The 72,089-nt window shown below is 42.4% G+C and overlaps 2 protein-coding genes across 3 annotated transcripts; both read left to right on the top strand.

Moving 5' to 3' along the window:
- The first annotated feature begins 38,705 nt into the window (after positions 1–38,705).
- LOC308466630 (E3 ubiquitin-protein ligase Topors-like) lies at positions 38,706–43,471 on the top strand. The gene is made up of 2 exons (XM_080987525.1): positions 38,706–38,871; positions 41,613–43,471. Exon 2 carries the CDS (start codon positions 41,616–41,618, stop codon positions 43,353–43,355), a length of 1,740 nt encoding a protein of 579 aa, XP_080843651.1. The 5' UTR covers positions 38,706–38,871; positions 41,613–41,615; the 3' UTR covers positions 43,356–43,471.
- Positions 43,472–51,592: 8,121 nt separating this feature from the next.
- On the top strand, positions 51,593–54,349 carry LOC308467055 (uncharacterized protein). 2 transcript variants are annotated; one of them, XM_080988435.1, is made up of 2 exons: positions 51,593–51,694; positions 51,946–54,349. In XM_080988435.1, the coding sequence occupies exon 2, from the start codon at positions 51,949–51,951 to the stop codon at positions 54,112–54,114; it is 2,166 nt and encodes a 721-aa protein (XP_080844561.1). In that variant the 5' UTR covers positions 51,593–51,694; positions 51,946–51,948; the 3' UTR covers positions 54,115–54,349. The 2 variants fall into 2 exon arrangements, with proteins under 2 accessions (XP_080844561.1, XP_080844562.1); XM_080988436.1 differs by lacking the exon at positions 51,593–51,694 and adding an exon at positions 51,705–51,725.
- Positions 54,350–72,089: the final 17,740 nt, after the last annotated feature.

Here is a 72,089-nt window from a genome sequence, read left to right as displayed (position 1 = left end):
TTATGTCGCAGAAAGATAGTTAATCCATCTTTCATGGGAGAAGATTTGTCCTCCTCTTGACTAATCCATGGCATTAAAATCTAATTTGTTAGCTGCTCAGTATTCCTGCCTTTCTGGTTTACAATGAGGATACGATGATGCCTCATTTTCTTTCTTTATTCTGTACTTATGCAAACAATCCATGAGTCAAAGCTCTCCATGTAATTGCATAATAACTAATGTTAAAAGCAAAGGGCAGCTCCGTGGAATGACATGGGTCAATATATTATTTAAACTTATCCATTAATAAAACACAGACTGATATCAAACTTTACCGAAATGAGAGAGTGCTATACAAAGAATGCAAACCTTGTTTGTTAGCAACATTTTTAAAAGTCCCTACTTTGTTTGGTCCACAAAGGATCTACAATCTCCGCTGCAGAAGATAACCTTGTTTTTGCTAAGCCTGGAGTTTATCTAACATGCATTTCTGATATGACTTGATCCCTTCTGCTTTCTGCTGAAGATGCACATATTTGTAGCACTGGCGGAGGAAGAGGAGTGCGGGGGGAGCGTACCACCCCCAGCAGCGCGATCCCCAGGGTGCCATCGCAGCTGCCCCCCACCCATGCTGGGAGCCCCGCCCCTGCAGGTGGCACACCCCACCCCCAGGATGCGCAACAGCCCCACCCCCGCCTGCTCTCCACCCCCAGTGACGGAACATGAAGCTCCACCACTGATTTGTAGTTGTAGTGTACCAGTATACATATACAGGGCCGGATTTAGGTTTGATGAGACCCTAAGCTACTGAAGGTAATGGGGCCATTTATATGTCCAGCTGTCCTTTGTCAACAATTGTCACTGTTTTTTGTGTTGAATATATGGTATATGGTAATTTATGGACCTAATAGGTATCTAAAGCCATTTGTACATGTTGCCATGTAACCAGTCCATACAGAATGTAGGCACTCTATATATAGAAATGAATAAACCAGTGATATTTTAGAGAGCAGGCTAGTGGCGGCGGTGGGGGGGGGGGTCCCATTACTTACATCATAGGAGCCTACACAACACAAAACATTGTTGCTGTATATGGGTTTTATTTTATTTGTTTTTTATCTTATATTTTGGAAATGTACATCCGGTTGTTTTTTCCTTTAATTTTTTTTTGGGCCCCCAAGAGAGCGGGGCCCTAAGCTATAGCTTGTTTAGCTTATACGTAAATCCGTCAGTGTACATATGGGCCAAGCTATTAAGATCACTTAAGTATTCAGCATAAGGGACAAGGGAGAAAGAGAGAAGACTGATCACTCTGGGTGTTGTCTTGAAGGAGCAGAACTGTGGAGGAAACTGTAGTTGATAATTGCCTTCCAACCAGAGAACAACAGAAACAGCAGTGCTGAAAGGTAACTGTAAATGGGTATTGGTGTTGTGATAACAAGAATAATGTTACACAAATAAGTATACCAAGTTTTCTCATATCATTTGTATATCACAAAAATAGCATAACAAATGTGGGAAAATATCTACAACGTATGTTTCATTATGTGGTCAATGTATAAGTTCTTGGTTTATGAATTGGTTTAAACAATGAGGAAGAAGAAGAAGGAAAGAAACGGGGAAGAGGGGGAGTGGGAGTGGCGAGGGGGTGGGGTGGTTATGCTTCTATTATTCTACTTAGTGGGGGGGGGGTTGTGTCAGCATTACTTGTATGGGTTCTCTTCCTTCCTTTTAAACTTTCCTTCCTTACCCATGCCCAATCATCTCCTAAAACCCCTTTCTGTCTGAATCAATCCCTCTGCCAGCTTTTATTATTATAGAATCAAAGCATCAAAGAATGTTAGAGTTGGACAAGTCCCTGAAATTCATCTGGTCCAATGCGCCGTTATGCAAGAATCTCAAGCTTGTAGCAATTCAAAATTGAGAGGAAGTGTGGGATATAAGATTAATTAATAGGAATAAATAAACAAAACCACAAAAAACAAAATATCTATCTAACTAATGCCACAATAAAATGATGTCACATATAAATGTGGTGTCTATACGAGCATTTGCAAGTTATAGAAAAAAAAAGGAGTGTGTTGTTTATACAGTCTTCTTTCTTTGGATCCTAACCAGTAATGTTCTCATTTGCGGACTGCCTATGCTTTTATCTGTCCTACCAATGTTTACTTTACTGAGGGTTTATGACTAGTCAATTTCATCTGTTACCTGGACTCACCCCCCCCCTTGTGACCGGTAGCTCTGCTTGGCAGATTGTGCTGATCACTGATACAGTCTGTTCTGATGCAGGGGTCTTGCCCAGAGCAAAACGACTTTGTGCATTCATGTGTACCAATGGTGCTCTGAAATGTATTCCTGCTGACATTAAATTCCTCTCCGATTTGGAGAGTTGTGCTTGGAAGCCTGCAGCATACTGCGAAAAGCTCTTCTCTTGAGCTGCGAACAATCTGGAAAGGATAATTTTAGAAGAGCTACACAATTAGCAAGAAGTAATCGTTAGCGCAGAGTTTCCTTGGGGGCAATTCCTCACCTCCCCAAACAAAAAGTGTTTTCAGCATTTGGATTTCAGCTGTCTTTATTTCCCAGGAAGGGTTTGTATGGCTTCAGTTCTCAAACCATTTAACGCCAGAACAGCCTCAGCCATCTTTTTGGAGGTGGTTGGGAATAAAAACTATAAAAGGATCTCGGAAATGACAGCCTAAGGGAGACACACTGACTAATCCTGGCCCTCCATGCTCACATAGGCTTGCAGCTGCAATGGAAGGATCATCCAGACTCCCTTTTGTTCCATGTTTCTAGGCACAGAACTGTACTTCAAAGTGCTGTATCCAAGAACTTTATTCCCCTTGGCACTTTCCCCATGTAAACCTGCTCCTTACTGCTGAATCGGAGCAAATGCGTGGAGAAGCAGATTTTATTTATTTATTATTATTAGAATTTATATACCACCCTATACCCGGGGGTCTCAGGGCGGTTCACAGTATAAAATCAAGCTACAAAACCACAAAATACCGTATTTTTTGCTCCATAAGATGCACTTTTTTCCTCTTAAAATCTAAGGGGAAATGTCTGTGCATCTTATGGAGCAAATGTGTGGTCCCTGGGGCTGGGGGGGGGAACCGGGCTTCCCCCGCCAGCCCCGACAAGCTCTGGGAGCAGTGGGAAGGCTGTGCGCAGCCTTTCCACTGTTCCCCGAACTGCTCTTTGAGGCTGGCGGTGGCTTTCCCCAAAGAGCAGGTCGGGGAGCAGCAGAAAGGGCTGGCAGTGGGGGAAGCTCGGCTTTTCTCACCGCCAGCCCCACAAGCTCGGGGAGCAGTGGGAAGGCTCCCCGATCTGCTCTTTGGGTCGAGCAACTCTGGGGTAGCCTGGGAAGCCTCTGCAGGGCAGCGGGGAGCCTTCATCCTGCTGCCCTGGGGAGGCTTCGCGCGGCTAACCCTGGCTTTTGCGGGAGGTGGGGGAAGGGACAGAGCGAGACTCTCTCACTTCCCCCACCTCCCGCAAAAGCCCCCAAGAGCCGCATATTTTTTTTCTTTAATCCCCCCCCCCAAAAGTAGGTGCGCCTTATGGTCAGGTGCACCTTATGGAGCGAGAAATACGGTACATAGTTAAAATAAAAACAACAACCCAATAGCCCTCCCCCCCAGAAACACATTTTAAAAGGCATGGGATGTCAGTCAAATGAAGCAAGGAATATTTTTGCCTGGTGCCTAAACATATGTCATGAAGTCACCAGGCTAACTTCCCTGGGGAGAGCATTCCACAGATGGGGAGCCACTGCAGAGAAGGTCTGTTCTTGTGTTGCCACCCTCCAAACCTCTCGAGGCACACAAAGGAGGGCCTCAGAAGATGATCTCAGGGTCCGGGTAGGTTCATATGGAAAGAGGTGTTCCTTGAGGTATTGTGGTCCTGAGCCATTTAGGACTGTGCGGCTGCCCCCCCCCCAATCTGGCCACACTCTTTAGATATCTATCACTGGCATCTACATCTGCATACGAAAAGCCTACACCTCAGCAGATACTCTCTTGTAGCCTTCCTTCCCCACAATCAGAAGCCCTGCATAATAGGGGCTTCCTATTGTCTGTGAGCATGTATGTGATCTGGTGCTTATGCACCAGCTTTCCATATGCAGAAATCTACGTACACTGATGCATAGACATCCAGAGTACACCCCCAGCCGGACGATGGGGGAAGGCCATAATCACATTCCAGCTATCACAACACATGTAGCTTAGACAACTGAACAGGGCTAATATCTGTGCTTAAAACTTTGAGTCTGCTTATATATAAAAAATGCCATATGTTTTTCTACTCAGAAAATTGCCTTTTGCAAATCCAGCATCATAATATTTTTTCCCATTTGCACCTAGCCATGAGTTATGAGATCTTAGCATGATAGCTATGTGTATGTCAAACAAGAGCTCAAATTACATCAGAAAGTTTCTTTGGAGGCCTAAATTGGTGGTAATCTCCTGAAAACACATGAAATTGCTTTTGAGTGGCCAAATTTACTACTCTTTTAGTTATACACACACCTCTAGCAGGATACGACTAAGGTAGAAGTTGCTCTCGTCTCTTTTTATGACTCCATTTCCTAAGGAAGTCATCTTCCATAATTGTTTATTGAATGACCCCAGAATATTTTGTGCACTGATGAGCTGCTCCACACATTCATTATTGGCTTCCAAAAAATCCCACTTTCATGTGGCTATTCCTGATTTATTTCTCTAGGTGCCATCTATTTTATTCTCTCCCTGTGTCATCAAAGCCACACAGGAAATAGCTCTTCAAAAATGACATTTTCTATTCGAGAAGAAATTGCATAATTCTTCTTCTTCTTCTTCTTCTTCTTCTTCTTCTTCTTCTTCTTCTTCTTCATCTTCTCATTTCATTTTAAATACCACCTCAGGAATTCTTCAGTCAGGTAAAGATATACTGTAAGGGCCTTGGACTGCGATGCACAAACAAAATAAGCAATAGGAAACATATCACTAGCACTAGGAGGAAATTGTATGCTAAGAGGATTGGTCTGGAGCAAAGGACAAGAAGGTACTCTCCTTCTACAAGCTGGCTAGGCTGAGGACTGGAACACTGGTAACCAAATAGCATCCTTCACCACACCTGAGGGCAGCTAGCTAGCTTAAAGAGTACATGAAGGCTGTGTAGCACACACATACAACTTCGCTCCATCCATCACTTCACCAACACTGCCTCATTCTATCTAATGGTAAGGCAGGCCCTGTATACTAAGAACACAAGTCTACATAAACATCCTAATAGTTAGGCACAGTGATCCACACGCTGAAGACTTTGCAGTGGTGGTGGTTGGGGTGGAGACCAACAAGATCTTATTTGGAGACCTCCCGGTCAGAGTCCCCCCCCCCCCCCAAAAAAAACCCAACCCTTTATTTCACTGCAGGAAGGGAGCTTGGTGAGTTCCTTGATTTGGGAAGGACTCCTCTCCTAACTGGCTCTCCTCTTTCCCCATAAGCACAGGAACATAGGCAGATGCCTGAGAAACATCACTGGTCCATTTAGCTAAGGACTGTTTACACCAACTGGAAACAGCTTTCCAGGGATTCAGAAGAGGATAATTTCTCAGCCTTACCTGAAGGTGCTAGGGATTGAACCATGGACTCTTGCATTGCAAAGCTGATGAGCGATGGCCCCATCCCCTATGGATGTCCTCCTGCCCCAGTTTAACCTGGTCCCTCTTCCCTATATTATCAGCAGACCATCCTGTATCTCCTTGATTCCAAGCCTTGTTACATCACTGTTTCCTGAAGCTTCAAATGCTGTTTAGAAATCTGTCTCTGCTATGGTAATGATGAGTAATAGCTTGTCTTGGCTGAGGAGCTGGTCTCTCCCCCTCTCAGCCACCCCTCTCCTTTGTGTGCTGCTGAACAGCCATGAATCCTGGTCATGGCTAGTTTGGCTAGACTTGGTGAGATGTGGAAACTAACATCAAGTGCCACCAGCCCCTCACTGGATAGAGAAACTGGGGATATATTTCACCAGAATGTTTCTTAAGGAGATCTCACTATTAGAAGTCATACATTGCTTCTTTATTTTTATTTTTTTCTAACATTGCCTGGTGACAATTTTGCATTCATAGCAGTACCCTGAACCTAGTGTCATTCCTGGACATTGTGCAGGAAATAGCAGCTGCCAGTAAAAAAAAAATAGTGGTGGAGAATATTAGGATAAAATTCTGCAAAATAGACTTCTTCTTTTTAGGGGGTTGATAAACAAGAAAAACCTTGGGGAAATGTCTTCAGAGATTTTTTATCTCAATACTAGACTGTAGACTGTGTATTTTTAAAAGGCAATCCAAGTACTGCATTTAGGCTCACTAGTTTGTATTAGATATAGGCTTAGAGTATCAAAAAAGGTCCAAGAAAGAGCCAGTTTGTAAAGCTAAATGTATCTGAAATTTGCTTACATTTTGTTTAATTTAGAATGTGAAACTCTGAGTGCAAAATTCAAAATTACATTTTGTGGTTTTTTTTAAAATAGTATTTATTAAATTTTGAAGGGTTACAAAAAGAAAAAATTTAAAAAACAGCATATTAAAGAGATACAAAACATCACATCACAATAATAAAAAAAGAAAAAAGAGAAAAAAAAATACAATGAATCTTCCCATAACTAATCTTTCATTTGCTTATTTCCTTGACCTCCTCACACCTCCCTTTTTTGTATTCTAGTTCAATTAGCTATTTCAGCAAGTCCTTTCCATCTTTTCCAGTTTTTGTCCTCTATTTTATCTTAATATAATGTAACTTTACTTTCCCTCCTTCACCATTTAGCAATCTATTTTTTCTTAATCCTTTATAGCATTTCTGCTAAAACCACATTACTTCATTCCAACATCCTTCTAACATTCCTTAATTTTACAATGTTTCTGTAAATAAACTTTACATTTCTTCCAATCTTCTTCCACCAACTCTTCTCCCTGGTCTCGGATTCTGCCAGTCTCAAAACTACATTTTGAATGAGAACTTTTACTTTGGACTTGCCTGGGAGGCACCAGAGATGGCTTCTTCTAGCTGTTGATGGAAAAGATTATCAGATATTAAGTGTCATTGCATGCCATCCATCAAAAGCTGTCAGTTATGAAATGCCATTAAAGTCAATTAACAAGTACAATCAAATACCAAATACAATTGCATGTTAACTATCAAATAAGGTCAAGTTCTAAATGTCATTTAATACCAGCCATCAAATATTGTCAAGTGTGAAATATCATTGTGCGTCATTTGCGGGGCAAGGCTGAATGGAAGACAAAAGCACATGTTGTTAAATAGGCCATAGCTTGATTCTGGGCTTTTGCATTAAGATAAAGGTAGGTAAAGATGGATTAGCAAGTCAAATAGCCATAACAGGTACCCAACAAACAAATTCTGCTCTGGTTCTTAGGACAGCATCATCTGCATTTTAGAACTTCCTGCTCCCCAGTACCACCTCAACACCAGTGGCGGAACAACATGCTGCAGCCCCCAGAACGGAGAACAGGTGGGGGTGTGGCGCATGAGAAGCGTGGCAGGGGTATGGCACATGCCGTGGGAGCGTGGAGCGCCGCCCGCAGGGGTGTCCCGGGGTTGCATGGCATGGCGTGTGCTGTGCGTCCCGGGAGGGTGCGGCATGCATCCCAGGGGCAGGGGCAGCGATGGCACCCTTTCCCCAAATGGTACCCGGTGTGGCACGCTCCCCCACCCCCCTGTATGCCAGTGCTCAACAACACATTAATGTATTTTCATTGGCCTAAGGGGATAGCTGTGTACTAGCCTCAGTAAATACCGTATTTTTTGCTCTATAAGACTCACTCCCCCCCCCGTAAAAAGTAAGGGGAAATGCGTGTGCGTCTTATGGAGCAAAAGCAGGCTGCGCAGCTATCACAGAAGCCAGAACAGCAAGAGGGATCGCTGCTTTTGCTGTGCAGCGATCCCTCTTGTTCTGGCTTCTGAGATTCAGAATATATTTTTTCTTGTTTTCCTCCTCCAAAAACTAGGTGCGTCTTATGGTCTGCTGCGTCTTATAGAGCGAAAAATACGGTAGTTCTGGAGCATAGCATGGGGCTTGGGCTGCTGGGGTGATTGCCCCAGGCACATTTGGGGGGGGACGCTGCTCACACTGCCCTCCCCGAGCCAGCCCTGTACTGCTTTGTGAGGGCGGCATGAGAAGGATGCCATGCACCCTTCGAACCCAACCCCTCAAGGGTGAGGCTGGGATTATTCCAGCCTCACAAAGCAGCTCGGGGCTAGTGTTGTTTTGGCGGCAAAGGCTGGGTTGGTGTGTGACGGGCTTTGTTTACCCTCTGTGCCCCCTCCTGCAAGTACACCTCAGGAACCAGGACAGCACACTCCGTCGCTAAGAGAATTATAAACTTGTGAACGTAGGAAGCTGCTTAGTTTCAGTAAGGTCATTGATCCATCTAGCAATCATAATCATAATTATTTATACCCTGCCCGTCTGACTGGGTTTCCCCAGCCACTCTGGGCAGCTCCCAACAGAATGTTAGAAATGTGATAAAGCATCAAACATGAAAAAGTTCCCTAAACATGGTTGCCTTCAGATGTCTTCTAAAAGTCAGATAGTTGTTTATTTCCTTAACATCTGATGGGAGGGCATTCCACAGGCGGGCTTCACTACCAAGAAGGCCCTCTGCCTAGTTTCCTGTACCCTCACTTCTCTCAGTGAGGGACCTGCCAGAAGGCCCTCAGAGCTGGACCTCAGTGTCCGGGCTGAACGATGGGGGTGGAGATGCTCCTTCAGGTATATTGAGCCGAGGCCGTTTAGGGCTTTAAAGCTCAGCACCAACATTTTGAATTGTACTTGGAAACGTACTGAGAGCCAATGTAGGTATTTCAGGATTGGTGTTATATGGTCTTGGTGGCCACTCCCAGTCACTAATCTAGCTGCTGCATTCTGGACTAGTTGTAGTTTCTGGGTCAGTATTGTCAACACTGCCAGGAAGTGACTCTCCAGGGTTTCATACATGCCCAAATCTACCTGGAGATGTTGGGGATTGAACCTGGAGCCTTCCACATTCAAAGCAGATGCACTACCACTGAGCTACAGCCCTCCCCCAGGATCAATCCCCATTATTGAAGTCATTCAGGAGCTTCATCCCACCTGTTTTGGTTCTGCATTCTGACTTAGCTGCTATCGTATCCAAATTTAAATCTATTTAATTCACCCACCCACCCACTTTGTTTCCTAACCTAGACTGTATCCATGTGACTGAACACATAACAGCCAAACATTAACAGCAGAATCAGTGAGAATTTGATCCCTTCCCCCATAGTGCATTTGGCAATCTCAAAGTGGCGAGAGAAGCAACCTGTCACCACATCACTGAGCCCATTGTGGCTTGCCTGTAAAGAATCCTACTGAGCTCTGACAGTCAGCAGTGACTGCCAAGGTCTGCCAGGCCATGTTTCAGAGTAGGAGTGAGGGGAAGAGCCAAGGACCCCACTTGATCAGGGGCAAAGAAGGAAGGAAAGCAGATTATAGAAGGAATGCTGTGGCAGGGGTACTGCCAGGTTTCAAGGCACCTGGGAAAGATGCCCACTGAGGGAGCTAACACCACTATTCCATTTTCTCCTCCTTCCATTTATCATCTGGGGGAATGAATGAGTTCCTTTTCTTTTTGATAAGTGAAAAGGAGAGAGGATCAGTGTGTTTGTCCCCACCCCTCACCTGCTGCACAAACAGCTATAGATCCCAGTCGGTTATAAGAAATAATCTTGCCCTGGTCGCTCTCTTGCTCTCTCTCCTGGTTTTGTTCCAAGTATTATAGCTGAATTTTTGATTATTTGCTTACACATGCAGCCAGTTAATTAGGGAGGGCATAGCAAATAGGCAGTTGTAATTGGCTTACTTCTTGGGTTTTAAATTTAGCCACCCAAAGACGTGACAATTCAGTGAGAAGAGAGCCAGGGAAAGCCAAATTAATCGTATTTATTACCATGAAACAAAACGATTCGAGACCCAAGTGGTCCATTAGGACATTAACAGCATGCTCCCCATTGTCATTTAGTACGTCACCTTGTTAACAGTAATCATCCGTATGAAAAATATGTTATAAATAATTCTCATCTTTATCCTAGAACCACAGAGGAATTAGCATATGCTATCAGACCAATGGCTCAATATTTCACTGTGCGTTTTTCTTAATGCTTCTCAAAGTACATTGAGGGTCTCCATGAAAGATGAAGAAAGTACTTTGGGATAAGTTGGGAGGAAATAATTAAAACCTTGGGGACAATTTACACATTCTACACAAATGCAAGCTGTTAAAAAGAAAAATAGTTATGAAAGACAGGGCTGTGAGAGTGAGGAGATTACTGATCCTTTCCCAATTCATTGGTTTTCTGAGTCACAGTGTAGCTCCCACTATCTTTAGCCCCATCCTGAGGGATTCAGAATTACAGATATTGGATAATTTTGATTGATATGTGGACATAAATTTCCATATTTCTTCCATGTATGGAATGGAATCAATCAAGCCAATACAGTGGTATTCATTGTTGCTTTCAATCTGCAAATAATAATAAATTGATTACTGTCCCCCCTCCCCCACACACATTTGCAATGTGCTTCCTTTGCTTTGAAATGAATGGGGTGGAATAATATAATGACAAATTTACATAATAAATTATAAATTTACAATATATGGTTTTTGTCACAATCCGGTTTCTTTAGCTGAGAATGGACATCACTTTGCTTATGCCCAGGGCTGGATTTAGGTTTAATGAGGCCCTAAGCTACTGAAGGTAATGGGGCCCTTTATATGTCCAGTTGTCCTTTGTCAACAACAAAAAATTGTGGTTTTTTGTGTTGAATATATGCTATATGGTACCCTATATATAGAAATGAGCAAACCAGTGATATTTTAGGGAGCAGGCTAGCAGGCAGGGCCATTTCTTACATCATCGGAGCCTACACAACACAAAACACTGTTGCTGTATGTAGGTTTTATTTTATTTGTTTTTTATCTTATATTTTGGAAATCATAGAATCATAGAATCATAGAGTTGGAAGAAACCACAAGGGCCATCGAGTCCAACCCCCTGCCAAGCAGGAAACACCATCAGAACACTCCTGACATATGGTTGTCAAGCCTCTGCTTAAAGACCTCCAAAGAAGGAGACTCCACCACACTCCTTGGCAGCAAATTCCACTGTCGAACAGCTCTTACTGTCAGGAAGTTCTTCCTAATGTTTAGGTGGAATCTTCTTTCTTGTAGTTTGGATCCATTGCTCCGTGTCTGCTTCTCCGGAGCAGCAGAAAACAACCTTTCTCCCTCCTCTATGTGACATCCTTTTATATATTTGAACATGGCTATCATATCACCCCTTAACCTCCTCTTCTCCAGGCTAAACATGCCCAGCTCCCTTAGCCGTTCCTCATAAGGCATCGTTTCCAGGCCTTTGACCATTTTGGTTGCCCTCCTCTGGACACGTTCCAGTTTGTCAGTGTCCTTCTTGAACTGTGGTGCCCAGAACTGGACACAGTACTCCAGGTGAGGTCTGACCAGAGCAGAATACAGTGGCACTATTACTTCCCTTGATCTAGATGCTATACTCCTATTGATGCAGCCCAGAATTGCATTGGCTTTTTTAGCTGCCGCGTCACACTGTTGGCTCATGTCAAGTTTGTGGTCAACCAAGACTCCTAGATCCTTTTCACATGTACTGCTCTCAAGCCAGGTGTCCCCCATCTTGTATTTGTGCCTCTCATTTTTTTTTGCCCAAGTGCAATACTTTACATTTCTCCCTGTTAAAATTCATCTTGTTTCTTTTGGCCCAGTTCTCTAATCTGTCAAGGTCGTTTTGAAGTGTGATCCTGTCCTCTGGGGTGTTAGCCACCCCTCCCAGTTTGGTGTCATCTGCAAATTTGATCAGGATGTACATCTAGTTTTTTTCCTTTTAAATTTTTTTAGGGCCCCCAAGAGAGGGGGGCCCTAAGCGATAGCTTGTTTAGCTTATACATAAATCCAGCACTGCTTATGCCAAGATTTGGTCAGCCAGCCCTGCAGTGTCTGGGTGTGTGTGCTCCTGCTAAATTCACTGTGTGGGTCCCTGATGGCATGGCACCATTGACTTGAATGAGGAAAATGGCCTTTTTCCTTGACAGGCTTGCAGGGAATCTCATTAATATGCAGGTACATTCTAGCATACAGCAGTGGTATAGCATGGGTTGCCAGTGGCCAGGGCAAGGCAAGTATTGTGTCCTTCTAACCCATGGTTCCTGTCAGGGCTGGGTGGTGGCCTCTCAGCAAAATATTAAAAACAGAATTAAAAAAAAAAGACATCTTATGCACAGTTACCTAGAAGTAAGCTTCTCTGAACATTGTAGGGGCAGACTTTTGTTTGTTGTTTCATTCCATTGGTGTCATTGGGGTGAGTTTGTCATGTATCACTCCCTTGCTTTTGCCAAGGTTAATGTCCCATGGCTGGAGACTTACTCTTGCTCTCTAATGGAACATGATCTCAGGGCTTGAATAAAACATGGACTTCTTGGTTGAGATGCTTTTTAGTTGAAGTTAGCAGAACCAGTGTCAATGCCACTGCCCCTCCCAATGATGAAAACCTTCCCCTACATTTGTTACAATTCATAACTCAGGAGGGAAATCTGTCTTAGATTTATTGGCCGGTGTTATCTGTTCCTTGTAAAACTGATGGCATGGAAGCACATACCCGATGCCAAAGAATATTCTTTCTGAGCTCCCGTTTTGCATGCACTGGCTGAATCCCGATAAATCCTAATTAGCCAAAATTAGAAAACATTTCTACTGTGCAGCAAGAAGTGGAACAAATTTGAACAGAAGTATTAAAAACATAAGCTGCTTATGGCCACAGGATCCCACAGTCTTAAGGTAGAGAAAGAGAGAGATGTCTGAAAGTTTGAGGATTGCTTTTTCTTAAAGCAGAAACTGTAATCAAAGGCCTTCACGGAGGGTTCTGACGAGTTCCTGGGAACTTTATAAATCAGGCATGTAGACTTATCTTGTATTAACTGTAGAGTCCCAGTGCCAGGATACATTAATGTCATCCTATGTCTGGAATTGGTTCTGCTGATCCAAACCAGGTAGAAGTTAGGCTTTTGTTTTGTTTTCCCCATCTCCCCCCTTTTTTCATCACTAGGTTTCATTTACAACGGATGCACATTACTTATTTCATACATGCCTTGTTCATGTGTTTAGCTATACCTGAAAGTCATAATATGCTGGTACATCCTAGCACAGTGTTCTTTGATGATCAGATGTGTTGTGCCTTTGATTTATGAACATTAGAAATGTTATCATTGAATAGCACAAAACTACTTAATCAGCAGCGTACCAGTTTTCTCTCTGTGTCTTGTGATTGCAGGTATCAGCAGAATTGGTATGTAATCCTGATATGCGTCATCCAGCAATCATCGAGCGCTTGCTAAGCAAGTGTAGTGGGACACGAGTGGTGCTGTGGTCTAAACCACTGAGCCTCTTGGAGCTCACCCCATCGCAGGGATTTGAACCATCGACCTTCTGACCGGCAAGCCTAAGAGGCTCAGTATAGCTATCATCCACCTAGTAACAGTGACTAGGTTGGACTTGGCCCAGCATTGGAAATATCATTGCCATTGTACTCCAAAGTGATGGTGGAAGAAGATATGACAGTCAGCAGCTGCAGAAAAAGTAATGACGTGTAACAGACAACTTAGAAGGGTTAAAGTCTAAATCATCATTCTCCGTTATTTGGTTTCCATTTATAGACCTTTCAAGTGTCTCTATTTTCCAGGGACAGTCTTGGATTTACAGAAGCTGTTCTGGTTTCTGATTTGATTCCAGAATCTCCCGCTTTTCCTTAGGACGTCCCTATTTTCATCGGAAAAATGTTGGAGGGTATGGAGTTATCCAGCCCCCAAGCCAAGGAAATAAGGATCTATACAACCTTTAGAAGACATCTGAAGACAGCACTGTATAGGGACGTTTTTAAATGTTTTATTGTGTTTTTTAATATGTTGGAAGCTGCCCAGAGATGGGCAAGGTATTAATAAAAACATTGATGTTGAATACGATGCCCCCGTTCATCAGATAAATGTTGGAGGGTATGCATTTGTCAAATTTCTTTTGTGACTAAAGGGAGCAGTCCTTCCACTAGATCTTCATTGTCAATTACTGTTTGCTATTATACCTAAACATGTGTTTTTTATTACATTAAATGATCTTTGTTAGCCTTCCATATTGCTATTTCTACATCTTCTCTGTGATTGTTTGGGATTTTTCCTACTTTCTGTGCATTTACAGTCTCATAGCTCCATGGAGGGCTTGTAGAATCATATTGTATTTGAAGTGTGTAGTGGCAAGGAGCCACCTGACATCCACTTTGGGTGACTGGAAGACCTGTTTCTGAAGGCAATAAAGAAACTCTTGCAAGACGAGAGGCAGATTTTATGACTCAGAAATAAGTCTCAGTGATTTAAATTAAGTTTACTCCCAGTTAAGCAAATGTGTATAGATTTAGAACACTGATGTATATATTTAATTAGCATAATTTTATGCACTGGTGGATATAGGGTGATATCTAATATCAGTGATACTCAAATCAGAACCATTGAAATCCTAGTGCAACTACTCTGGGTACTTCTTAGATGGATATCTAGTAGGTTCTTAGCAGACCTTGGGCTCTCATTGGAACGCCATAAGATGGTAAGCCTTGTTGGCTTCTTTTGTGCTCATAGCATAAGCAATGCTCCTTGAACTTCCAATGCTTATTCTGCTGCTGCTGAAATATATTGTTCACATCTGCTTTGTTTAAGAATCAATTGTCCTTTACAAACCATTCCCATTCATCATAATGTTATCTCCTCTAGCATCTGATTCCATCAACATTCAGCCAATGTCGAAAATAACTGTTGTTTATTTTTCAGATATCTCTGGGACATGCACGGTTTCTTTGAGAGCATCTACTACATGACTAAGCTGCACATCTGTTTTGAACAGATTGGGGGGGGGGGACAGGACCAAAGTGTTGCTGCTAACGTCGCCACATTTGAATTTCAAAATGAAATTGGTTGCAAATTGATTAGCTTGGCTTTCTTTTCCTCTGATGGCTATTGACTGATTTCTACTTAGGGTCCCCAGGATCCTCTGAGCCTCAGGTTGTGTTTTAGTTTCAGAGACCACCTGGGGGTACTCTTTCCACTAGGGTATGAGGAGCCCTTTCCAGTTCATTCCCTGCATACTACTAATAAGGTCCATCCCCCAGTCTGCTGTTCTCCTACTCTCTTTCATGGTTTGCCACAGGGCTGACCAATCCAAACCTGGTGTGGAAATGTGGCAGTCTCCCATACTGTTAATGTTTAGACTTCAGTTGAAGACATACTTGTTCACCTGGGCTTCCCTAGTATGAGAGGCTGCTGGTCAAGAACTGTTTGAGTTGATCACTCAGAAGTAGTCATTGTGAAGTTGTCTGCCACCTGGCCCTTTATTCCACCAATATCTGTTCATGTCACTCAGTCCTCGCCTTGTGCCTGACTGGCTCCTAAGCCCCTCCTTTCCATTCTCAACAAAGATCAAATGTCCATAGCCATTCCTACATCAATTAGCCCCATTGACCTGGATAAGACTGCTCTATGGTAAATGATTGAAGAGCAAGGCCACAAACATCTGATGAACGAAATAGAGGGCTGACATTTCAGGTTAATAATATTGTGCTGAGCGAACACCTGTGAGGGAGACCCATTACATTCATTTTGATGGGTCGCAGAAAACGCCTTCCCGTGTTTTATTGTAGCTGCACTGAAGCGAAGTATAGAGCAAAAGTGACACAGCTAAATCTCTTGGACAGTAAACAAGCAAAGGCTATTGGTTACCCTCCAGCAGTCATCAAACTGCACTGAAACTAGCAGAAGTTTTGCAACTGACTAAAGCAAGGGTAGGGAACCCAACTGGGCCTCACCAAGATTCTCTATCTTGCCCCCATGCCACACCCCTCTCTAGCTCTTCTTTAGACCCTCCTTGAGTGTTTTTTGCTTGGCTGAAATGTGTCCTTCAACTCTGGTTCCTAACTGACATCTACATATTTACCTGCAGTTCAAATGGGGACAGTCCCTAATGGATGTGACTGGGTTAAAATGAGCATTGTATTATGGGCTGCCTTGGGGAAAATCTTTGCTAGTTTGCATTTCTTAGTGCAGGAAGTATTGCTCTAATGTGTAGATATCTTTTCTATTCTAATTCATTCAAGAGGTTTCTGGAAGTTTCTGGAAGCTTCTCTGTATGGTAGAAGCTTCATGATTGTTTGGGTTATACTTTCAGAGAAGCTGAGTACAGCTGGCTTAAACTGGTTCTCTTATCTCTTCCAATTAATGTCATGCTGACTATAAATATAGGCCAGAAGAAGCCTGGGTTTTACAGTAGTGCCCCGCAAGACGAACGCCTCGCAAGACGAAAAACTCGCAAGACGAAAGGTTTTTTCGTTTTCGAGTTGCTTTGCAAGACGAATGTCCCTATGGGCTTGCTTCGCAAGACGAAAACGTCTTGCAAGTTTGTTTCCTTTTTCGTAAAACCGTTAAAACCCAGGGTGCATTGCTGGAAGAGGTGCAGTTGCGACTTGACCTCGAGGAGCAACACATTGCACGCGGTGTGGTGGCCTTTCTGAGCTTTTTAAAGAGTTTGCTGGATTTTTGAAGCTTTTCCAAAACTTCTTCTGCAGCTGTTTGGTAAGTTAAACTTTTAAAACTTTTTTTGGGTTTTTTGGATTTTGGGTTGGGGTGTTTAGAATTCAAGGACTTGGTGTTGGGGAGAGGTTTGCAAGAATCTGGGAGCTTGTGTGGTTTTTTTCTGCATTTTTATGATTTTCTGTGACCATTGGGCCATGTTTATTTTTTTTTTTAAAAAAAAATCTGGCTTTGAATTTTTGAATTTCTGTGTGCTGGGTGGATGGGGGAACAGCTGGGGAGGTGTTTGCAAGAATCTGGGAGCTTGTGTGGTTTTTTTTGAATTTTTATGATTTTTTTGTGACCATTGGGCCATGTTGTTTTTTTTGAAAAAAATTTCTGGGTTTTAAATTTCTGTGTGCTGGGTGGATGGGGGAACAGCTGGGGAGGTGTTTGCAAGAATCTGGGAGCTTGTGTGGGTTTTTTTGAATTTTTATGATTTTTTTGTGACCATTGGGCCATGTTGGTTTTTTTTGAAAAAAATTTCTGGGTTTTAAATTTCTGTGTGCTGGGTGGATGGGGGAACAGCTGGGGAGGTGTTTGCAAGAATCTGGGAGCTTGTGTGGTTTTTTTTGAATTTTTATGATTTTTTGTGACCATTGGGCCATGTTGTTGTTTTTTGAAAAAAATTTCTGGGTTTTAAATTTCTGTGTGCTGGGTGGCTGGGGGAACAGCTGGGGAGGTGTTTGCAGGAATCTGGGAGCTTGTGTGCTTTTTTTTTTTAATTTTTATGGTTTTCTGTAACCATTGGGCCATGTTGTTTTTTTTTGAAAAATTTTTCTGGGTTTTAAATTTCTGTGTGCTGGGTGGCTGGGGGAACAGTTGAGGAGGGGTTTGCAGGAATCTGGGAGCTTGTGTGCTTTTTTTTTTGCATTTTTATGGTTTTCTGTAACCATTGGGCCATGTTGTTTTTTTTTGAAAAAAATTTCTGGGTTTTAAATTTCTGTGTGCTGGGTGGCTGGGGGAACAGTTGAGGAGGGGTTTGCAGGAATCTGGGAGCTTGTGTGCTTTTTTTTTGAATTTTTATGGTTTTCTGTAACCATTGGGCCATGTTGTCTTTTTTTGAAAAATTTTTCTGGGTTTTGAATTTCTGTGTGCTGGGTGGCTGGGGGAACAGCTGAGGAGGGGTTTGCAGGAATCTGGGAGCTTGTGTGCTTTTTTTTGAATTTTTATGATTTTCTGTAACCATTGGGCCATGTTGTTTTTTTTTGAAAAAATTTTCTGGGTTTTGAATTTCTGTGTGCTGGGTGGCTGGGGGAACAGTTGAGGAGGGGTTTGCAGGAATCTGGGAGCTTGTGTGGTTTTTTTTTGAATTTTTATGATTTTTTGTGACCATTGGGCCATGTTGTTGTTTTTTGAAAAAATTTTCTGGGTTTTAAATTTCTGTGTGCTGGGTGGCTGGGGGAACAGCTGGGGAGGTGTTTGCAGGAATCTGGGAGCTTGTGTGCTTTTTTTTTTGAATTTTTATGGTTTTCTGTAACCATTGGGCCATGTTGGTTTTTTTGAAAAAAATTTCTGGGTTTTAAATTTCTGTGTGCTGGGTGGCTGGGGGAACAGTTGAGGAGGGGTTTGCAGGAATCTGGGAGCTTGTGTGCTTTTTTTTGAATTTTTATGGTTTTCTGTAACCATTGGGCCATGTTGTTGTTTTTTTGAAAAATTTTCTGGGTTTTGAATTTCTGTGTGCTGGGTGGCTGGGGGAACAGTTGAGGAGGGGTTTGCAACAGTTGGGGAGGGGTTTGCAACAGTTGGGGAGGGGCTGGGGGAACAGTTGAGGTTTTTGAAGACTTTGGTGATTTTTAAAGCTTTCCCAAAACTTCTTTTGCAGCCATTTGAGGATTTTGAAGACTTTGGTGATTTGCAGCCATTTCGTAAGTTAAACTTTTAAAACTTTTTTTTGGGGGGGGTTGGATTTTGGGTTGGGTGTTTGGAATTCAAGGACTTGGTTGTGGGTTTGAATTGCTGATTTTTTTTTTTCTTTTTCTGAGTTTTACAAAGGTAACAGCTGTGCTGCCATGGGACCCAAGAAGACTGCTGCTGCTGCGGAGGCCGGCGAGAGGAAGAAGGAGAAGGTGACGCTGGAGATGAAGAAGGAGATCATCCGGAAGCACGACGGTGGAATGCGTGTGACGGACCTCGCCAGGGAGTACGGCAGGAACCCATCGACCATCGGGACCATCCTGAAGATGAGGGAGAAGATCCTTGCGACTGATGCAGCCAAGGGAGTCACCAGGATCGTGAAGAACCGCCCAGCTGTTCTGGAGGAGGTCGAGAAGTTGCTCCTCATCTGGATAGAAGAGAAGCAGCGTGCAGGGGACACAGTGACTGAGGCCGTGATTTGTGAGAAGGCCAAGGCCTTGCACGCAGACCTCATCCGGGAACAGCCAGGAACCTCGGCCGAGCCAGAAGTCTTCAAGGCAAGCAGAGGCTGGTTTGACCGGTTCAAGGCAAGATCCGGAATCCACAGCGTGGTCAGGCATGGAGAGGCTGCCAGTTCTGATGTTCCTGCGGCTGAAGACTTTGCCTTGGAGTTCCTGGAGGTTGTGAAGACGGAGGGCTACGTTCCACAGCAGGTCTTCAACTGCGACGAGACCGGGCTGTTTTGGAAGAGGATGCCCAAAAGGACTCTCATCACACAGGAGGAGGCCAAGTTGCCTGGCCACAAGCCCATGAAGGACCGTCTGACCCTGCTCTTCTGTGCCAACGCAAGCGGCGACCTGAAGATCAAGCCCCTGCTGGTGTACCACTCGGAGAACCCACGGGCCTTCAAGAAACACAAGGTCGACAAGGAGCGGCTGAGTGTCATGTGGCGATCCAACAGCAAGGCTTGGGTCACACGTGTGCTGTTTGTGGACTGGGTCAATCTTGCCTTTGGCCCTGCTGTCAAACAGTACCTGCTGGACAACGACCTGCCGCTGAAGGCTTTGCTTCTGATGGACAATGCTCCTGCTCATCCTAAAGGCCTTGAGGTGGACTTGTTGGAGGAGTTCAGCTTCATCAACATCATGTTCCTGCCGCCTAACACCACGCCACTGCTCCAGCCGATGGATCAGCAGGTCATCGCCAATTTCAAGAAACTCTACACCAAGGAGCTTTTCAGGCGATGCTTCGAGGTGACTGATTGCACCACCATCACCCTGCGGGAATTCTGGAAGGACCACTTCGACATCGTCACCTGCTTGAAGATGATCACCACGGCCTGGAAGGGGATCAGCCAGAGGAATTTGAATTGCGCTTGGCGCAGCCTGTGGCCGGACTGTGTGGCACCAAGTGACTCTGGTGCACCAGAGTCGACAGTGGTGCAGGACATTGTTGCCTTGGGGAGGACCGTGGGCCTGGAGGTCACAGAGGAGGACGTTTGCGAGCTGGTGGAGGAGCACGACCACGAGCTGACCACCCAGGAGCTGGTTGAACTGCAGTCAGAGGTTGCGCAGGAGCAGGCCTCGCTGGAAGAGGAGGAAGCAACTGAGGAACGGCTGTCCTCCAAAGAACTGAGGGACATTTGCCAGAAGTGGAATGAGGTGCAGGCTTTTGCAGAGCGGCACCACCCTGACAAGCACGTGGCACATGACCAAGCGAACATTTTTGATACGACGGTCATGTCGCCTCTCAGGGAGCTGCTGAAAAGGCGGATGAAGCAGCAGACCATGGACAGGTTCCTCAGCAAGAAGCAAAGAGTGGAAGAGGAACCTTCTTCGAGTGGTCCCCCAGAGTCTTAGAAAATGTAATGTACCCTTTTTTGATTTTTAAATGTTTTTCCTGTCATGTTTAGAAACTTAATTTATTGTTCCTTCAATTTTTGATATGCTCTTTAAAGTATGTGTGACTTTAAAGAGCAGTTAATAAACTCTTGTTGTACCAAATTTGGCTTTGATTGGACTTTTTTTGACCATAGGAACGCATTAATTGGATTTCAATGCATTCCTATGGGATTTCGTGCTTCGCAAGACGAAAAATTCGCTAGACGAAAAAACTCGCGGAACGAATTAATTTCGTCTTGCGAGGCACCACTGTACTTTCTTTTCTATCTCTCTTTCTTCTGGTGTTGTGCTCTGTAGATAGTATGCTTCGTCACACGTTAATGAAGCTGTCTCCACAACAGATAATGTACATCCTCATGAACAGATAATGAACACTATTCATTGCTTTCACCATCACATTATCTGCGTCATCAGGTGAAAGTGACTAAAATCAGCACAGAACATCATATGCCTAAAGCTTTGTGACTCAAATAACAACGCTCCTGTCAAGGGAAGACTGGAGTGACTTCATCCATCAAGTGGAAGACAAATCCTTACCAGTGGGAAAATGATGCTCCCATTTCTCCAGGCAGAAAAGATTTGGCTCTGGCATCAGAAAACAATTCACTACCTGGAAAATAAAATGTATCCTCAACTTAGGAAGAAGTAGTATGGCACTTCAATGTGTTTTGTTAAACCCATCTGCAGTTTATCGAGATGTACTCCGACCCACATGACAGTTAGGCTAATGAGATCTTGCATCTGAGTGAACATTTGCTGTTAAGCTGTTTTGAAATTTAAATTAAGTACCAAATTCAATCTCTCTGCCTCCTCCTGTCTTCCGTTGTTTATGAGCTCATGGCAATTTCCTGAAAACGGCTATGCTATGTCTGGGCGTTAGCTCCCATAATGATGATATTCTTTTATCATCAACAGGGCTATGGGAATGGAACAGAGAAGGAGAGAATGAATCCCCATTCATGTGGTAAGAGGTGAAAGAACTAAATTAAAAAAAAAATGGCAGAAGGGATTTCTGAGTTAACAGATTCAGAACCCAATTTGTGGGGAATTTGTGATCCTTGTGCAGTTGGGAGCTTAGCAAATAACTGGGACACCCTGCAGAGATTTAGCTTTTGATGACTCCTTCGACACTAGAAGAGGAGGTGGGAGCATGCTGCTAAACTCCTTGTGGTTGCCTTCCCTCAATCAGATGTTAATTAGGTAAAGCTCTCCAGGAAAAAAAACCAAGATTCTGTGTATTGGGACTTAGCACTTCATAAGCTTGTGGCTTACTGTGTTTTTAAAGAAGATAAATCCATTTTCTAAAACAGAAAAGAAGCATTGAAGAAGAACTCACATACGCCTCATCTTTCTTATTAGATCTAGAGCAGGGGTAGCTAACAGTTGTGCCCTCATTGCAAGATGTGAGGTTACAGGAACCAAGCAGAGGGCTGTCTCAGTAGTCACATCTGCCCTGTAAAACACCATCCCGTTAGAGATCAAGGAAATCAACTGACTTTTAGAAGACATCTGAAGGCAGTCCTGTATAGGGAAGCTATAAATGCGTGAGGTTTTTTTGTGGTTTTATAATTTGTTGGAATGTGTGATGTTTTCTTGTGGTTTTATAATTTGTTGGAAGAGTGACTGGGGCAACCTAGTCATATGGACAACATATAAATCATCATCATCATAAATTTTGGGCTGTACAAGTTCCATCAGTTCAAGCCAGCATGGCCAATGGTCTGGAATGATGGAAGTTGCAGTCCAAAACATCTGATGGGCACAATGTTGGCTACCCCTGATCTACAGTGATGAAGATGCTAGCAAGTTATAACAGAAGCATCGTGTTGGCCACTGTGGCAGAGATTGTCTTATTGTGTCCCATAAAAAATAGGAGGGTTCTGATGAACACCATTACAGATTAACACCATGCCCAAAGGACTGCAGAGCTGCTGGGACTAGCTCCTGGCCCTGCTACATCCACCAACTACACATTTAACAAGTGTGAGAAAAGGCTTTGCTCATGTTCTGACATTCAGATGTTGAGTTCCTCCATTGTAAAGGTATAGCCTGGGCCAAGAACAATGCCCCCATGCATGGAGGAGCTCCCCATTGATACATTCTCATCTCAAAGCTGTCAAAAGACGCATCTGTGGCAAGGCTAGCCTCCACAGCCCCTTCATGCATGCTTTTTAATGCCTTAAGGTGCTCATCAGCATACAGAAGGTCACAGGTTCAACCACCAAAATCTCCTGGCAGGGCCGGAAGAAGCCCCTACCAGAAATCTTGGAGATCCACTTCCAGTCAATGGAGACAAGTGGTGTGGAGACCAGAGGTCTGGGATTGAATGCAGCTCTCCATATTTCTCTATATGGTCGTTGGGAGCTCTCTTCTGATCATGTCTCTCTCTCCCTTTTTAAGTTGACCTTGAACATTTTCCTGGAACTTTCTCTGTGACTATAAGAGAACCTACTGACTTTAATAAAAGAAAAGTAAACGAAAGCATAGCTTCTCAAATTCTGCATCAGTTTGCCAACTCACATCTTTTTGTGTCTTAAACCTGTGGATGCACACAGACAACCTTTGCAAGTGTGCACCTGGTTTTCCTACTTTTGCTCTGGGGATTTTGCTTTCTCACTGATACTGCTAAGAAGGGGTGGGTCCTTTGATGCTCTCCATCCATTCCTTGCAGTGGGACAAATGTTAATGGGGTCTTCCAAATGCAAACACTTTTATCACCATGCCAAGGTAAGAGACTACTGCTTTATGTGACAATGTTTGATGGCTTTGGTGATGTTTTATGTTCTCATCACACAAACTACTTCTCTCTCTCTTTTTTGGTCAGGCTTTGAGGATCAAGTCATTTCACTGAGCTCCAGCTATCTATTTACTTATATAGTGAAAACACACACAGCATTTCCTAAATCCTTTCAGAGAGCGCAGACTTTTTACGGGACACCTATAAATCATTCCAAGTGAGAAGGAAGCACATCAGAGGGGCATCTTATTCAGCAGGAACAGAGTGCTCCATCTAAGTACCTTGTAGGTAATTTTGGAATTGAATGTAAAGATTGATTTCTAAACTAGCTTCAGGAAAGGCAAATTGATTACAGTGGCACACACTGCAGCAAATTGGCATAATATATATAAGAAGAAAAGAGAAGGCTAAAACATCCTTTTGTGGAAGCATCTGCGGGAATTACTAGGAGGGAGAAAGAGACCATTCAGAAATGCCTCCCCATCTATCAATACAAATCACCCACTTAATGTGAACCAGGCCTCCTTCACACCTCCCACAGCAATGCACGTGGTTGCTATTTTCTTGCTAATACAGAGTGAATCATATGGGTCTTTCCTACCTGAACTTCCCTTCCACTTGGCAACTATCAGGTATGAAAGAGTTACCACATTCAGATTAATCTGGCCTTTGTACACAATTCTCAGCCACATCAGACAAGAATGACTGCTACTACAACAGATATTGAGACAATGTGACCCTCTGCATTTTGTTGGACTCCCATCACCTCCATCACCCAATGGCCAATGGAATTTGGAGTCCAGAAACATCTGGAGGACCACAGGTTCCCTGCCCTGTCCAACATATCACTGCCAGCGGATGTTAAGGGAGTCCAGTTCATATCAAATGAAAACTGTACTGACATACACAACAGAATATCTTACAGCAAGAAGGGGGAATATGCAGCCCTCGAGAAATTGCTGGACTATGACTCCCATAAGCCTCCACCAGCAGGGATGATGAGGGATGCAAGTCAATGTCTGGAGGACTACAGGTTCATAGCATGGACCTCCTAGATTCCATTGTGCTGAACTGGGAATGATGAGGATCCTGCACAAGGATCCCATTGCAAGAAGATAATTTGGCTGCTTTCCTACCAGAGCAAAATCACAACTACACAGGTATGTGGAAAGTTTCTTCACTAGATCTATACCTTCAGGAGGATATCTGGGTTCTTTTGAGGGAGCCTGATGATACTCAGAACACCACCTGATTAAGCAGCTGTGGCAATGGTCCTTGTAAGTCCCGGAAATGCATGTATAGATCCCTCCTAATAAATTTTGTTAGTCTGGTTACATTTGTTGTTGTTGTATGGCTTCATTTGAAATTCCCGAGTGCTTCTCCTGAGCTGGAACCTTTGAGCAGATACCAGCTAACATGAGCAAGAAATTGGGGGACGGGAAAAATTTTTGGTATTCTGCTGCACAAATGGGAAAAGAATTTGCAATATGATATAAACCTCCACCTGACTTCTTTTTACTTAATAAAATGTAATATTTTATGTAGCATAAGCACTTACCTTTAGTGATCCCCCCAGCTCATTTGCATTAGGAATAAAAGTCTCCAAACATTAACATATTCTGAATTTCCATGGATGCTTCTTAATGGCAAGGGGATCCTCCTTTATAAGACTCCTGATTAAAATCTTCTCTGTTTGCATTGCAATTTTAAGTGTGTAATAATGTACATAACAAAAGTTATACCTAGTGACCAGTTACATGAATCCTTAGGCTACCTTTTTCTTTTGATACACACATAATTCATATTAATATAGATGTATCTCAAAGCTAGAATTGTATTTTGCCTCATGGGCTGCAGCTGGCTCTGAACGCGCTGTTCCACTTCAAAACTGGCAGCCAGAATTAATTTGGGCATCAAGTACTTGCTGATTTCAGCATTTGCAGTATATATTTCTACTGCAAGAATATATTTTAATTATTAACTCTGTTTCAGCACTGGAACATGCTCTGTTCTATTGAATCTTGCTTTTATGATGCTCACCTATTCTCCTTTCCATAGTATTTTTCTTCTTCTTCAAATAAAAATTTGCCATGTTGGATTTGACCAGTCTTCACCATCCTAGGGTCCCCAGATGTTTTGCAGTACAGCTGTTGGCTGGGACTGATGGAAGTTGTAGTCCAAACTATCTGAAAGGCACCAGAGTGAGGAAGGCTGGGCTATACTTTCTTCATGTCCTCCCATTCTTCCCCTGAAATGCTCCCTATCCCAAGGCTGCTCACCTGCTACATTCCATGAGAGTACATTCTTTGTACCTCTGTACACAAAGAGTTGTCTTTGTCCATGGAGTTTTCTTGGCAGGGATACTGCCAAACAGGCTTGCCGGTTTCCGCTCCAGGTGGATCATGTTTGGTCAAAACTCTCCACTATGACCTATCCATCTTGGGTGGCCCTGCACGGCATAGCTCACAGCTTCTCTGAGTTATTCAAGCCCCTTTGCCATGGCAAGGCAGTGATCCATGAAGGGATGTGAAAGTAGTGATGTATGGAAGTGAGAGCTGGACCATAAAGAAGGTTGATTGCTGAAGAATTGATGCTTTTGAATTATGGTGCTGGAGGAGACTCTTGAGAGTCCCATGGACTGCAAGAAGATCAAGCCTATCCATTCTGAAGCAAATCAGCCCTGAGTGTTCACTGGGGGGAGCCTGAAGCTGAGGCTCCAATACTTTGGCCACCTCATGAGAAGAGAAGACTCCCTGGAAAAGACCCTGATGTTGGGAAAGATGGAGGGCACAAGGAGAAGGGGACGACAGATGACAAGATGGTTGGACAGTGTTCTCGAAGCTACCAGCATGAGTTTGACCAAACTGCAGGAGGCAGTAGAAGACAGGAGTGCCTGGTGTGCTCTGGTCCACGGGGTCACAAAGAGTTGGACATGACTAAACTACTAAACAACAATAACACAAAGAGTTGAACTATACGCTTGTACAGTTATTTGTGTGTAACGTTCAATAACGTTTACAGTCTCTAAACCTATGCTCACAATAATTTAGCTGTAGAAATCTACAAATGGACACTCATGCAATCACTTCTTGGTATGTAGAGATAGCTTGTGTATGCATTCACTGTTGTGTGAACAAGCCTATTGTCTCAGCATACACATCTGGGAACACACATTTGCTAAGATAATGGTGACTTCAGACTAGTATATTAAGATGCTAGACTTATAGACCACACCAGTTCAGACTATAGTTGGGGGTTAGAGAGTATTTCACATTTTTTAATTCCCCCCCCAAAAAAACTCCCCAACCTGGAACATCAAGAGGAAATATTTAAGGTACTCCTCCCTCTGATGTGATAGTTGCTACAGAGCATTAGATTTTTATTTTTAGATTTTGAGCATTCAAAAATGCCTTCCATTTCATGTCTGAAGTGGTTCAGTCCAAAATTCTACCACTACACCCTGCTTGTTAGGTAGAATGGCTCTGATACCAAGACAGAAGCAACGGTCCCCTCTGCCCTGTAAATTTCAAGAGCAAAATTAACGTGGCACGTGCATGTTTTATGCTCAGGCTGTGAATCCCTAAATTTAATTTTTCCCTTTAGATAATTCTTTCATCTACTCTGGAGAACTTCCTCTGCTTCTGAAAAATGCCCGAAGAATATACTTCATTTCTCTATTTTATTATCTCGTTCCTTGATCCTATAGTCACCCTTGAGGGTTGTTTTATTAATGCAATGCTCTGTAACGGAGGAAGCACTCTTGTATATAATTTTCTGCTCATTATATCATTCAGTGGCCTATGTGGAAAGTAAGGGCCAAGATTGATAATCGACTCTTTAATGACGAGAAGTCAGCAGAGAATGCAACCTGGAGGAAGTATGAAATAATAGACTTTCCTCCTACCTTGAATTAATTGTTAGAGAATGAAAGGAGCAGTTTGATGTGACTTTCACTGGGAGAATATTGTTCTGTCCATCACGTTTAGGAGTGCTGCAATTACAGGCACCCTCCAAGTGCATGCGCTGAAGGTCTGTTAAGTTTTCAGATTAGCAAATGATTTTTTCGTAGCTGCATAATAAGGGTGTGAAACACGCAAGAAAAGCTCAGTTAACAAAATCAACTTCATAGGTGGGGAACCTGACTCCAGACTTTGTGGGACAACTGCTCCCACCATCTTTGACTATTCGTAATGCTGGCTGAGGATGTAGTAGTACTAATAATACTTTAGTAGCAGTGCTTTTTTGTAACAGTATCCACTGGTACAAAGTACTGCCACTTCTTGTTTTGCTGCCACTTTGTGCTAGCATCCATGACAGCTTTATCCCAAAGCCATTCCTCTTCCGGGAGGGGAGGGGTTGTGCACAGGCCTCGCACTTCCCGCCCTCAGCGGGGTGTGTGTCTAGGCACCCGCATCACTGGGGAGTCCTGGCGTGTGTCGCGACTGCAGCCAGCCAATCCGGCTGGCTGGGGGGGCGTGGCTTGCTGCATTTAAGTAGTCACGAAGCCGGGAGTTCTCCCTTCTGCTCCCGGCTTCCATGGATCTCCTGCCCTCCCGCCCTTGCTTCCTGCATTTGTCACCTGACCTTGCTATGGACTTCGGTTATGCTATGGTCACCTGTTGAAGGGGCCTGGTAGGAATTTTTCCACTTGGCAAATTGGCACTGGCCATTGGGTTTTTCGCCTGCCTCTTAGCAAATCGTCACAACTTTGTAAGGTTTGGCGGTTAGACATTGGAAAAGCTTGGTTATGGGAGGGGAGGTTGTGGCCATCACCTACCCCTCCCCTTGAAGGGTATTTGGTTAAAGGAATCCGGGGGTCGTGGTTCCTGTCCGAAGCCCAGGTGGTGGCTAGGGCCATGGCATGACCTTTCCGGTGACCCTGGGGGAGCTCCGAGTTGATGTACATCAACAGGGCTCCCCCTACAGGTGGTTAACTCTTGTGAGACTTCCTGTATGGCGGGCAGGAGTCAGATATAGTCGGTTTGGGTCCAATGCCTAAAGCCAATACCACTCACATTCTGTAACCAATAAAAGTTGTGGCTTCCTTTTTCGCCCATTTACCTAAAATACTGGTGTCCACATGTTTTATTCACCAAAGGAGGGGGTGTGGGGCCTTGATGCACAATCTCTCTCTCTGAAAATAAAGTAAGAAAGCAGTGATTAGTATCAAGTGCCTCCCACCCCCAAATATTCAGATCTTGGATCTTGGCTGTGCAAAATCCTGAGATACCAGTAAAAGAAAAAAGAAAAGGCAAGTCATGCCATATGTTTATGCAAAAGCATTTAAGTAATTATTTCCCTGCCATTATTATGCAACTAAAGTCCGATGTGAACATTTTAACAATCTGCTATAGGGATGCCCACCGCAAAAAAGTCATAGAGGTATTTCAATGGCCAGCTACCATGAATCAAGTACTGTATCCTGTGTGCCTCTATGGAGAAAAGATTATAGACTGCATATGCATCAACTCGGGAACAACTTTTTCCAGGCCGTTTCTCAGCATACTTGTTGTTCCCCTCTGCAGAGAATGCTCTATTTTTTGTGTGCCTTAAATAATTCTCATGAGACCTAAAACCTTTATAAATGAGCAAATAGCATTTTATTTTTATTTTTCTAGCTCTCCCCCCTGCTTCCCTGTCCTGGCAACAGTAACCCTATCTATAAATACACCAGACTGTCAACCCACTCAGTTTTCAAGTATATGGCAGATATATAAACAAGAGGTCTGAACTTTTTGTTGAGCTTCTGATTAACTGAGTGCTTGTTATCACACCCCCACACCCCCTATTTCTTAAATACCTTTCTTGCTATATTGATATTTGTAACAGTTTGCCATCAGCTCTTGCAATCTGCCTACTGGTTTCTGGCTCCAACTCTTGAATCGCATAAATATTATGCATTTGAAGCAGACCTATTGCCTATAGAGATGGGGGATAAATTCAGATTGGCTATCATTTCATTGTGAACTGACCTAATTCACACTTTCCAAAATAATATATGAGCTGAAATGTATTTTGCAATGGAATACTGCAACCTACTTATAGGTACACAAATGCATCTATGAGTAGGGAGTGTGCATAAAATGCACATATTCATGAAAACGACATGCAAACATGGATCATAATTGGGGAAACTGCTTGCAAAAATGTATATATTAGGCAGAATTGCATTTTAAAATGTGGCTATTGAGAGAAATGCATGCTAATATGCTGGTGATTTTTCATGCACTTTAAAAATAATAATCACAAACTGATGTGGAAATCTGGAGACCTTAATTTAAGAGAGAAACTGATTTTAACGAAGTCATCCATCCCTACATTTCAAGGGTTCTCTGTTCTGATCTTTTTATCTATCAACAATATCCTTCCTTCCTTCCTTCCTTCCTTCCTTCCTTCCTTCCTTCCTTCCTTCCTACACACACACGTGACTGGTGGCTCCTGGACCCAGTGTGGCAGCCTGTGGCAAAGCAGATCACACACCAAGTTTTTCTGGCTTTCTTCCCATCCTCCTCCCTCACAATGATGTGGACACAAAAGCATTGCAGTTGTGTAAATCCTTAGCAACTCACTAAACTGAAGTGTCTACCCTTGGTTTAGGAGGGGTCCATGCTCTCACAATTTCTAGTGTGGGTTAATGTTACAATAACCCTACATTACTTAGAAGTAAGGCCCATTAAAATTCAGGGGATGGCACCCAGTTAGGTCTGGAGGCTGGATCGGCTAGTCTTAAAGGTGCCCCATAGAACTGTTAACAAGTCCTTCCTAAACTTTCAGCCCCTTGGAAAAAGATTACTCCCTCAACCCAACTTATTTACTATTATGCCTTCTTTCCAGAATGTGGAGGGATATTAAATGGACTAGGGTGTAGAAAACTTGGGTGACCTTGGGCTATTCACTGTCACCCTATGTTTTCTCATGGTTGTGAGGATAAAGAGTGTAAGAGGAGAATCATGAATGACATGAAAGGAAACCAGTCTCTGCTTGGGAAATCTGTTATCTCATGTGGGAATTCCCTATGGGTATTCCAAATACCCCTTGTTTGTGTTACAATACAGTATATGAGAGGAACCCCCTGAGTCACACAACTGTATGGTTAACACAGCCCTATCAATGAGTGGCTTGTGGCCTGTTCTCTCTTCTCCCTCTCCCTGTCCCATTTTCCATACCTTTCCTGGGTTAAAAACTGTTATAAAGAAAGATGTAACCATATTTGACTGTTGAGTGAAGTCTGGAAGAATTGCTTGTTGACATTTAAGGAAATAAGCAATTCCCTCGGTGGCCTCTGGTTTAAGTATGTGTCTTGCAGATTTAAGAACAGGCTTAGCTGCATCTTTGGAGCCATGGGACATCTGAAGTGTGCTTACTGTGGATAAGGAGGTTTTACTTACCAGTGTTACTCCTTCCTTCTGCTTCACTCAATCTCTCAGCCATTTCCTGGAATCTGGAACACCCCTCCCCGCAAATCTGCAATTTATGTGCCTGATCGCCTCTTCAGGACAGGAAATGGCTCTAAAATGTTTCAGCAATGGTCACATCAAAGGTTGCAGAAAGGTGTTCCTATCAAGTTTTAAACACACGATAGAAAATGGGCTATAAATTGTTTACCTTGAGCTATATTTTATTTTATTTTATTTTATTTTTGCAGTAAAATCTACAAGCTCAGTGAGAAAAGACCCAAGCTCGAAAATGTCTGTTTCTTTTCATCCAAGTTCTGAACTCTAATTGAAGCTTAGACAGAGCTCTGCAAAAGCCCCATCATACACACAATTTCTAGTTTTTAATGGTCCTGGAAGCTTTGTCCTATGCCTTTCAGGCTCTCAAGTTGATTTGGGAGGGATGCAAAATCATCACAGATCATGCTGGTATCCCCAAACAACTAGGCCACCCCAGTCCAACCACAGAGGCTGCTAACACCCAAATTGTAGTGCTCTCCATAATCTCAAAGCATAATTTCAAGCAGGAGTTATCACAGATGTTGTTTATCACGGTCTCGCTTTTTGTAGTTAAATCTTTATGAGTTTGTTTTTATCTGTATTTTTATTACTACTTATCATGTTGCATAAGCTGCCCCAGGGAAGCTATTCATGTATATATTTTTAAAACCATTTGTGTACTACTCTTTATCAAAATAGATTCCAGCACCCCAAATTTGGGACATCATTTCTGAGAAAGCGCTCTCCTTTGTGGCTGCATAACACACTTCCATTAATGAAGGCACTTGGAGTAGGGCCTCAATAGAAGACGTTCGAATACTGGTGGGTTTGTATAGGTATTTGCTTCCCAATTTTTTTAGGGATTTAAAGGTAAGTTGGATCTGGAAACAAATAAACATCCAGTGCAATTATTTCAAGATTGATATAATGTGATCTGATCTAGCTGTTCCAGTTAAAGTTCTGGCAGGCAAATCTTTCACTAATTGAAACTTCCAAGTCACCTTTTCCTTTTCTTTTCTTTTTTAATGGCAGGATATATATTCCTAAATTGAATGAATAAATAACAAGACAAGGTAGAGCAGGCCTGCTATTCACTGCTGGGAATTCAAGGTCATTTCTTAAGTAAGGATGGAGGAGAAATTCAATTTAGTATGCATTTAAAGCCAAATCTATCAAATTCAATTTTTCCAAAATAATATGTGAACCGGAAAATGGCTATCCTGTGAAATTTGCACTTTTCTGAATTTTGCAATGCAATTCTCCAACCAAGCAAAGTTTACAGAAATGTATATGTTTGGGGAAAGTGTGCATAAAAATGAAGGCTTTGGTGAAAATAACATGCAGAAATGCATTGTGTTAGGGGAAATTGCCTGCAAAAAAATGTGTACCTTAGACATATTAAAATGTCTTTATTAGAAGAAATTCACACTATGTCAGGGACCATGCTGAGAAGGGCTGCACTGAGGAATAATAGTGGGAGCCACCCCCTCCCCATGATCCTGATCCTGAATCTTCCTAGGAGCAGGAGAACAGTATAGATTTGGAACAGTGGTTTGCAAAGGGGTATAGTTCAGAAGGCAGAAGCTGGGAAATACAGGATGGGGAACAGCTAGCAGAAGAAACACTAGAAGAGAGAGTTAACAGATTCACAGCTTCTGGACAGCATTCACCCCCATTCTCCGAAGACACAGAGAGCTCAGAAAGTGTTAGAACAGAAAGTGCAGAGGGTGCAAACTCAGATTACAAAATGTAGGAATTACATAGATTAATAGGGACGAAGATGGGAGTGACCCTTAACTGGGAGCACTGCCATTTCTAGGTAGATGTGTTCTTTATCTCTCACTGTGATTATTAAAGAATCTAACTGGTAAGACATTCCTTTTGCTTGATTTTCTTATCTACTGCCATGGGGGAGGAATCTGATTCTCCGAAGCCTGACATACTAAAACGCTGGTGAATTTTCATGTCTCTCTCTCTCTCTCTCTCTCTCTCTCTCTCTCTCTCTCTCACACACACACACACACACACACATCAGACTGCTGCAAAATGTGAGGAAATAAATCTAAGATTGGAAAAATGAGAGGATCAATATTGACCAATAATTTCATCCCTATCCATAACCAACACCAATGTAAATATGTAACGTTATTTTAGCTCATGGATGGAGAACCTCAGACCCAGATACCAAATTTAATTTCTGCCCTGGTCTGTTAGCCTGGCCTTTGGGACTCTCCCATACTGTGCCTGCTCCCTAGGCCATGCTGTTCACCAGCCTTGCTTTGCATCCTGTTCAAGAGTATTTGCTTGGCTGGAACGTATCCTTGAATTGTGTTCATACCTCCTGCTTTGTGTGTGTTTGTGTGTAGAAATTTATTAAGTGTGATTGGAACGTAGCCTATTGTATGGCTATTGTATCATTTGCTTTGCTGACTTAAATTTCAGTCACTGTTTAGAAAAACTGAACGGCTTTTAAAGACTGAATTCAGTGGATCTGTTTTCAGCTGCCTGAGACCACATTTTCTAAGGTTAGTGCAAAACCCCAGGAAACAAGGAAGGAAAACAAAGCACCTTTTTGTCATTCTGCACACTCAGCAATGGACATTTTGCCAAATATTCCGGTATCTTACCCCGTGGCTAAGCAGAAAATAGCTCTGGCTACCCAATGTATATTGCTGCACCATTAAGTTTTGTGACTTACTGAACGAACACCATCCTGAGGCAGGAGCACAATGTTTGCTAGGGCTGCTTTCTCGCTCCCGCTTCGATTATCTGCACTAGTTCAAGTAGCAAGTAATGTCGCCTCTGTTAGATTTCATTTATGACACCAGTTCAAACGACACTTAATGACAAGCTTTTATTTCGCTGGGCAAAATGCTCCAGCTGAAGCCTTGTTAAAAACAACAACAGACTGCTGTCGTTCTTGAGAGCAAAATATTTGTCTGTGCTGTTTGCTGCCAGCTAATTAACAACCGACTTGAAATTCTCAGCCTTGGAAATGTTCATGTTTATCATTCAGACTCTAAAGTGCTGGCTCTCTTCATTTATTGTAGTAGCAGTGCTGACATGACTCTCCAACCCCTCCTCCCAAGCCACAAAACAATTTCCAGCAAAAGGCTTAATTGGGAAGAACACAAAGACACTCTCTTTACCATCAGTGCTACTCCAGTCAAATCAAGCTCCAGAGCAGCAGTCACAAACAAAAATAATTAGACTTAGAAGTCCCCAAAACAGTAATTGAAGATTGTCAAGAGCAGGGATGGGAAAATCTGTCAAATTTGGTCTCACTCAGTTTCCCACTCGTAAGTTCATGTATCCTCATTTCCACAGCAGTTTGTGATTTTCTTGTTTTCAAAAAATAGAAGTCCTCGTGAAAATTTATCGTTTTTCTAGCATAAATTGCTTTGCAAAAATATTATTATTATTATTATTATTCATTAAATTTGTATAGCACCCTATACCCGCAGGTCCCAGTTCTTACAAGAACTGTCCCCATATATAACTAAATTTTGTATGTTATTTTCACCATTATACACATTTTAAGGCTTACTTTACCCTTGTGTATAAATGTTTCTACATATTACTTGGCTGTAGAACTGCATTGCAAGATTCAGAGGATGTCTGTGTTTGCGGGTGCATATTGTTTTGCAAAATGAAAATTAGAGAGATTTGCCTTTAGATGTGAACTGAATCAATTCCCGCCCCCATCCCTATTCAAGGGTGGATCCCCGCCCCCATGGAGGAACTGTGTTGATGTACAAGAGGATTTTTTTAAAAACAAGGTGTAGGTTATTTTTCTGTACCTGTTTATTGAATTACCAAGCCTTTTGTATAAAAGCAGTAGCATTTTATGCTATTGAGAAGGAACTTGTTGGAGCATTAATTACCCAGCAGGGCTTTAAACATTTCCCAACATTGGAAAGGAGTGAAAAAACAGCATACTGGTATAAAAACAGAGAGACTTGTGGAACCTTACAGACTTCCTTTGTCTGATTTATCAAAGCATAAGCCTTAGTGGCTAGACCCCATCTTAGATGCATGAAGTGTTATTCTCAGCAGAGAGAAAATCATAAATGGGATAGACAGGTAGGTAGGTAGGTAGGTAGGTAGGTAGGTAGGTAGGTATCTGTCTTTCTATTATATCTGCCAACAGCAGATAACACTTCATGCATTTGACAAAGTAGATCGTAGCTCCATTAAAGCTTATGCCATAATCAATCAATCAATCAATCAATCAAAGGTGACACAAGACTCTGTTCTTTTTCTTGCAACAGATTCACATTGCTGCTATGGAATTTGCTGCTGATAAGAATTGCTCAGGGATGGAACACATGTTAAAGCTGTCACACAGGTGCTGTTGTTCTCAAGACAACCAATTCCTCTCCTGCCCAGTTCTGGAAACATTTAACATGCAGGCCATGATGCAGTGGGTCTCCACACACCCTCCAGTGACCACTGGAAAAATGGGTGTGGAGCAGTGCTATTTTTCTAGAAAAAGAGGTGCCGGAACTCACCATGAACACCTCCCTTGTTCTCTTATAATGGCAATGGAACCCACCTGAGAGGTGCTGGAACTGAGATCCGACTGACAAAAAGCCCTGATGTGGATAATCACAATTATGATGTGATGGCAGAGTATGTGGTTTTGACTTATGACCAGAATGAGGGTCAGAAGGCTCAGCATTCCTATGGCAAGTATGTAATGTGTTTTGGCCCTGAGCGATTCAGATGCGTAATTGGTTTAGAAATACTATGTGTAGTGGCTATTCTACATTGCAAAATAGCTATGTAAACTGGATCTCTGAACCATGCCGACAGTTTTCAACACTCCATAGCTATTTCCCTTCCTGATAATAATCAGGACCACTCACATGAATAGCTTATTGCTCAGTTAGGCAGCATGGTATTCTCCATATGCTGTAAGTTCCCATCGTTCAGCCCAAACACTGAGGTCCAGCTCCGAGGGCCTTCTGGTGGTTCCCTCACTGTGAGAAGCAAAGTTACAAGGAATCACACAGAGGGCCTTCTCGGTAGTGGTGCCCTCCCTGTGGAATGCCCTCTTATCAGATGTCAGGGACATAAAGAACTACATAACTTTTAGAAGGCATCTAAAGGCAGCTTCATTGTATCAGAAAGTTTTAAATGTTTGATGTTTTACTATGTTTTATATATGCTGTAAACTGCCCAGAGTGGCTGGGGAAACCCATCCAGATGGCAAGGTAGAGATAATAAAATTATTATTATTATTATTATTATTATTATTTGGTGATGCTGGTTGCGGCTGATGGGAGCTGGAATTCAAAAACATCCGGATGGCACCATGTTGGCTGCCCCCCACTTATCTTATCTATTTTATTTAATAAAATTTATATACCACTTTGTTTTAAAGAAACCTCAACGTACTTTTTGCCATAACTTCTATGTAGTGGCATATTCAAGCAGCCACTGGTCCACTGTTAGAATGTGGAGTTGGGCCTCAGGACTGATTCAGTTGTGCCTGAGATGGTCACCTGTGTCCACCAATGCTGTCATTTATAGACGTATTTCAAGATTGCTGGAATACTGTGTAATAACTTGCAATCTTTCCCAAAGAGCTTCTCATCTTCCAGACTTGAAGTCTGGCTGAAATACAATGCTCTCTCATATAAAAGAAAATTCCATCAAACTAATTGGGGCTTATTTCCAGACAAGCAAGCATAAGATTTCCCTGTCTATGTTCAAACTTGAAATGTTCCTGTTCTGTTTGAACAAATGAATGAAAATATGGAATTTACTAAATTCTATTGCAGGTCAGCCATCTTTATTTCCACTGCACATCTACTGTCTTGTAACAGCATCTGTTGACTGCTGCATGTCTGCTACTTCCAAGTGTTATTTGCCACACGGCGGGCATCATATTGCTAACCATGTTGCTATCAAGAGCTGCTCATTATTTGCTATATGACTCGCTGCGAATGTGGGCTTCAGAGAGCACATCTTTGTTTGGACTCTGTCCTGTCATGTGATGCCCAGAAATCTTTCTGACGCGACACATGTGGAAAACATTGAGGCTTCTGTCTGAGTGATGTCTATGCTGGCTTGGTCATGTACACAAAACAGAAGATGGCAGGATCTCCAAGGATATGCTCTACAGGAAGCTGGCTTCAGGCACTAGGCCTGTTGGCAGACCAACTCTGTCTACAAACATGGCATGAAGGCTGACAACATTAACCTTGCTTTATGGAATCCCTTGCCAGATGATCACAGTGCTTTGAGACAGACAGGTTGTGTATCCACAGCTGTGACCAGAGGAGGAATGACTGCTAGGAGGACCTGTAGCAGTAAAATCGGACACCTTCATCTGCCCCACGTGCAATACAACATGCCTCCCATTGTCTCCACACAACAGCATCAATTGCTGTTGTCCCATTGCCAACAACAACAACAACAACAGTATGTCAAGTGCTATATATTCTACATCACATACTTTCAAATATTGCATCTTTATTGTCAAATACCATCAAATATTGATTGGTGGCCTTTCGGTCACCTTGGGGGAAAGTAGGGCAGCTGAGATTATTCTTTCACTTGCCATGTACTTTGATGGTTCCTCCATCAATGGCAGCTTGTGAACCTTTAATGGTTTCAAATGTTTACTCTGCATGCGGCAGGAAATAGCCTTTGCTCAAATTCCCATGATTTGTTTCACCTCAGAGTCTGAATATACCCTATTCCAAAGTTTGCTTTGAATTGTCATTTCATCATGTAGGCAAAATTCTCTACCAGTTTGAAAGTCAGCGATAATAAAAAAACTGCCAGGCTCCACTGGCGCCAGCATATTGCTTTTCATTTCAGTGCTTCTGCTCACATCCCATGTTGTGAAAGTCAACTTCAGGTTTCTGTGTCAGGTTTTTGCATGATGTGAGGTGCCAAATCATTTATTGCTAAGCTTTTAAATTGAGATTCTTGTGGGTTTCCCCTCCCCCACCTCAGCCTATGCTGACAAGTAGAGATGGACAAAATATTTCCATGCTGCATGTGTTGGCTGGTTTCATCCCAGTTTCTAGGAGGGCTCACATGTTACCTTTAACAAGTGTGCAATCTCTGTACATGTGTACACAAATAGTTGAGCTATACACCAATGCAGTTCATCACATGTAATGTGCTTAATATAATGTTTGAATCCAGATGTTGTTCTTCTATGTTGACTGTTCCAACAGACAGATGTCTAGGGAGCTCTCTTCCAAATCCCTTCTCTGCTGTTACAGTACATATAGTATGTTCTCCCTGGCTTCAAGAATGGCTTTGGGGTTATGAAAGTCGTCTGAGAGCTACAGGCTCAGGAGTCCCATTCAGGAATCAATATTTTTTCTTTAAAAGTTGGGAAAACCTAAAGTGGGTGGAAGAATGAAGACAAGCTTGGCTTTGTATGTTTCTTTGTATGAATTCTGCAAGCTGAATTTTCCTTAAGACATGTGGAACTTCACAACTTCTTAAAACTGAGTGTTGGTCTTTCCTCCATTAATAAAACAAGTAAATAACTCTGGTTTCCTGGTGTCCTGTATGGAGTCATTGCTGAAAGAATTCTTTAATCTGAATGACTAAAGTTATCAAATACTAACTCTTTTGGTATTATAAACATAATTGATTGAACTAAGGAAGAAATTAAGCTCTGGCTTTGGAATCTTATTCTTTTAATAATGAAATGGCATAAAAATGTCTAAATTTAAGCAACCAGGCAGATATGAGTTTCATTAGGACTGTGGCAGGTACATTGCCTCTCAAATGCCTCTCTTGTGATTCCATTATTAATTTGATCAAGTAGAAATAAATTTTTCTAACAAGGTTCAGAGGTTAGAAATATCAAGTCTACACAGAGGAAAGGCATATTAGGCTGTTCCATGGAATGACTGCCTGAAGAAAAGGTGTCCTATTTTCATCTACCAATTTTCTTTGAAAGCATAAAGATTTCAAGGTGATTTATGACACCAAAGATACCATTTAAGATACCATAACTAGAATAGCCGCTTGATGTCATCTTTTCATAGGTAAGGCCCAACAGCAGAGGGAGCATTATGAGCTGGGCCTTTTTGAGTCTATGATTATGACATCATTAAAATTCCCTGCCAGAATGTTGCTTATCCCAAGCTGTTCAAGAGACATGGCTCCTTAAGGGAAAGGCAGAGACATGAGGAGAAAAGGAGGCTGGAGACGACCTCAGAGTGGAGTGAAAAAGAGATACTAGGCAAGAAGGAAACAAAAATTTAGCACATATCTCTAGGTAAGACTTTTGCAGACTCGTTGGTTGGACTTAGCTCTGTCTTTCTTTGTGAATCTGGTGATCCTAAGAACTGGTATACTAAAGTGGTTAAAGAGGTGAAATTGGAAGAAAGGTCTTGTATGAGTGTTGCCTCAGCCCTGAATATCTGAAGTGGCCTTGGCCAAGTCTTTGTCTTTCAGTTCATTCCCACATTTGCAGCACATCCAAGCATAGTCTTGCTTAAAAAGGAATGCCGTCATTCAAAGGAGATGTTATTAGACACCAGGCCATGCTCATTGAGCAATGGTCATATCTGGTGAGCCAGCCCTAACTGGGCATAAGCCCTCTTCATCACCAAGACTTCCTGGACCCAGAGGCATATGGAGGGTGTGTGTGGAGGGGGCAGGCCACCCCGGGTACCACTATGGGCGGGTGGCAAGATGGCCCACTACCTCCCCACAGCTGTAGAGCAGCCAAGGATGCACACACAGTCAGTATGGGCTCCGCTCACGTGGCATCCGTACAGGCTGCCACTCATGCACACCAGCCATATGGGCATCCGTATGGCCTCTTCACAGCTGCCTCTTGCACAGCGACCGTACAGGCTGCCATGAGTATGCAGTCTGTATGAGCTGCCACTCGCGCGCTGTCCGTACGGGCTGCTGCTTGCACGTGCCATCCAGCCGTACAGGCTGCCTCTCACACGGTGACTGTACAGGCTGCCATGTATGCACAGTCCATACAGGATGCCATGCGTGTGCAGTCCGTACAGACGTCGTGCATGCGCTGCCGGGTGGTTCGTTCCGCCCCTCGGCGTCCTGCCCTGGGTGCCAGAGAGGGTTTCTCCGCCACTGCCTGGACCTCCAGCAGCAGCTTTGAATCAAGGAGTATTCCCAAGCTACAGATCTGTTCCTTTTAACAAGATATAGCCCTAGTTCCCAAGCATGACAACTGCCTATTCACATCACCTCCTTTTGGTTGACAGAGCATATTGGATACCCCCTTGAAAGTTCAGGTCTGTGAATGTAAAGAAAGTGAAATTGAAATCTATTGGTTCCAGTAATATCATTGCAACTGGTGCATGGTGAGCTTTTTGTGAATTGGCTGGTGGAATAAGACCACTGCAAATGGCCAATTATATTCAGTTTCAGTGGCATGATAAAAACTGTACTGCACAGCTGGTAATTATTACCTGTCTCCATTTTGAGTACTTTCCAGTGGCAGCCATTCTCTGGTATGGATCATATGATTCGGGGTCTTATGTTATGCTTTGAGAAGAGAGGCAAAGGTTCTGTGAATCAATTAAATAAATAACAAATAATTAGTTTTTATAGCAAGTTTAACAAGAAGGAAGAGGGGAATGAAATCCGAGGAAAACACACATCAGCTCACATTAATAAGACAATGCCACCAATGTATCCATCTCAGTTTAAACCTATGTCAATATATGCCATCCAAATGTTCTGACAGATATCCAGATTAAATCGATAATTTTTAAGAAATATGTTAAAATGTAGTAATAGTAGGATAGAAGAGCTAGAAATAATGCCGATATATTTTGCATCTGGAAACCAATGTGCCATATTCAAATTGTACATGGGTAGACAAGTCTAAAAAGCCCAGGACACAAATTTCCACAGCCCTCTAGCAACTAGGAGGCTTAGTTTGGTCAATATTGAGTATAAATGTCCAGAGTTAACACTAAATACATTACTTCTGGTAAATGAGCCACCATAGCTGCTAGAGGGCAGTGAAAATTTGTGTTCTGGACTTTTTAGAATCATCTACTCATGTACTATATGAAACCAAAGGGTCTCTTTTCAGCTCTCCTATCCCACTGTAAAGGTGAGTGGTAAGACCAGGGGTCAGCAACCTTCTCCAGCTGTGGGCTGGTCCACCATCCCTCAGACCATGTGGTGGGCTGGAATATATTTTTTTTGGGGGGGGGGGGATGAAAGGATTCTTATGCTCCACAAATAACCCAGAGATGCATTTTAAATAAAAGGACACTTTCTACTCATGTAAAAACACTCTGATTCCTGGAACGTCCATGGGCTGGATTAAGAAGACCACATCCGGCCCCTGGGCCTTAGGTTGCCTACCCCTGGGTAAGACCATCAGACCATTGCATAATAAATGGTGCATGTTTGTCTTCCCATGCTTGAAGCATAAGTCTCTTGGCAGCTATAAGGACTTGCAAAATCCACTTTTGTTGTCCTGCCACTAGTCCCCATACCATGTAGGTATAATTTTAAAGTAAACAAATATAAAGCATTTTTCCACTTCAAAATTAATGCGGATAATAACTGAGTCATTCCTTATGGTGGGCGAGGCAGAGTGGCCTTCTAAATGTTGCTAGACTCCAATTCCCAACTCAACCCCAACCAGCATAGCCAATGCTCAGGGATGATGGGAGTTGTAGGCCAATATCACATGAAGGGCTTCCCCTATCCCTACCTTTAGCAGAGCAAATGGCTACTTGTGCTATGACATCAGAAGTCAATATATGAGACTAAATTGCCTGATGGAGTTGCATTTTATTTGAGTTTGAAAAAGCATCGTAAAAGTGCAAGAGATAGCACCATTTCAATTCAGATCAGTTTTATTGCTTTATTGTTGAATCCATCACAAAAAAATAAAACCAAAATAGCACATTTCTTCATAATTAGGTCCTGTGTCAATTTTTGATTAAGGGACAGTTTTCTCAATGACTTTCTCTTTTTTTGATTGCCTGAGCTCATCTTTTTCTCCTTATTTATTAGATTATGGCATCATCCAGTGAAGAGCCTACTTCTGACAACAGCTTTTCATCTGTGAATGGCTCAGGGAATGAGAACAGTGCCCAAGGAACAGATGGACCTTCTGACTCAAGGTGTCCTATCTGCCTGGAAAGAATAAGGAACGTGGCCTTCTTAAATCCCTGCTTCCATAGATTCTGTTTTGTTTGCATCCTGGAGTGGTCAGAAAGGAAAGCAGAATGCCCACTCTGTAAACAACATTTCCACTCTTTCTTTCACACCATAAATTCCGACACTGATTTTGAAGAGTACATTATTCCCTTTGAAAATGCATCCTATGGCCTGTGTGGGGAGAGGTCAGCAATTGATCACCGACCTGAGTCGCTGCCAGACAATGGGATCTTGTATGAAGGATACTCCGAAGGTAGGATGAGAACACTTGATGAGCTGATGAGACAGCTTGGAATAAGGAGGTCATCCCATCCAGGAGGCATCTCCCTTGGGCAAATCCGAGAGCAGGTTACAATTAAGTTCAGGAGGGGCCTTTATCGGTCTGGAGCACGTGTCAGGAACGTCCAGAGTGGAGGTTTTTATAGGGATATATCAGCTGATTTTTTCCACAGGAACCCTGTCCGTCTTAACAGGTTGGTTCCCTGGTTGAAGCGTGAACTGAGAGTGCTCTGTGGTACACATGCATCCTTGATCAACAACATACAGCATATCATATTGAACAACATAACTATCTTTGATCTGGACAGCCAAGCCTTTGCTGACATTGTGCAGCCTCATTTACTCCACTACACCAATCATTTCTTGCATGAATTCATCAATTTTGCTCGCTCCCCTTTCAACATTAAGGCCTATGACTGGAGAGCCACTTATGACATTCCCTTTCCTATCCATGATGATGGGTTCCAGTCCAATTCATCATTTACTACATCATCTTCAGAAGAGGAGGAGGAGGAGGAGGAGGAAACGGAAGACTCTGATGAGAATGAGGGGGAAGATAGAGAATCAGTGACAAGTAATGAGGAAGGAACTTGGGATGACGAAATACAAGGAGCAACCAGTTCCAGTTCCAGCCAGACTCTGGATGAGTTTTTTCTTCCTTTTGGGTCCTCAGATGGAGCACTTGTAAGAAGTCAGGACAACATGCACGTATTTTTCCAAGCTGATGCACATTTAGGGTCACACAATAGGCACTGCCCATTACACGAACGTGTCCTCAATGAGATAGAAGAGAGTATGCCATTGCTATGCAAAGCCATCCCCAATTGTATGGAGAGTGCACATCAAACTATAGATGATATTGATGAAGAAGAAGAGCCAGTAAACAAGCAGAATGCCTTAAACAGTCATAGCTTTGGTGGCAGCACTCATAGTGCAAGTACAGCTATCTCTAATGTTGGCCAGACTGCTAGCAGTAATCGAGTGTTTGATGCTTTGCAGCTTCCATCTCAAGAGCAAGAGGCAGATAGCATGGATCAGACACCATCACAACAAAAGGACATGGTAAGCACCAAGCTGATCCATCATAAAGGAGAGGAGATCATTGTTATTGAGGTGCTTCAACCCAAAGCAGAAGACATTTTGGTTATTGAGCACATAGAGTTGAAAACAAGAGAAACTAATGACACTGGTCAGATGGCATGGGAAGATGAAGAAAAGGGTAGCTCTACAGAACTGCACTCCTCTGCAGAAGACACACCAAGTGGTTCTGATACCAAGAGGAAGGGTGGATTTTTTTCATTTATCAGAAGACCTTGATTTACACATCAGGAAAATCAGTCCAATAACCCACAAGGGAACTTGTTAAGTTGTTCTCTTAATGGGGTTATACATGTTATGCTCAAACCAATAAATTCGTATATATGAAAAAAAAATGAGTTGAATGAATGATAAAAGAAATCTGGTGTTGAGTCTGAAGCAAAACACTGATAACCAAAATACTTACCGGTACCTAAACAATTACAGGAGACAATGTATAGGGAGCAAAAAAGAATGAATAGAAATTTGACAGGATCTTCATTAATTAGTTATTTGTTTTATTAGAGAGAGGAGCTACTATCATGTTTAAACCACACAAGCAAATTATTTTGAAGGACAGCAGAGGACAGCTATTTTGGGGTGAATTATGAACCCTGCATAAACAATTTATATTAAATTACTCTATAAATGTTTTCTAACAGTAGTAGTAATAATAATAATAATAATAATAATAATAATAATAATAATTTATTTCTACCCCACCCATCTGACTGGGCCTCCCCAGCTACTCTGGACAGCTTCCAACAGAAGGTGGTACCTCAGGTTACATACACTTCAGGATACATACGCTTCAGGTTACAGACTCCGCTAACCCAGAAATAGTGCTTCAGGTTAAGAACTTTGTATATATAAATTTTTATTGGTTTTACAAAATTTTTAAAACAATACAAACATATAAAAAAAACATACAAACACGTATAGTTTCATAACCTTTTTTTTCATAAACCTTCTTTCTCGGACTCCCCCATACCTCCCCTTTCTGCATCCCAATGTCCAAAATTTTCCAGCAACTTCTAAATAGTTCTGTCAAACATATGTCTTTTTAATCTTTCCTTCAGTCTAATCTTATATCGCTGTAACCCTTTCTTTCTCAAAACCTCGACATTCTAACATTCATCAAGTTTATAATAGTCCTTAAGATAGATTTTAAATTTCTTCCATTCTTCTTCCGCCGTCTCCTTCCCCTGGTCGCGGATTCTGCCAGTCATCTCAGCCAGTGTCATATAGTCTATCACTTTTATCTGCCATTCTTCCAGAGTGGGTAGGTCTTGTGTCTTCCAATACTTTGCGATGAGTATTCTTGCTGCTGTCGTAGCATACATAAAAAAGATTCTATCTTTCTTTGACACCAATTGGCCGACAATGCCCAAGAGAAAGGCTTCTGGTTTCTTCGGGAAAGTACATTTAAGTACCTTTTTCATTTCGTTATATATCATTTCCCAGAAAGCCTTAATCTTCGGGCACGTCCACCAAAGGTGATAGAAAGTACCTTCAGTTTCTTTACACTTCCAGCACTTATTATCAGGCAAATGATAATTTTTTGCTAGCTTGACTGGGGTCATGTACCACCTATAGATCATTTTCATAATATTTTCCTTTAAGGCATTACATGCCGTAAATTTTATACCGGTGTTCCACAACCATTCCCAGTCAGCGAACATAATGTTATGACCAATGTCCTGTGCCCACTTAATCATAGCCGATTTAACTATTTCATCTTGTGTATTCCATTTCAGCAGCAAATTATACATTCTTGATAAATTCTTGGTATTGGGTTCTAACAATTCAGTTTCTAATTTTGATTTCTCCACCTGGAAGCCAATTTTCCTATCTTGTTTGTAGACCTCCATTATTTGATAATAATGGAGCCAGTCTCGTACTTTAGGTTTCAATTTCTCATGACTCTGTAATTTCAATTTGTCTCCATCTTGTTCCAAGATTTCCCAATACTTTGGCCATTCGGCCTCCATATTGAGTTTCTTCAATGCCTTAGCCTCCAAGGGTGACAACCATCTAGGGGTTTTGTTTTCCAACAAGTCTTTATATCTTATCCAAACATTAAATAACGCTTTCCTGACAATGTGATTTTTAAAGGCCCTATGCACTTTGATTTTATCATACCATAGATATGCATGCCAACCACATGTATTATTGAAACCTTCTAAATCCAAGATATCTGTGTTCTCGAGGAGCATCCACTCTTTCAGCCAGCAAAACGCTGCTGCTTCATAATACAGTTTTAAGTCCGGCAGGGCAAATCCCCCTCTTTCTTTTACATCTGTAAGTACTTTAAATTTTATTCTGGGCTTTTTGCCCTGCCAGACAAATTTCGCAATGTCTTTCTGCCACCTCTTGAAACAGTCCATCTTGTCAAGAATCTGCAAAGTTTGAAACAAAAATAACATTCTAGGCAATACATTCATCTTAATAACTGCAATCCGGCCTAACATTGACAATTTCAAATTTGACCATATTTCTAGATCTTTTTTAATTTCTGACCAACACTTTTCATAATTGTCTTTATACAAGTTCAAATTTTTAGATGTCAAGTAAACCCCTAGGTATTTCACCTTCTTAACCACTGTCAAACCTGTCTCTTCTTGAAATTTCTCCTTCTCCATGACTGTTAGATTTTTTTCTAAGACTTTAGTCTTCTGTTTGTTCAATTTAAATCCGGCTACCTGGCCAAATTGTTGAATTATCTCCAACACCCTTTTCGTACTAGTGTCTGGCTCTTGTAAGGTCAATACTAAGTCATCTGCAAAGGCCCTTAACTTGTAATGTTTGGCTCCGACCTGTACACCTTTAACCTGCTGGTCATTTCTAATCATATTTAGCAACACCTCCAGAACAGAAATGAAAAGCAATGGGGAAATTGGGCACCCCTGTCGTGTTCCTTTTTCTATCTTAAGTTCCTCAGTTATCACATTATTTACAATCAGCTTAGCTTTTTGTTCAGAATATATCGCACCCATACCGTTCTCAAAACCTTGACCTACCCCCATCCCATGAAGATTCTTTTTCATAAAACTCCAAGAAATATTGTCAAAGGCTTTCTCCGCGTCCACAAAGATCAACACTGCTTTAGTGTTTAAGTTCACCTCTAGTAGTTCCAAAATGTCTATTATATTCCTTACATTGTCTGATAAATGCCTTTTTGGGAGAAAGCCTGCTTGGTCCTTGTGAATCTTCTCCATCAACACTCTTTTAAATCTTTTTGCCAAAATGTCTGCAAAAATTTTATAATCCACATTGAGTAATGATATTGGGCGGTAGTTCTTAAGTTGAGTCTTTTCAGTCTCTGTCTTTGGTATGAGTGTAATATAAGCTTCTTTCCACGACTCTGGTGCCTTTTTCCCCTCTAAAATCTCGTTACAGACTTCCTTTAACGGTTGAACCAACCACTCCTTCAAGGCTTTGTAATATCTGGAAGTCAGTCCATCTGATCCTGGAGATTTGCCCAGTTGCATGTCCTGAATGGCACCCTCTATCTCTTGTTCTGTTATTCTCTGGTTTAAATCCACCTTACTTTGATGAGAGATTTTTTGTAATCCATATTTATTAAGGAATTCATCTATGTCCTTTTCATTTTGTGGCCCTTGAGAGTATAGTTTTTTAAAATAGCTCAAAAAACAATTTCTAATCTCGTTAGGTTTAGATATATTCTTTCCATCCACTTCTAGGCTTGTAACTGTATTTAATTTCTGCCTTTTCTTCAGTTGCCAAGCCAGAAGTTTGCCACATTTATCTGCCGATTCAAATGTCTTTTGTTTCATTTGCTTTATCTTCCTCTCAATCTCTTGATTCATCAATTCCATATATTGTGTTTGATATAACTTAATCTCTCTCAAAATCTCCTGGGACTTTGGTTTTGATCTTAATTTTTTCTCTCCTTCTTTTATCTTTTCCAAAATCTTTTCCTTCTTCTCATTCTGCTTTCTCTTTTTTATTGAATTTTGTTGAATCAGAAATCCTCGCATCACAGCTTTGCTTGCGTCCCAGATCACTCTTTTTTCCACATCGGCCTTTAGATTTATTTCAAAGTAGTCCTTTAAAGTTTTTTGGGCCTTCATGTGGATCTCTTCATCTCGAAACAGGGTGTCATTCATCCTCCATCTAAATTGACCAGTTGTTGTAAGTTTCATTTCCATCTTCACGGCGTTATGGTCGGAGCAAGTTTTTGGGCAGATTTCTACTCAGGTTAAGAACTTTGCTTCAGGATGAGAACAGAAATCGGGCTCCGGTGGCGCAACAGTAGCAGGAGGCCCCATTAGCTAAAGTGGTGCTTCAGGTTAAGAACAGTTTCAGGTTAAGTACGGATCTCCGGAATGAATTAAGTACTTAACCTGAGGTACCACTGTACATTAAAACACCAGTCATTAAAAACTTCCCTAAACAGGGCTGCCTTCAGATGTCTTCTAACTGTCATATAGTTGTTTATTTCTTTGACATCTGATGGGAGGGCGTTCCACAGGGCGGGCACCACTACCGAGAAGGTCCTCTGCCTGATTCCCTGTAACTTTGCTTCCTGCAGTGAGGGAATCAAGACTATTACTCTCCCTCTGTTTTGTGTGGGTTCATCAGAAACTACACTGGACAGGAACAATCTACCCTGCACAAACTCGTAGGGTGTAGACAACATGATGTCCTTCAGATGCCTTTCCCATCAGCCCCAGCCAGCATGGCCAATGGTCAATAATGATGGGAGTTGTAGTCTAGCACCTTAATTTAGTAAAACCTGGCATGGACCAGTGTTTTAATGCTGGCTTAGGCTCCTTTTGCATTTGTGGCTCTTTTAAAGGTTAGCCTAAATGTTCCCCAAACGGTTGTGTTATTGCTCCAACTCTATTCATTATTTTCATTGCCATGATCCTACACTTTGTCGAAGGGAAACTCCCCACTGGGGTAGAAATCATATATTGAACAGATGGAAAACTCTTCAATCTGAGCAGGCTGAAAGCAAAGAGTAAGGTTACTGTAACTTCCGTCATAGAGCTTCAGTATGCTGATGACAACGTAGTGTGTGCACGCTCAGAGGGTGACCTTCAAACCATCCTAAATATCTTCGCAGAAGCTTGCGAAAAGCTTGGCCTGTCGCTCAACATCCAAAAAAACCAACATCCAAAGTGCTGCACCAACAAGTGCAAAATAACCCCTCTGCAGCGCCACAAATCCAACTCACTGGTGTAACATTGGAAAATGTCGATCACTTCTCCTACCTAGGCAGTTATCTTTACACAAGGGTCAACACTGATACCGAAATTCAGCATCGCCTGAGCTCTGCGAGTGCGGCTTTCTCCTGATTGAAGTGCAGAGTGTTTGAGGACCAGGACATTCACAGGGAAACCAAAATGCTTGTTTACAAAGCTATTGCACTACCAACCTTAATGTATGCTTGTGAAACATGGACCACTTACAGATACCATCTCCAACTTCTCAAAAGATTGCATCAACAGTGTCTCTGAAAAATCTTACACATCACTTGGGAAGACAGGAGAACTAATATCAGTGTACTGGAAGAAGCAAAGTGTTGAAGCAATGATTCTTCAACATCTACTTTGTTGGACTGGTCATGTTGTGTGGATGCCTTATGATTGTCTTCCAAAACAACAACTCTATCCTGAACTTAAAAATGGAAAGCGTAATGCTGGTGGTCAACAAAAGAGGTTTAAAAACTGTCTCAAGGCAAATCTAAAAAAATGTAGTATAAACACCAACAACTGGGAAACACTGGCCTGTGAGCGCTCCAGTTGGAGAACAGCTTTTCCCAAAGGTGTAATGGACTTTGAAGACACTTGAACTCAGAATGCAAGGGAGAAACATGCTAAAAGGAAGGCATGCTTGGCAAATCCACACCATGATCAACTCCCGCCCGGGAACCAATGTCCCCACTGTGGAAGGACATGTGGGTCCAGAATTGGCCTCCACAGTCACTTACAGACTCATTGTTAAAACCGTGTTTATGGAAGACAATCTTACTGGCTACGAGTGATCGCCAAAGAAGAAAGAAGAAGAAGAAGAAGAAGAAGAAGAAGAAGAAGAAGAAGAAGAAGAAGACTGTGTGCAGTTGTTTCTAGGAATAAAATACGTGTTCTGGTGGGTCAGACCCTCAATCTGAATACTCCAGCATCCTATATATCTCACAGCAGTCAACCAGATTCCCAAAGGAAGCCCAAAAGCAGAAGAAGGCAATGAACCTATTACGTTGCTGCTCTCACCAGCTGATATTCCATAGTGTAGCATGCTGCTTCTAGACCTAGAGGTTACATACAACCATGGCTAGATATAGTCATTGCAGATATATTTTCTTTGGTTAGGAAGGAAATACAAAACTGGTTTTATGTCACGTTTTCCCAGCTGACCTGGAGGTGCTGGAAATTGAACCTGGGACCTTCTGCATGCAACACAGAGTATAAAAGGCAACTGAACGTGTTGGCTCTCCAGCACTGTTCTATACGTGTACAAATGTACACATATATATGCATAATACAATTGGTATGCTGCACAATATTTTGCAGAAATAAAATAAAAACAGGGTCCAGCCCTAAAGAGCTTTTCATCAAAATAGATCTGCTAATGGATGAAACCTGAGGAAGAAGGGGTGCTGCTTTTAAAGTGCTGCTTTTAACCCATGGATTATAAAGCCTTAAATTGCTTGAGACCAGATTACCTGGAAGATTGCCTACTTTTTCCTACTGTTTGCCTGCTGAATCTTAAGGTCCTCTTCAGAGGCCTTTCATCACCCTGAAAATGCTTCCCTGACCATTGACCCTGCTGGCTGGGGCTGATGGAAGCTGAACCCAGGCAACATCTGAACAGTCACAGATTCCCCATGCAGAATTGTTTGTTTGTTTGTTTGTTTGTTTGTTTGTTTATACTCCCCCCCCATCCGCCTGGGTCTCCCCAGCCACTCTGGGCGGCTCCCAACAGATTAAAAACAGAATAAAACATCAAACATTAGAAACTTCCCTAAACAGGGCTGCCTTCAGATGGCTTCTAAAAGTCAGATAGTTGTTTATTTCCTTGACATCTGATGGGAGGACATTCCACAGGGTGGGCGCCACCAGCAAGAAGGCCTTCTGCCTGGTTCCCTGTAACCTCACATCTCACAGTGAGGGAACTGCCAGAAGGCCCTCGGAGCTGGACCTCAGTTTTCAGGCTTAATGGTGGGGGTGGAGATGCTCCTTCAGGTATACTGGGCCAAGGCTGCTTAGGGCTTTAAACATCAGCACCAACATTTTGAATAGTGTGTGGAAACGTACTCCTCCCCGCTGCAAGGAAGGAGCTTCCAAAGCAGCACCCAAAAGTTTGAATTCTCCACTTACTAGCTGCATAGGATTTAATTTTGTGGGGTGCTGCTATCTCATAAGATTTAGTAAGGTAAGCAGCAACCCATATTCAAAAATATCAGATAAATGTCTTCTTCCCTCCCTTTAACTTCCCCCTTGAAAAGTTTCATTTACCCCACCCCCAAATGGCCCAAAAGGAGGACTTATGCTTAACTTTAGAGTGCTGAGAGAGGCCAATGATTTTTCAAATTATTCCTGAAACCTGTGCTTTAAGCAACTTTTTGCAGCTGAGACACTTGGACCTACACTGTAACCCAAATCCAGAAGTTTCATTTTAGGGTGACATAAGATCTGCATGCCACAAGCATCGTTGTTAGTTAAAGTTACAAGGTCTGTCCCCAAATAACCATGGCAGCTTTGAAATTTAGTCAGATGACTGTATTTCTTAAACCTACTTATTATGAGGGAAATCAGGTGCATCACGAATATCCAACATAGCTGAAGCAGGAATAGTCTGTTGAAGGCACATTTTGGGGAAAATGATCTTGTCTCCGAGAGCCAGTATGCTAAGTAGTAACCACTTTCACCAAATGCAAACAGGGTGTTATGTTTAATTAAACCAACTGACAAGCTTTGGAGTTTTCGGCCCTAGGAGTAACAGATTGGCACCTTCTTCCAAGACAACCTTCTAAAACAAGGCAGATGAGAGTTGCTGAAGAAGGGCTCCTTTCCTAAGTTATTTGATAGCGCTGGAAGGCCAAGATCAGATGGAAGGAGCCCACAATTGTCATGACCTTTTCCTGCACCAGCATCACCTCTCCTGGGGTCTGAAGCAACATGGCACAGGCAAGAACTGAAATACAAAACAGGCACTTCAAGCATGAAGACTTCCAGTAGTGGATGGCATAGTGGAGTGGCTGCGTTCACCTGACCTCCTGAGTTACTGGTGCTTACTGGCAAGCTGTATGAAGGTTAGTGCAGTGCAAACACAATGGCAGGAGTGTCAGGTTGGCTGTGGCCCAAACATGCTAGCAATAAGTTAAACAATTCTGTTTATAGTTCAGATGTTTAAAGCCCACCACCTTCAATGAGTTCATAAGCACCGTCTTATGCAAGGATTGAAAAAAGGATCCTTTGTCTTCCTGCATAGTGAGCTCACAGCTAGAACGTTCAGTGTGTTCTGTTTACTCGAATTGAACGTTGTCTCCATGGGAAAGAGAACAATCAGCTGAAACCAAGTACATTCTTAGAAATAATAACTTGGAAGAGGTGAGCAGAAGTGAAGTGGGGGCAATGGAAGGTGGGGGATATAGGGAAGAAGTGCATTTTTTTGACTTGCTTAGTGCAAAGCAGCATTCTCCAACCCGATGCTTTCCATTTTTACCCTCATTTATTTTTGATCCAGCCCAATTTATTCCTTAGTCTAGGTTCCAATAGCATTGGGGAACGATCAGGTTTCTACGGTAGGGGGAGTATGTGTTCTGCTGCCTATGTTAAGTCTTCTGTGTGCTTTCTTTCAGATCATGAGACCCCCGAATAAGGAATGTAAGCCAAGAACTGGCCTTAGACCCTCAAGTGGGGGTTCTTTAGGTAGGAGAATGCCAACAGATACAGCTAAAAACTCAAAATGTGCCATGTGCTTGGAAAGAATCCGAGACCCAACTTACTTGAACCCTTGCAATCACAGGTTCTGCTTTGACTGTATCCAGAAGTGGTCAAGGAAGAAAGTGATATGCCCACTGTGCAAGGAGCATTTCTATTCTTTCTTCCACACTGTAAACACCAGAGGTGCATTGTGTGAATATGTTCTGCCTTTGAAGGGCCCCTCCCTTTCTGGTTGTGGGGAAGGTCACACATCAGCTTCCACCCAAAGACCTGCATCGCCCCCTGACAATGGCATATTGGATGAGGAAGTTAAAGGAACACAGTCTCAGAGAGAGAAGGATCTTTACCAGCTCATGAAACAGTTCACAGTCACAAAGAAAGACGCTAATATAGAAGTCATCAGCCTTGGGAAATTTAAAACCCAAGCTGTAATTCATTTCAGGAAAGCTCTATACCGTGCTGGCATCCAGGTCCAAACCACTAAAAATCCAGAGTTCAACCGAACTCCTTCAGCAGAATTATTCAGAAGAAACCCAAGGTGCTTTGACAGATTGATTCCATGGCTGAAACGAGAATTAAAAGTCTTGTGTGGCAATCAGAGGCCACTGATTCATACCTTACTGAACTTTATCCTCAACAACATGACTCAGCATGATCTGCAGAGCAAGGACTTTGAGGACCTGCTACGGCCTCACTTGCGTCAATTCACAGTCCACTTCCTGCATGAGTTCATCAGTTTTGTGCAGTCCCCCTTCAACTTGAAGAAGTACGACTGGAATGCCTCATATGCCTGTCCTGCTTTCACGCAGGAAGATTCTAACTCTTCCGTCTCTTCCGCATCTTCAGATGTTGAGCATGATAATGAAGAGGCACCCAAAACTGATGGTGAAGTAGAGGACAGGAACATAGGATGCTTGCACTCTACTTCACAGAAAGATCTAACTGATGCATTTGCTGGAACAGACGGAATATCCCAAACGAATGATGAAGGAAATGATTTGGAGGACTTGTCCAACAGTGATACCGAAAAAGGGAGACGGACACCAGACAGCTTTATGAAGATCAAGATCGGTAAAAAAACACAACAAGTTGGATCATTATCTCACCCCCAGTATCATCAATGCAAAGAGGAAGATGAGGGTATAGGGGAACTGCGTCCTGTCCACACCCAAAACTCAAAGCACACTGAAGTCTCTAAGAATTCTCCAAATGTCTTAGGATCTGGAGATTACAATGCATTTAGCTTTAATGATGATGATGTTGTTAGCCTGGTGGCTGTGCACAACTCTGCAAAGGAAGAAGCAACCAAATGGAAAGATCTGGATTTCCCCATAGGTCACTCAAAAAGCTCATCTTCAGAGAGGCATGCAACATTGTCTCCAGGCCGAAAGGGTATCTTTAAAAAGTGCACTTTGAGGGATATGGAATACAATTTTGAAGAAGGCTATTCTTCCCCCAAGGAAAAACATGGAGGAAGAGGAAGAGCAAGGCATCCACATGAAGGAAGGCACCATTCAAACTATTCCAGGGACAAGAGGCTTAGAAGAGAGCCCAGAAAGTCCAAATCAAGAGATATGAGCTTACTATTAAGGAACAGCCTGCCATTAAGAAGCGAGGGCTTTGTGGCTAGAGACATAAGCAAGTCCAAGTCTCAGAGTTCAACTCACTTTAGAAAACAAAGGAGCAAAGACTATGATTATTTGAGAAACAGGGTCCCCAGTGAGCCAGGCTGGAGATACCTTTACTATAGACAAGACTGTGAGAGATACAGGTACGATGACCCATTGTATTGCAAGGGTGTGCCAGCCAGAGTATACAGTCAAACCTTCCTGCCGAGCTCCAGAGAGAGATCATATTTTCCTCCAGAACGCAGAATCTCTCAAGAAAGTTTCACTAAAGGCTGGTATGATTGTTCAGAGAGATGCAGGAGTGCAGGAAGACCCAGAGGCAGGTTTGCTGTAGTAGGGCAGGAGAGAGGGCCCTACGATAAACTTGGCGGGAAAAGGAGGCACAAATTGCATCACGTGGAGTCTTCCCATTCAAGGGGAGGGCCAAAGTATTTCCCAAAGGATCTGAATAGCTAAAGGCATCTTTGCAGATCTCAGGGCAACACCAATAGCCCAAAAGAAAGCTTTAAAGGGAAGGCTGCAGAAGTAACAGCTGAACATTAACAAGGACAAATACATAAAATAGTGGGAGGCAACAGCCTCATTAAAAGAGAGGCAGAAAAGAGAAGCCTAAACGGAAAACAATGTGTTGTTATTCTCCAAGTGTGAATCTTGCCTTATTGGAACAAAATAAATGTCTCATATATATGTACTCATGTGTGCATGTTGTTCCATGTCCATCACAAACCTTCTCAGGGTTTGGGGGCAGATAATTTTTTTTAAATAAACCACACATAAAACAAAAATATCAAATTAAATTGCAATGAACATATGCTTGCTTAAAACTGTCAATTGTACTCCATTTGGAAAGTGTTAGGCTCAAGTTTTCTTGGAAAAGGGTCTTCCTCGTAGTGGGGCAGTCTCTGGCCCTCTAATCATTTGTGACTTGGAATCACAGGAGGGGAACATGGGGTCATCCACCTTTCCATCCCTTCTATGTTCCACACTTTGGGCTGAGTGGTCTTCTGGGGGTCACATGTCACTGGTGGGTGGAACCAGAGGAAAAGTGGGTGGAGCAATGAATACAGAATTTTGCTTGTATACAGTAGGCTGTATTGGACACCCCTCTCTATCTTCCAGGCTTCCAGGCAAGCAAGAGGCATTATCAAAGTTCAAGGAAACATTCCATCCGGACAAAAGCATTTGTGTGGCAAAGCAGGGTCAGTGAGAGGCGTGGCCTGGGGTGAATTCTGAGGGCCTGATTGAGAGGTGTGGAGGGCCATATTTGGCTCTTGGACCTGTTGTTCCTATCTTTAAGCATTCTGTTTCCAGGAGCAGCCAACCAGATCACAGGGGAAGCTTGCAAAGAATGGATGGCTTTTGTCCCCCAAACCTGATAGTCACAAGTGTGTTTTCTCCTGTAGATATAAAAGTTCCACTTTGCTACCATGGTTCACACCCACCAAAGCTAAGTGGAACTTCCATATGCAGAAAACAAATAACTCTGAATACAGAGGCACACGCTGGGTGCAAGGAGTCAGAGAAGCAGCTGTGTTACTGCTTAGCACTCAGCAAGGGTATTCCATCATTTTCCCATTCAGCAAAAGTGGCATGGGTTGTATTGCTGGGGTGAGTTTATCATGTGGCTGAAAGCCAAAGGTACCCATATCTTCATGTTGTGATAGCTTTCACTTAAAGTTGTATTTTGGGGAAACTGCCAAAGGTCCCACTTTCAATTTCTAGCATTTGAAGGTAGAGATGGGGGTGGGGAGATTCAGTCTAAAATCCTGGAGAGACCCTGTCAATCAATGTGGACAGGACTGCACCAGATTGATCAAGCAGAAGGCAGCTTCCTATGTTCCTTTGTAATGTAGGCACCATGATGTTTCCTTGTCAACTGTTTCCACCCTAAAGTGGAGTTTGCTCCATTCGCCTGAGTTAGGCTGATTTCAAGCAGAATGTTTATGAGAACAGAACTTTGTGGATTTTGATAACTACTTCTCATGATGCATATAATTCGAATTAGCGATTGGCGGTTTCTTTTCGAGCATTATCATTAAACCCATCAATTTTTAATCAAGAAATGTTCACTTTATTCCCTGTGTAATTCTGAGATAACAGTAAGGAGAGCAGGATTCAGCATAGTTCCTCTGCTAACTAATGTGCTTTTCTTAATCATCTGTAATTAACTTTTAACAGCTACTACTTTAATTTTAAATTAAAGGCTTATTTGTAGCAGTCCATTTGACATGTAAACATTTTCTCACTTCAATGGCCCTCCATCTCAATGAACTTTATATTAAACTCCCTGTTGCTAAAGTATTCAAACCAAGGTGACAAAGCTAGAAACTCCTCCTTCTGGAGTCCTCTTCAGACGTTCAAGGCTCAAGAGATGAAAGGGAGAGTAGAGGTGAGTCTACTTCCACCACCAATCACCCTTGCTACAGATAGCCCCTTGCTACAGGTCAAGGACACTATCTCCTAGAGCAGTGTTTCTCAACCTGTGGGTCCCCAGATGTTGTTGGACTACAACTCCCATCATTCCTAGCCAGCATGACCAGTGGTCAGGGATGATGGGAGTTGTAGTCCAACAACATCTGGGGACCCACAGGTTGAGAACCGCTGTCCTAGAGGCTGAGTCCTTTTTGGGGCACCCCAATATTTTTGGGAGGGAGCCAGTCCCCCCAATGATCAAAGGAGGCAGAGGAGGCCAAGAATGGAGCTGGGACCAGTGCGGCTTCAGTGGCCAGCTCCTTCTCCTCCTCCTCCTGCCACAGAGAGGAAGGAGTGGGGAAGCAGTTCCTCACTGGTGGTGGCAGCAGCAAGAGGAGCTGGCGGCCACTGAAACCATGCTATTGATGTGTTTGGCTCCTACCATTGGCTCTCCAACATCCTGACATCATGTGCACAATGTCGGGATGCCATGCACACGATGTCATGCATGTGATGTCAGTCCCTCCATTCTTCCTCAGAAGTTGGTGCCTCTGCTGCAGATGTTCAGCCCTCTATCTCAAGGGTGTTGGCAGGGACAAAGACTGAGGGAGTGGAACTAATGTGCTCATCTCCCTTATGCATTTCTAATAACTTGAAGATTGAATGCCCAGACTGGACTTCATTGATTCTCCCACACAGAGCGGGGAAACACCTCACCATACTGTGATACCCACAACTTTCCTGCCAATGTGTCATATAAATTAACTACCACACTTGTAGTAGATGGTCCCATTTGTCCTCAGCCACTACATTCTAATTGCCAGGGGTGTCCTATGTGATTTTGTTGATGGATATCATTTCAGTAGAAGGAGTTATCCAGTTGTTGTGGAGGCACAATGGAGGTGGACCACTGTTGCTTTGGGGCAAGGTAGTGAGGAGGTAGTTGCAGTGCAAACACATGGGCAGGAGCACTGGAATGGCTCTACTAGTTCGCTTGCATTGCACTGACCTCCCTGCCGCACTCCACATCCAAAGCAGCTTACTATTTTTTTTAATAAAAAAATTAAGCATTAATATAGTACATAAAAAATCAAAATCAAGTAAAATGTAATTGGATTGAAAAACACCAATCTAAGACCCCAGCTAAGAATCTTATTCATTTATTAATGGATTTGATAGCTTGCATGCAATCAACAAAAATAAAAATATTTCAGCAAAATGAACACATATTATTTTAATGAATAATTAGCCTCAAATAAAACCTTCACCATCTGTTCCACTAGCGGATTAGGACAGCTAAGAGAAATATATTTCAGAAGTAGATTGGCTAATTAGGTAAAGTGACTGGGAAACAGGGGATTTACTTGCTATTTTCAGAGGTGCCAAAGGATTAACAGTCGGTTTAGAGGGAGGATTGGCTTCCCGTAAATGAATTTGATGCTACTTTTGCATTATTTATGGAAAATAAATACAAACTTGGCTCTCTTTCTTAAAAAAGAAAGGTCTTAACATGATTCCTCCTGCCCCATAAATAAACAAACAAATAAACAACCCTCTTTGAGATATAACAGTTCTGTGGCTGGCAGCATGTCTGTTTTCAGTGCCAGGCTCAATACTTTGCAACCAATGCTATTTTTTTCTGGGAAAAGAGGTGCCAGAACTCCCTTGTTCTCTTATAATGGCAATGGTGCCCACCTGAGAGGTGCTGTACCTGAGTTCCAGTGAGTTCCAGCTGAAATAAAGCCCTGATAGCATCCATGTTGTCTTGGGCTGCTGGGATGGGATTTATACTGATTGCAGGAAGGTCTGTGGTGGAGCTGGTGTATAAGAGGACATTGATAGCAGGGTATGCACACATACTCATGTCTCTCCACTTTACACCCTTTTACACCCTTTGCCTCTGAACACAAGAACAGAGCTTATCTTGTTGCGCTAAATTAATTGCAAAATGCAACTTTGCCGGGTGCGAGGCTGAGTGGTTTTCTCTCTTCTACTAATGCCGCTAACAAAAACATAAAATAAAGCTGTCTGATTTCAGCTCAGCTCTGCAGCTTCTTTTTTCTTTTTAAGGAAAAAAAAAGATTTAATTGAAATGTTCTTCCTAAATGTACAACTGTTTCACCTCAAAACTTAAATACATTTCAGAGCTTCCCAGAGCACTGAATACACCAACGGGCACACAAACACAAAACTCATTTGTACGACCATTCACATCAACATCTGAATGATAATAGAGGTTGATGAAAACATTTTGATGTAGAAAAGTAAAGCAAATGGAGTGATAAAGAGAATTAAATGCAGCCAAATTAAGCAGCATCAAATCCATGCCATTAAAACTGAATAGAGGCTGGCTAAATTGTAGTGAATGGTACATATCAAAGGAGAGGAGTATGAGTCCCCCACACTTTAATTAAAAATAAAAGAGTTCCAGAGTTAAACTGAATTTTAATTCTGTTCATTAGTATTGGCTGCCTAGTGACTCACTTTCAAGTATTCCAGGAAACCTTGGAGGAATTCCTCTGGCTAAGCTTAAAGAGGAGCTTGACACAAACTAGGCACCTTATTGAGTCATAGGAATGGATGGATCCATCAGTTTTGATTTCTTTCAGTCATGAAGGAACACATCCCACACCCAGAGGGTACTACACCCAGTTCCTCATAGCATAATATATGTTGATAAGGTGTATGGTCCACTAGACTTCCATAAGTCATCAGTGCCACCAAAATGTGATTGTTCAATGGCTCTTTAAAGTCCAGGTTTCACAAGGAGGTTGTTGGGTGTGTTCTTTATATATACACCATGGAAGCTTCAGTCAAGTGGTTAAGCTCACCATGTGAAACAGTTGCTCAGCAGACTTCACTTTTACTTGACACACACAAACATACACTCTATATACAGTTATAAGTTGGCAGCCCTCTCTGATCCCAGAGAGGGTTCTCTGCTTTCAGGTTCTTGCTCTTTCAAAGTCGACAGTAAGTCCTGAGTTCAGCTGCTTTCAAAGTCTTTGCAGTTCCTTGCAAAGTGCTCCATTTTCTTCTAATCAGTCCTCTCTGCTCAGATCTCCTACATTTTATCAGCACTGAATGCTGTAATTTTAAGCTCCTTATCTACAAAGGGGCTGCATGTGAATTCTGCCCAGCCACAGAGATAAGATAGTTACCAGATTCAGACAGTTGCATTGTGGGGAGTGAGTCAGCACGACCCACTCATGTGAAATCAACCCATTAAACATTTTCCTTAACAGAGGTGAGGTCTCTCTTTGACATTCTTTGGTGACCCATTTGAAGCTGAAATTATCTACTTGCAAAAAATTTGTAATCCAGTATCTGTTAAGGGATGATATACCCAAAACTACTGAGACTGTTTCAGGATATTTAGCCAAGATTTTTAAAGTCAGATTTAAAACTGCTTAATTTTACTTAATGGTGGATACTGAGTCTTTTATAAGTTTTATGTGTTTAATATGTCTGAATTACCAAAGCTTTATGGATGTTTCTCTCTCTCTCTCTCTCTCTCTCATTATTATTATTTTATTGTCTGAATTATGCCAGTAAAGGCTGAATGAATGAACAGAAGCAAAATGAGGATATAAACCTGTGTTTGGATTGTATCATTTCTAATCAGAAAACTAGCATGTGAGGGAGAAGGCTAGAATAGAAGTGTTTTTCATCCTTTGCTCCCCAGATGTTGTTGGACTACAACCTTCATCATCCATAGCCAGCATGGCAAATGGTCAAGGATGATGGGAGCTGAGGCCCAACAATGCCTGGGGACTTGAGGCTGAAGAACACTGGAAAGAAACCTTTTTTCCCTGAAATCTAGTTTTATACTAGTGAGACTTTTCTTTATGGAGGAGCAGCAATTCATGAGAGATCAAGAACTCCCTTCTTTTCCCCTGCGACTACAGCCTTCCACAGGGAGGTAAGGCATCAAACCTCTTCACTGTGTAATATAGCAGGTTGATAGTAGTGTCTTGCAGCAAGGGGCCGGGCAAAGTGGTTGTTGTGTTGTTGCTTTTTTAGTTCTGTATTTAATAATGAGTTTAATTAATTGATGCATTGAAAGATGTTCCAATTTACCATGAAAATAACTTTTGCTTGCATCTAACTCATAGGTAGCACTGGATGGGATTGAGGAAAGAGGCAACTCTCGACAGTGAGTGGATGCATGGAGAGGAGATCAAGCCTTCAAAGATTATTCGGCAGGGAAGGCTTTCCAAAGCCTTCTGTTTTACCTGCAAGCAATTTCTGTACATATAATTTGTGTCTGTTTTGTTTCTCCAAACTGAAGGTGCCAGTTTATCTCTGTAAGACAGCTGTGTGGGAAATAAGGCAGCAACAACCGTTCCACCAAAATAAATTTCCCCACATTGCATCATGGGAGGACCTAAGCCTGGCTGGAACAACTTGTGACCTCCCGAGATGGATCCAGACCATCAGCCATCTCCCATAGACTGCCAGATGCCTGACAGCCATTTGTTTCCAGGCGCCAACAACAGTGAGGTGTTTATTGGGCTACTTGTGGATCACCATACATTAGGGTTGCCACACAAGCAGTGTACAGGAGGAAATGACCAGGAAAATCTGGATGTACGGCAACCCATGTCAGAATGCGAATTTCCTAAAAAATATGGGCCATAGATTATTTAATAGCCATAGGCCTGGGAAAAGAGGAATGCTTTTGTCTGGTGTCTAAAGACATGTAATGAAGCTTTCTGGGGAGAACATTCCACAATGGGGAGCCACCACAGAAAAGGTCTCTTGTTGCCACCCTCTGAACCTCTCTGGGAGCGCAGAGATAGAGAAGGGTCTCAGATGACAAGTGCAAGGTCTCCCTCTCAGGAACTGGTAGTGATCCTGGTAATATGAAGCCAGTTAAGCAGACCTGCCCAACCAACAGCTACTGTCTTGAGCACAAATATTGTATAGAAATAAACTAATTTGATTATGGCTATCCTAGACTGCTTTTCTTCTTCCTTCCGTCTTTCTTAGATTAAAAATTATTAATTTTACCTTAAATCATAATTTTCTTTCTCTAGGCAAATCCTTCTGGATTTTTGTTCTGTGTTTCACTGTCTTATGTTTTCTCTTTGCTCTTTTCTTGGTTTTGATCTAATCTCATTAACCACTCCTTTGGTTTCTTTTAATGGCTTGCTTTCCCGAGCCCCATTCTGCTATCGGTGTCTCTCAACATTCTGCTTTCAAATATATTTTCTTCCCTTCAGTTTCATTATTTCTTCATTTGTATCGATTTTAGGCGAGGTATATTGAGTTGCATAGTTGTATCTTTAAATTCCACCTCTTTCTTCTTCTGTCCTTCAAAATGTATAAGTACTACCTGATGGCTATTTCATCATGTTTGTCTCACCATAAACCAAAGATCAATATGCAGAAAACTGAACAGATTCATTTTTCTTCCTAAACCTTCTCTGTCTTCTTCTGTCTGACTATAGTGCTTCTCTCTGCCATATTCTCTGCAGCAAGTCTGCAGTTCTGCAATTATTTTTGACAACACTTTCTTTTGCTCCTCATTTCTGCTCTTGTTAAAAACGTATCAACTTTTCCTTCCTCATAATTCCAATAGCCATTCCTTTTGAAGCATTGATTCTGCTACAGCTGCAAACATAATGTGTGTGCATGGGGAGCAGACAAGTATGATTCTACCAAAATATTCAATGCCCTTGCTAAGCTTGAGCTGACAAAGGAGGAGGGTGGAAAAATGCAGTTCATTCTTCTATTTGTTTCCTGCATTTATTAATTTTTTTAAAAGGTTCCACTCCCATTAGAAATATTTGAATTTCTGGACATGCTGGTAGACTGGGGGGGGGGGGCCTTTGGAGCTTTCAGGGTTATAACCAATGAAGCTGTCTCATTAGTGCAAGGACTTTCACCTTTGCAATGGGACTTCCTTCCCATCTCTTCTTCCCCTGAGTCTCCCCTCACCCTCCCAAACCTGTTTTGGGATTTCCTCCATACTTACGGAGCAGATTTATAGAGGTACAGGGAAAGGGAAAGGAAGCATTATTCTGCAGGGAGAAATCCTTGTCTTAGCAGGATTTTGTTGGCTTCAACCCTCAGTTCCAAGCCACTTCCCAGAACACCCCCAGAATGTCCCCTTTGTAGCCTACCAATGTTGGAGCTTGGATGTTGGTTGGATCAGAACTTCAGAGAAACTAATGGCAGAGTGGGATGGTCCAATATTGGATCTCTCTCTTTGACGCTGGAGTTCTCCCTCCTAAATTGGAGACTGAGATCTGATCTGAATTCTTAACCAACCAATCAATCAATCAATCAATCAATCAAATTTGCATACCACCCTTTATTCATAGATCTCAGGGCGGTTTGCAACAATTGAATGTTGGAGAGACCAAGAAAAAGCTTTTATTTAAGATTCTCCTTGTTGGCAAATACTACACAGGTAGCATAGAAGGAACGATCAGGCTTAACTAGAATGATCTAAAATCAGACATTTGCCTGGACATTTAGATTTCATAAATACACACATGCCATTCAGTTTAACCTAGTGCTCGAATTACAGGTGGGGACAGAGAGTGTCTGGCCCCAGCCCCCTATCTTTCATGATGCCCCTCAGCTACTGAAGATGGGCTTGATTTGGCTACAATGCAGGATGGGGAAGTATGGCAGATGGGGGTGGCAGCAGCCTCCTGTTAAAACACATCCCCTTCAGCAGATGTCCTCTGGCATATAGCCCCCAGGATGACTTACTTGGGAATGTAAGTCTGTATTCAGGGCAGGGTTTGGACACAAGCAGTAATTCCCAAATGCCACCTCATTTGCAGGTAGAGAACTGGGTGTGGCTGCTTTGGTTCCATTTTGGGGGCCAAGAGTTGATCCCTAAAATGGTTTGTGGGCAGGCAAGGGAGTTTGTGCTAAGTATCTTCTCAGACATACTCTGGGAAGGAAGATAGTAGCAGTCTGAGCTCTGCTGTTGCTGTTGTGTTACCAGAAGGCCAGAGTAAGGCATCTCTTTGCCACCATATAAGCTCTTCCTTCCCCACAACTCCAAATTTTGTGCCATCCTCTTCCCTCCCGCTTCAGGATTCAGCCAAGCTGCCCCCACTCAAATTAGGAGACTATCAAAAGAAAAATGGGGGAGACCCAGTCCTAATTCAGTCTCTTATTATTTGTAGAACTGATTGTTTGAGTAATCTTTCATTTAGTGTTCTCATTTATTCTCTTAAGCCTTTAATATCTCTCTCAATGGGATTCTCCTGTTCTTTTCATTTTCTTTTCCTTATGGGTTGATTGTTTTTCCCCTTTATATATTGATTTGTATCAACCGTCTTCCTTATCAAATTCCATCTAGCTTTTCCTTTCCTTTTTTCTTTTTCCAAAGGGCCCAAGCCTGCAATCCCAACCCCACTTATCTGGGAGCAAACCCTATTGAATTCAGTATGGCTTACTTCTGAACAGACACAATTAGGGTTGTGCTGTTCATTCTTATGACTTTGTACCTCTGTTTTTTTCTTCTCTGTATCTCTACTCTTGAAATCTGAAGGTTCTTTTTCATCCTCACCTCTCACATGCTGCTATTTGGATCACTTCTTTTTATCTCTGTTCTGTATGCCCAGAACATCTTTTCAGCATTGATCCAACTGGTCTCTTCCTTTATTTAAGAAGTTACTGGGGAAACTCATATTTTAACCCTTGCTTTTCTTTCATGATTATCATGATTAATGTTTGACAGCTACAATCTCTCTTCCCTCTAAATTCCCTTTCATTGTATGTTGTGTTTTATTAGATTGCATGTCTATTGGCAGAGCCATGTCTCTTTAATTTTTATATGGTGCTAATACGCATTGCATTGCAGAAGGATTTCAGTGATGATGGTTGACAATGCTCCATTTGTCCTACGTGCAAGGGGTGGGAGGGAGGGGGGAAACACCTCAAATAAAGAGGAGAAATAAGAGAAATGGCTCTGCTGTTTACTGATGCAAAACTCTTTATTGTAGTTCAATGTGTTTCAAGGAAAAACACTCATTTGAGAGCAGTGGAATGAGCCATGGCATTTAAACCACAGTAGAATCTGAGTTCTGTGGAATCTAGCAGGTGACAGATACCCTAGGGCCTGCAGTTCTCTGGGGATGCTTAGCAGAGCCAAAGAGTTTCATCCAGGCTTAATTCACTAGGTTGACCAAGGCAGTTTCAGTCCCAAACCCAAACTAAATTGATGAAATGTTATAACTGATTTCAATACTGTATTCTTACTGCTGTATGTAGCTGGCTTTAGGACCTTATGGTGAAGGACAGGTAAGGCATCTAATTAAATAATGATACTAACAAAGTTTTTATTCGTTTGTTGCAGTGTTGCATTTCTATCTTAATAGCAGTGCTGAATTTCACACGTGCAAAAGAGCAGTCTGTTTTTCCTTCTTAAAGTACATTTTAAAGACTGGGTTTAACCCTTTGGCAAGTCACTGTATGTCCAGGAATATGGTCACACCCACACCACAGATTTAAAACACACATATACCATTTTAAGAGTCATTGTTTCCCCCCAAAGAATCCTGGGAACTGATGTTAAGAGTTGTTCAAAGGCCCTTAACTAAATTACAGTTCGCAGGATTCTCTGGGTGAAGCCGTTGCTCTTTGGGTATTTTAAAAGCATGGTGTGGATGTGACCATATTCTAGCTGTCTTGAGCAAATTGGATAATGGTAGGTTTGCTTGTCTGGATAGCGAGTAGTGTGTGAGAGAATATAAAAGTATCTGGGCACCTACAGTCTAAATTCACTCCAAAATATGGATGTGTAGAATCCTCAGAGAAATTTAAACAGGGGAATTGACAAAGGGGATTGGAATTCATTGGGCTTCCTTTGAAATTCCTTTGACATTTTGCCTGTGCAGAAACTTCTGTGCTCCCTTCATATTTAACTTTAGGTGAAATCCAGTGACAACCTAAGGATGCAGAACCCCTCTGAGAAATTTTGCTCATTTTATTGAAACTCGCTGAGCTTTCCCCGAGGGACAACCTCCAAATTTGCCTTGAAGTTAGCTTAAGGTAGAAGTTTCCTTAAAGTAGAACTACTTTGTGAGGAAGGACATGCTATGCTAAATAAATAAACAGAACAGTGACAACTCTGCTCAGAATCTTCATTACAAGTTTTTCGGCAATTATGAAAGTTAGATCCACAGTCAGCAAATATTCATTTAGTTTATGCATGCCATCCAAGAACATAAAGAACTAATTGTCAGGTCAAATAGAACCTGGCCTTCTTCCTAGATTTTTCAAAAACTAGTAACCTCTGTATGCATTATTTGCCTACGCCTTTCATGAAGAACTAATTCCTGATGCTATTTTTCAGATGTATATGGAAGACACTTCTGTCTCATTAAGTCACTATAAACTGGATTCTCATGTTTTTTTTAAAAAAGGCCTAAAATTCCATGAAATGCTGATTCACTTTGAACTATGGATTCACAATGCTATAAAATATTTATACGCTTCCTCTTGTTGGCATTAAATTTTTCAGTAAGGTTAAGGTCATGAATCACGATAGGGCGTTTAATGAAACAAAATTGTTCTGCCAGTTGAACTTTTATATTAATTCATCTTGTTCCATAGTGCAAAATCTTCTACACCATACTGATATCTCTAACACCAAAATCCCTAGTTTTAGGAATAGGATGCCAAACCTTTTATCTGCTGCTGTGCTAAAATGTGCCCTCCAATTTCTTGGAAGTTTTCTTCTTCCATGAAGGCTTTGCAAATGTGTGTGCACACATACCTCACTTGAAGTCGCTCTAGAGTTTCTTTAGAATTTTAGTTCTCATTGTGGGGAGGCCAAGGGTGGCATGTGTGTTTTTCTCCCCATTAAACCTTTGGTTCTCCAGAAGTTCCTGAATTACCACCTCCATCATCCCTGGCCATTGGCCACACTTGCTGAGGCTGATAGGAGTTGTAGTTCAGCAACATCTAGAAGTCCAGAGCTTTCCCATGCAGGCATTAAACATTTCCCCGATGCTCTGATGCCCATGCTTGCTGATCTCATAAAAGGCCCTTGAGAGGTGTTGCCTCATGAAGTATCCCCTTTAGCTTTAACTGAAGTGTGAGAAGACAGGGACTCTTGCATAATAGGAACAGCTTGGTTCTTGTCTAGAGGGAAAAAAGAGCTAACGAGAAAGACATGTATTGTTGGTTTGTCCCTTTCTTATCTGCTAGTAGAAGCAAAATCTATTGTTAAGAAGAGAAGGCAAGAGATGGATGTCTGTCTCTAACCAGCGTATGCCATATATCTATTTTCTAACACTATCCAAGTAAAGAAGAGCAGTTCTGTTGGCACATTTTAACATTTTACTCTCCAAAATCCTAGACGGCAGATTTGCTGAAGTTCCCTTCAAGTATAGGTGCTGTCCTTGGGTCCATTTAGTGCTTGAAATAGTCTCTTCATGTTTTTCTACTGTAGATTCTATGAAGGGGTGACAGAATGCATCATTTATCCCCTTATGAGATAGTTTCCTGATTGGACCTTAGAGATCCTTTTGAGTATCTTCATTAAAGGGTCTGATAAATTCATTACAGAAGAGGAGGCAGTATATCTGAATGTTGTAGTATCTCCTAGACCTTATGATTCTCAGCTCCTAGCTCCTTTTCACCTTTGTTCTTCAGAGGCTGTGATTTTGTATCTTTTAAAATTTCAGGCTCTTTCTTCATGGTTGGTTGCCTGCAATAAATATTTGATCCATTGATACTAGGGGAAATTGTATTGCAAAAATGTGTATGTTTGACAAAATTGCATAATAATGTGTTTGTTAGCAGAGATTCTCACAAAAATGTTGAATAATTTTCATGAGGTCTTTAAACACACACACACACACACACACACACACACAAACTGATGACGAGAACAACTTCAGAGCAGAAAAATGTGAAGAGGTCAGACACAAACAATGGCAGATTTAGCCATCCTTATTTAATGGACACGAATGTCACTCTGAATATTCAGTTGATATCTATGCAGAAATAGACAACTTCAACCTGCCACTAGATGCCTCTGTTTTCCACTTGGATAGTTCTACTATCAACAAGACTGGCTTACTAACTGTGAGAATGTCCCCATAAATCAAAAGCTTGGCCAGACAAATAGGAATGCACAGTCTGCTGGTTGCTTCTGAGGCGATTGTTAAAAATGTCCCACATTAGAACCCATCTATCAATTTCATTGTAAGGGTATTAATGATCTCCTGGTTTCAGACAAGGAAGTCACCTAGCAAATAATCACATAAACATGTGTAGTGCAGCCAGAGGTCAGAAAGTATATGGGAACATGAACTCACTGGATGCCTGCTTCTAGAGTGCATTTTCTTTGTTTTCCATTCCCTTCTTTTTAAGATAAACATGTTAAGGTGTGTGTGTGGGTGGGGTGTATGTTGAGTGCCTAATGTAGATAGCAGCCAGTCATTGTGCACATTTGCTAGGCCTTGTGGAGAATGTGCATATAATCCTGTTCATTTATGTACATGCGGTAGGGAATGTGCAGGTGTCAAGTGCATTTTTTTATATATATTTTGCATTCTCTGGGCAATGTGCACACCCTCCAGTCAGCATGCATATTCTCCAGTGGACCCTCTCCATTCCATATTCCGTAGGGCCATAGGACCAGGTGAGATGCTAACCCTCAGAGCCCAGACTATGCATTGAAGTGCATTGAAGCACCTGAATGAATCAGTGCCTGACTGAGTGCCATGAAGGGGTGGAGTCTCCAACTCCACTACAGTGGTACCTTGGGTTAAGAACTTAATTCGTTCCGGAGGTCCGTTCTTAACCTGAAACTGTTCTTAACCTGGTGTACCACTTTAGCTAATGGGACCTCCTGCTGCCACTGCGCCGCCGCTGCATGATTTCTGTTTTCATCCTGAAGCAAAGTTCTTAACCCAATGTACTATTTCTGGGTTAGCGGAGTCTGTAACCTGAAGCGTCTGTAACCTGAAGCATCTGTAACCCGAGGTACCACTGTATAAGTTCCCTAGAATCATAGAATCATAGAGTTGGAAGAGACCACAAGGGCCATCGAGTCCAACCCCCTGCCAAGCAGGAAACACCATCAGAGCACTCCTGACATATGGTTGTCAAGCCTCTGCTTAAAGACCTCCAAAGAAGGAGACTCCACCACACTCCTTGGCAGCAAATTCCACTGTCGAACAGCTCTTACTGTCAGGAAGTTCTTCCTAATGTTTAGGTGGAATCTTCTTTCTTGTAGTTTGGATCCATTGCTCTGTGTCCGCTTCTCTGGAGCAGCAGAAAACAACCTTTCTCCCTCCTCTATGTGACATCCTTTTATATATTTGAACATGGCTATCATATCACCCCTTAACCTCCTCTTCTCCAGCCTAAACATGCCCAGCTCTCTTAGCCGTTCCTCATAAGGCATCGTTTCCAGGCCTTTGACCATTTTGGTTGCCCTCCTCTGGACACGTTCCAGTTTGTCAGTGTCCTTCTTGAACTGTGGTGCCCAGAACTGGACACAGTACTCCAAGTGAGGTCTGACCAGAGCAGAATACAGTGGCACTATTACTTCCCTTGATCAAGATGCTATACTCCTATTGATGCAGCCCAGAATTGCATTGGCTTTTTTAGCTGCCGCGTCACACTGTTGGCTCATGTCAAGTTTGTGGTCAACCAAGACTCCTAGATCCTTTTCACATGTACTGCTCTCAAGCCAGGTGTCACCCATCTTGCATTTGTGCCTCTCATTCTTTTTGCCCAAGTGCAATACTTTACATTTCTCCCTGTTAAAATTCATCTTGTTTCTTTTGGCCCAGTTCTCTAATCTGTCAAGGTCGTTTTGAAGTGTGATCCTGTCCTCTGGGGTGTTAGCCACCCCTCCCAGTTTGGTGTCATCTGCAAATTTGATCAGGATGCCCTTGAGTCCATCATCCAAGTCGTTGATAAAGATGTTGAATAAGACCGGGCCCAAGACAGAACCCTGTGGCACCCCACTAGTCACTCTTCTCCAGGATGAAGAGGAACCATTGATGAGCACCCTTTGGGTTCGGTCAGCCAGCCAGTTACAAATCCACTGAGTGGTAGCATAGTCAAGACCACATTTTACCAGCTTCTTTACAAGGATATCATGAGGCACCTTGTCAAATGCCTTGCTGAAATCAAGGTAGGCTACATCCACTGCGTTCCCTTCATCTACCAGGCTTGTAATTCTGTCAAAAAACGAGATCAGGTTAGTCTGACATGACTTATTTTTCAGAAATCCATGCTGACTATTGGTGATCACAGCATTCCTTTCTAGGTGCTCACAGACTGTTTGCTTAATGATCTGCTCCAGAATCTTCCCTGGTATTGATGTCAGACTGACTGGGCGGTAATTATTTGGGTCCTCTCTTTTCCCCTTTTTGAAAATAGGGACAACATTTGCCCTCCTCCAGTCTGCCGGGACTTCGCCTGTTCTCCAGGAATTCTCAAAGATGACTGCCAGTGGTTCTGAGATCACATCTGCCAGTTCTTTTAATACTCTTGGATGCAGTTCATCTGGCCCTGGAGACTTGAATACATCTAAACTAGCCAAGTATTCTTGTACTATCTCCTTAGTTATTCTGGGCTGTGTTTCCTTTGCTGAATCATTTGCTCCAAATTCTTCAGGTCGGGCATTGTTTTCTTTATTGGAGAAGACTGAGGCAAAGAAGGCATTGAGGAGTTCAGCCCTTTCTGTGTCCCCTGTTTGCATTTCACCATCTTCTCCTCTGAGTGACCCCACTGTTTCTTTGTTCTTCCTTTTGCTACGAACATACCCATAAAAGCCTTTTTTGTTGCTTTTAACCTCTCTAGCAAGCCTGAGTTCATTCTGTGCTTTAGCTTTTCTGACTTTGTGTCTACACGTGCTGGCTATTTGTTTGAATTCCTCTTTGGTGGTTTCCCCCCTTTTCCATTTTTTGTACACATCCTTTTTAAATCTTAACTCAGTTAAAAGTTCTTTAGATAGCCACCCTGGCTTCTTTAGGCACCTTCCATGTTTCCGTCTCATTGGTATTGCCTGACGTTGTGCTTTTACTATCTCCCTCTTAACAAACTCCCAGCCATCATGAACTCCCTTTCCTTTTAGTATTACTGTCCATGGGATCTCACCCAGCACTTCCCTAAGTTTTATGAAGTCAGCTTTCTTAAAGTCAAGAAATTGAGTCCTAGTGTGCTTGGCTGCTCCTTTCCGCTGTATAGTAAACTTCAGAAGAGCATGATCACTCGCGCCTAATGATCCTTCCACTTCTACCCCACTAACCAGGTCATCAACATTGGTTAGGACCAGATCTAAAATGGCTGTTCCTCTTGTTGCTTCTCCCACTTTCTGGACAATGAAGTTGTCTGCAAGGCCAGTGAGGAATCTGTTTGACCCTGCCAGAGCTGTTTCACTGCTGAAGCAACAATTCCAAAATCCAGCCTTTCTGAATTGGGGAAATGGACATTCTCTCTCACACAACTGGAATCCTGAGCAGGAATAGATAAGACTTCTTAGGCTCAATTTTTCACCTAGAAGTGGTGGTTGGTCTCCCAGCACTGGAAAAGGACTCTGACACCCACTCCAAAGAAGTAGCATCAGCTTTCTGACTGACACATGGCAGCTGCTGCTGAAAATGTCTCATAATAGGAAATAGAACTTAGACTGTGTTTGGATGTCAAAACATCATTCCATAGTGATCAATAACATCGATCCATTTAGTTATTTATTTTATAGATTTATAAATTACTTCATAGCCAAAGTTACCAGAAAGAGAAAAGAGTATAATAAATTGACTGGGCCACCCTTTGGGGAAAGCTTCCTTTAAAAAATGTTTTCAGTAGCTGCCTAAATATCAGAATGCTATGTGCCTGCCTAATTTCAGCTAGTAGCCCATTCCAGAGTGCTGTAGCTACAACTCTAAAAACACAGTTTCTAAGCTCTGGGGCATGCGGTACTCTCAGCAGTGCCCATCTGAGGAGGATAGTTGTGTTGGATAGAGAGGTTTGGAAGAGGAATCTCTTACTCTCTCAGAGCAGACTTTAAACACAATGCTCCAGGCACATTAAAACTTGGTTAAATTTGCATCTGCCCTCATCCACCTTTAAATAAGCATTCCCCACAAAAATACTTAGCTAGGATAAATCACAGACACTTAGCTTTGCAAATAAGTGTATGTTTCACTCACAGAGTTTCCTGAAGTTGCATCAAACAAGTCTCCATCTGCTAGCAGTAAAATGAAGAAGATGGTTCCAAATGACTTTAAAAGAAAAGCACTTGGTTTCCTTACAAAGAGGTTCATGCAGTCTTTGGGGTGGCAGATGCAAGCTATAAAATCTCATGTTAGAGAGATTCAGTCTGCTTGCAGGGAGCCATGGTGGCGTGACTTCTTGCTTGTTCCAGGAAGCCTGAAAAGCGGCAGAGTAGAGGCTGCTGAGAGCCACACCCAGGTGCAACTTGAGCTCTAAGCTGCCTTCCCTGGGTTCTACTTCAGCATCCTGCATGGGAGCCTCCTGCCCCTTAGATTCCCTGCATCCGCCACTGCTGCTACTGTGGGGGAGCATGTACTGCTTCAACTGCTGCCTCTGAGAGGCAAGTGCAAAAGTTGAGCTGAGTCCCCGTGCATCTTCGCTCTCCCTCAGCCTGTCACCCAGTGATAGAGGAACAGGGGTGTGGGGGGAGCGCACCGCCCCTGGAGACACGATCCTGGTGGGGTGCCATTGCAGTTGCCCCCCGCACTGGGTGTCATGCTCCCACAGGCGGCGCGCCACACCCCCAGGATGCATGTCACACCTCCCAGGATGAGACCACACCCCAGGATGCATGCCAGCCATGCGCCCACCTGCTCTCCACACACCCCACCAGAGCTTGAAGCTCCGCCACTGCAGCCACCACCGCCTGACATGCACGCTGACTCCTTTGGGCAAAATCGCCTTCTTTTAGAGCTTATTTTTGCCACTTTGGGAGCTTTTTTATATATAAAAAAGTGGCATTGCCATATGTCTGAGTTTTCCCAGACATTTTGCTGTGAACTGGAAATTTTCCCCAGACACAA

This window comes from Podarcis pityusensis, assembly GCF_964106645.2.
Source record: "Podarcis pityusensis genome assembly, chromosome: 17".
Taxonomy (NCBI): domain Eukaryota; kingdom Metazoa; phylum Chordata; class Lepidosauria; order Squamata; family Lacertidae; genus Podarcis; species Podarcis pityusensis.
The sequence above is the reverse complement of the archived record's forward strand: the minus strand, read 5'-3'. Positions and strand labels throughout refer to the sequence as shown.

Bases quoted from the DNA above. Each gene is read 5' to 3' on its own strand.
- LOC308466630 (XM_080987525.1), top strand. From the start codon at position 41,616: ATGGCATCATCCAGTGAAGAGCCTACTTCTGACAACAGCTTTTCATCT.
- LOC308467055 (XM_080988435.1), top strand. From the start codon at position 51,949: ATGAGACCCCCGAATAAGGAATGTAAGCCAAGAACTGGCCTTAGACCC.